A 72089-nucleotide genomic window follows, 5' to 3' on the forward strand; every position below is an offset into this window, starting at 1 on the left:
AATATGTAATATCTTTTTTAACAGTTGTAAATGTATGTAGCTATTGAAAATCCCTGAAACTATCGCATTTATTTTCAAAACTTTTTTAATAACTTTCCAATAATTGAAAAGATAGTATTTTGGGTAAAAATCCCTCTGTTGCTAAAGGCCCCATTAAGCATATTGTTTTTATTCAGTGGGGTGAATAGATTTGTTATGATTTTTTTTTTAAAGTGGGCTCACATTGACTGATCCAATTACATTTGAGATTAATTTGCTTCTAGAATACTTGAGATGTTATGAAATGCCAAGTGTGATTGAAATGAACAGAAAATGGTTAACTCTTTTCAAAAGTGGTTATTTTGATATATCATAATACATTATATCATATATTATCATTTGTTACCCAAAAAAAGAATCTTGCTGTCTCCAAAGAATTTGCCTAAGTTGATCAGTTTTGCCCTGTAACTTCTGTCCCTATATTTACATGATATCACTTTAACCCCGCTGGGGGCCTTTCAACCCAAGTAACAAGTCACCTTTGAAAAAAATATAATAATAAAAATAGAATTTGAATTCCGTTATTGTTTCTTTTCACACAAATTTTGATTCATCAATTTTCTAAAAAAAAAAAAAAAAAAAAAATAAAAAAAAAAAAATTACAAAACAAATACAAATAAAAAAAGAAATGTATTCTCCATACACTTAAAGCTGTGCCTTTAGTCCAGTTATACCCTATATATTTGCATGTCACATGGTGACAGCTAGCCAATCATGTTCCAGGTTTTCCGACCTATGTAATTATTCCGGAAAATAAAGATAAAAGCTTAACTGTCAACGGAGATGGTTCTCTGCGAACCCCGTTTTCTTGGTTTTGGACCCATATCAGAGTTAAATTACACTTCATATGTTCGGTTTTCGAGGTACCAGTAAATATGGAAACAGAATGATTAGATTGGGAGTTTAGAGGTTCGGGGCGCACTCAAGCCAGTCTGCATCAGGTACCTCTGTGTACTCTGCAGCGGAGCGACCGACCACGATAAGCTCCGAGTCTCCCGCGACTTGCATTTCACTTCGAGCCAACACCAGCGCCAGTGCCTCAATAACTTTTGGGTGTAATTTCGACAACAGTTGTTATGGTTGCAAAGTCTCTCAGAACGCAGTCTTTCGGCGAAGTGTAACGAAAGAAAATGCGAATGGACAGTCAGCCAATAAACATGTGCATATGGCAGTTCACACCAGCTCAAGGCGCTACGGCGATGCCTCTATCAGGGTTAAGGAGTTTGCTTTTTACCAGGGCTAAACAGGTTTCTATCCAAGAATCCTTGGTTACGTTGATTTACCTGTAGTTCACAGAGCAATGAGCGGAGATCTCAGGCATGAGACTTGTTTGCCAGTGGAAAGCCATCAGTTATGGGATTGGTCAAACAATTGGAGCAGTCAACTGTATTGCTCTAAAGACCAGACGTGCCTGGAAGCCATCATTAGCAGGCAAGATTGAGTCTGCTCTGTGAATCACTCTGCGCCTCTCTTTATTAGGCAAGCATAAATGGCATTTTCTTGGGCACCTTAAAGAGGGAGAACTCATTAGTTGCACATCATCGAAGGTCGAAGGAAATTGAATTTCCATTCAAAATGAATGGTTTGTCATGCTTTGTCAATGTATCTTTTCATAGACAGGGAATGGCCTACTATTAAAATAAAGAATTTTATGTTAACACAAATGTTATTTTACATTTGGGGGAGACAAGCTATGTCATTCAAGTTGTGGAGGCTCGTTTTCGGCTGCGTCCTTTTGGATGCCATAATCATGTCAATATTAAGTTAGGCTGAGAAATGAACACTCATTTGAACCAAAAACATAGATTTAGTACTCTAATAGTTAATCGCGAAAGAAAGTTAAGATATAATCTTTAAGTTCAGGTTTGTTTGGATAGGTCTGTACATGTAGCATTTGTATTATTATTATTGTTATTATTATTATTTTCAATTTTGGGGTTTTAAGTAATGTTACGTCAACAAGTTTTCTTTAAATGGCGACTTGAACTTAAATTGTTATAAATGTTACACCACTGTTAATCTTTGGGAATAATGGAAAGACCCTGTAACATCAGATTTGATTTAAATTATTTTATATTTCCTCAGAGGGAGCAGCAGCGAGTTCATTCTTTCAGCGCGGGAAAAAAAACGGGTTCCTTTCACAAAGCTGCAGCTGAAAGAGCTCGAGCTCGAATACACCAACACTAAGTTCATTAGACGGTGGATCACCTCTTCTACTAACCTGTCTGAAAAGTCACTATATGGTTTCAAAACCGTCGAGTCAAGGATAAAAATAATATTAACCAAAGTGTCTAGCGATTTTGGTTCTTATTAAAGAGTAATCCACAAATATGCTTATTTATAACTTTATAAAGAAGAGTTTATAAACATTTGTTATCTATACAGGTAGGCCTTTAAATAGTTTTATTAATATATTATCTATATTTTTGTTTTCAGGATTCAAGGTAAAAAAAACTAAACTATTTTTATAAATAGTGTTCCAAATGATCTAAGTATTGTTATAGAATTGCTTGTACGTTCTGTAGCAGTAGAAGTTTTCAATTCCGTTTTATAGACCATTGTTCTTTTATTTCTTTCATGACTTAATCTGACCTGATTCGTTTTACTCTGAGATTTAAAGGAACATAAATAAACAAGAAGGAATAAAAAACTGATTTAACGAGTAATGTTTCCTTATCTGAGCCAAAGATTTTACATTTATGGCTAGAATAAATTGGCTGTAGTAAAAGTGCAGTCCTGCGATATCATACGAATTAGCCAAATTTAGAAAAGTCATATGAATCCTTACGATTTCTCCGTGAGAGTGTGTACACTGTATAAAATTGCTGTAAATTTACGGCCAAATTCCTACAGCAATTTACTGTGATTCTTAAATAAAATAGTTTGCTGTTAAAAATGTTGCATTCTGGGAGATCAAGAGCAGGCTCACTGTGAAGTGACTAGTTTTACGGTAAATAGCTGCTCTGTGCAAGGCATTAGGGGAATATGAACATTTAAAATCATGATATCATCTTGGTGAAAGCTATAGTGACATTTTAAAATGTATATTTTAACCACCCCCATGAAAATTTTGTAATCATGATGTTTCTGAGCAACACCTCTGTTCTTTATCATCTCACATCAGCCTTCATTTGTCTGTCTAATGAGAAGTCAAATAAAAAAAAATAAATAAATAAAAAAAAAATCAACCTTAGAAGCAATGTACATATTAAATGTACAATTTTGCCAGGATTGAACAGTGAATTTTTTATGAAAAAAACAAAAAACAAAAAAAACAACAACAACCTGTACACAGTAAAATAACAGTATAGCACTGCATTGTGGGTTATAATGGTGAAATACCCATAAGCCTTTGCACTTGAATAAGTATGTATGCTTTGGCAAATGCATTGGAGCTACAAAAATTGTAAAAAAAAAAAAAAAAAAAAAAAAAAAAAAAAAACACGTACAAAATTATTTATTCAGACTTAATAGAAGTCTTAGTTTTTATTAGTGGTGTTGTTTTGTTATCAATAGTTGTGTTTTGATTGAAGTCACCATTATGGTGATTAGTGATCTCTGGAGCTGGCACCTTGGACCTTCTTTATTATTATATTATGTTCTTCCAGCAAGTCAATTTATGTTTAGTAAAAGACAAGTTGTTGCACTGTGCTACTTGGAAGACAAAATCTAAGGTCAGCCTGAATGTCTGATCCTACCTTATAAATGGCACTATATGTGGTAATAGTGATGCATCACGCACAAAAGCAAAAACATTAAAAGATATTAGAGCAAAATTATATCAGCAAATTGAGTGTTTTATGTTTTTGATGAACTTACAGCATAACTCGTGTTATCATCAAGACACACAGATATCAACTCTCTGCATACAAAACGCAACAGTGGTGACAATTAACAAACATACTTTTACGTAAATAAGTAAAAGCTGAACATTAAAATACAAGTAACTTAGACTACAACAAAAACAACGTTAAAATAAACCAGTAAATAGTAAAAAATCGAAGTAATTTCTTCATGCCGCAGTGCATGCTGGGAACATAGCTGTTAATTTCAACAACAGTAGATAGTATGTAATTTGACGGCTATATGCTGCTAAATTACAGTTGTATACTATAGCTGTAAAAACAGTATTTAGCTGTTAATTTCAGCAACAGCAAGACACTGCTAATTTGACAGTAACATGCTGGCAACCCTGCTGCCAGTTCTTTACTGTTTTTTGACGGGAAAATCTTTAAGATTGTAGGTCTCGTCTTCATCCTTCACGCTACTATGTTAACAGGTAAGACGTTGTTCTATAGGCTGCTGCAGACAGAATTATTGGAGTAGAAAATATGTTGAATATGTTGAAACTGAACCTTGCTTATATAGAGATAAAATGAAACAATATTTATATGAAATCAACATCACGTACATTTGCAATAGTGTACTCACGACTCAAGGCAAATGTACATTTATAGTTAAACATAGAATCATGCACGCAGTTAAGATAAAGTCGACAAATTAGTCATTGCCTTTTATTTTTATTTTTATTTTTTTAAATATTCTGAAAACATTAAGACATGAATACCTTATTACGTTAGCAGGAAATCTAAAAATACATTTTAAAAGGAGTTGATTTGAAACATTTTACCCTTACTTTTTTATACTTTTGAAACTGGGTCTTCTCACTGACCTTGAGACACATTGTCAGACTCAACCTTGACTGAAATGAGCCTCCAATTCATGAAGCTGTCTCGCCATCTACCGGTCAGTGTGTGCCTGCATGGCATTAACCTCAAATCGACGCTTGTTCAATAATATCACAAATGTAAACCATTGTAAAAGTTAATGCAATTGTTATGGCAATTTCACAGAGAAAATGGTGCAATGCGTTTAATTAATGAATAGGTTTCATGAAAGTAATCTGTTACAAATGGGAAAACGTGCAATGGGGTAGCGTTATTAAGTTATACACACCATTTCGCCTGGTCAGAAAGCACCGGAGGGCTGAGAACTCGTAAAACACGCGGAAGAGCTTAACAACAGCAGTACTTAAGCTTTTAAAGAAAATGTTTATTGTCGTCTCTCATGCTGTTTTGCGCTTTTAATGTTATATTAGACTGTCTACCTAATTATTTAGAACAATATTTAAATATACCTCAGACGAAATCAAATTATTATACTTTGCCCTTCTAATTAAATGCACTTGGACTTGGTTTTGTTAAATCTGCGTCTGGACTTTGACCTTGAACTATACTGATATTTCATCAGTCTTTTTCATGTAAACGGTTATTTAAGACTCAGTTAGTGAGTCTTCTGCAACACGTTTCAGAGTATGAAACAGACTAAAGAAATCCCATTTTAAACGTTTTCATGAATTTATTGGACTCGTAAAAACAGGGAGGTTGCACTGTCTTCACTCTTTCCGGAGATGGCCTTTTTTTTTTTTTTTTTTTTTTTTTTTTTTACAGTAGTCACTTTGCCTGCACGTGCAAACGTGTTCTTTATTATAAATTGGTTTTGGATCATCTGGACGAACAATTACAGGTAAGAAAAAAATACGATTCTGCATACCCTACACTTAAACATTCCTACGCCTAAAAGTATATAAGCTGTATAAAAGGATATTCAGCTATTGTCTGGGTTTTAAAGATAAAAACAATCAGCAAAAGCATGCACATCAATGGAGAAAGTGCTCAGCTCGACCAAGAAAAGGGGAAAAGAACTTGAACGCACATTGGTGACGTTTCGAGCCACCTGGCTCTTCATCAGAAACATTGAAGAGCCAGGTGGATTTTAAAGATAGCCTGATATTAGTTTTTGCAGCGACAACGAAAACTCCCCATAATATTCCCCTTAAAAAAAACTGTCCAATTGTTTAAAGATATAGACCATTTGCTCAACAACGTTTTTAAACAGACGGCAATAAGCAAGCATTTAAAAATTATTGTCTGAATGATTTCAATTTAAAAATACGATTCATAAAAAATACAAGCTTTTAAAATAAAGAATTGCAATCAATAATGTGTAAACATGCGTTTTTTATGTTTATTTTTGAACGCGTGTATGCTTTTCAAGTTATCGTCTAAAAAAATGCTTTTTTTCTAAAAAAATAAGATATGTAAGCACTATTTGGTTTCATCTCTGTGTATTGAAAATTAAATCTAAATGCAGCTCTTGAAAAAACAACAACAACAACAACAACAACAAAAAACATTGTGCTTCTTAGTTTGATTTGTTTTTTTGTTTTTGTTTTTTTTCTTTTGCAAATATAAATTTATTCTTTGGATACATTTTAGATATAACACTAAAATATAAACAATTGTAAAATATAATGAATCGGAAATATAATTAAACGAAATATTAAAACTTACATTTTAATAGTCTGTGTTGGGTAAATTAGATGTTTATACTGAACAATATACAATTTATTCTGTATTTTTTGGTTTCATTATTATATATGGCTTTGAGTAATATATAGGAACTATTTCTGTCGCCATTCCCTTGGCCATCATGGTTATTATAACTATATCCCAAATATAGTTTTATTATTATTATTATTATTATTATTATTATTATTATTATTAATTTTATTTTAATTGATCACAACCAAAATTATAGTACTGGCCGGTTAACAAATTAACATTAGCCTTTTTTTGTAATGACAGCTATATTTTTTTTTTTTTTTTTTTTAAGAGTTATATTGAAGACATACTACAATACTGTCAGTGCTGTCTTTTCTTTCCTTTTTAAATACATATTTCTATAAAGGGTGAAGTGTGCGTTGCCGATGCATTATTTTATGGTATAAGTGCTTTTAGTTTAAAGTGGTTACATTATTATTTAAATATACAAATAAGGTATTAGTATATTTTTGCAACCTTGCTGAGTTACAATTGCCAAAGGGCAATCTAAAAAGGTGCTTGGCTGTTTGGGATTTTTTATTTATTTATTTATTTTCTCAAATGCAGTATGCATTTCTGACTTTGCCGCACTATTGTCACCACATGGGCGGGGCTAAAATGTTTACTTTGTATATCACGTGATGGTGCATTAACAAATCAACAGTTACCCTGCCCGTATTCTTTAGGGTTAACTAAAACCCGTTGTAAGAAGCGTTTGGGCGAGCTCATCAGAAATGTGTGAGCACAATCTTCTTAGCTCTGGCTATGTTGCTCCCCTCTTGAATTTTCACTCCCCAGACTCCCTGTATCTCCAAAATGTGCGAGGCAACGGAGCACATCTATCTGGGCTTCCGCAGATATCATACGGTAGAAGAGAGGTGTGCTCGCTCCCGTGGAGTTCTCCAAATTCGTGCACTACCCCGGCCCAGAGCCGCGCCTGCAGTGGCTACTCTCAGCCGTTTTTCAGCAGTTCATCCGCTGTGGGCGTTAGCTTCAACAATCACAACAAGATCTTGCTGGAGGAATCCGGGAGGTACTACTTTCAAGATGTCAGCCACAAGTCAGAGGAGCCAGTTCGACCTAACCCAACGTTCGCAAGTGATCTGGGAATAACTGGCTCTGCCAACAAGTATGAAGTTTCAAACTTGGAAATGCAACAGCAAAACATGGTTGCACAGAATGAGTTGAAATCTATTGACCAGCCAGTGGCCGATGGCACAAAGCAGTCTGTCAACTCCAGCGCTCTTGACAAACCATCAGTGAGCACCCAGAGTATCAAAGCAACCTTCTCCGATGGTACGCAGCGTCTTCTTGACCCTTCCGTCATATACAACCAACACTGTGCCGAGCTGTCTCTCTGTGACTTTGATTTCATTGCATTTTACTCTTTAGACCAAGTGAATTTATATGTGTGCTTCTTTTATGAGATGTCAAACAGTTTGTTGTGTTCACTTATGTGCAATCTTTTCCACTTTAAATCAGCACTTGACATGGCAAACTTTGATTGGTTTTTTAGCAGTAGTTTGTTTTTAGACACGATATAAATAATGGTGTGTAATTACCCACGTCCCACACACCCAAATTTTAAGGGGGCGGTGTGTAGTTTGTGTTGTATTGGTGTTTAGGGTGTTAACCTCTTTAGATTAAGATAAATTGTAATAAAATGTGACAGAAAGTGCACCTTTTAATTTATATCGTTATGTTTCCCCTTACCCAGGACTGCCGTGGTGTCCATCACAGGTGAGATCCAGAAAAAAGAGAAAACCTTACACGAAGACACAACTAGCCGAACTGGAGAACGAATTTATGATAAATGAATTTATAAACCGACAGAAACGAAAGGAACTTTCAGACAGATTGGAACTGAGCGACCAGCAAGTGAAAATTTGGTTTCAGAACCGCAGAATGAAGAAAAAAAGACTTATGATGCGCGAGCATTCCTTCACTTTGTACTAAGAACATGTGAACAATTGCTGTGTTTATTTGTCTGTTGGTGATATCATTGACAGAAGATACATCTCTCACGGGCTTCTAGCTGGAAAAGACTTTGGGGGCTTGACAATATGTAAAATGTACTTGTACTTTACAATAATATTCAAACAGAATATATTGAGATTAATATTTATTGTCATAGATTTGCTGCATTTTTTTATTTATTTATTTTTTGTCTGGTGATATTTTATGGTGACAATGACAAAACTGGATGGATTGCAAAGTTGTAATGTCAGTTTGTTTTACATCGCCAAAATATATATACAGCATATATATATATATATATATATATATATATATATATATATATATATATATATATATATATATATATATATATATAAGAATGCTTTGTAGTTTAGCACGAAAACAAATTCACAGTAATAAAATATGTATATTTGTTTCAAAACATTATGTCAGCATTTGAAATTGTAAAGATGCACTGGCCAGCTAACATGGCTTCTTTAAGTCCTATAAACGTTCCAAGCTCTCGAATAATGTTAATAGAACCTAATTTGTACCTTGTGATCTGAAAATATAGATTTGCTTTTTGTACAAAAGTGCTATGTATAATATTTATGAAGTGTGCTGTGAAAGCTACATTATATTAAACTTCTTGGCGTTCTCGTACAATATTTGTGGGTTTTGTGGCTTGTAATTCAGTGGGTGATTCTGAAATGGTCTAATAAGAAAAAGCAGAAGTGCCTCGAGACTGAGAGTCCAAGCTCAAGTTCGTTTTTGTCAATGGACAAATTTAAGTGTGCGAATATCTCTGTCTTTTATGAATTATAATCGAATTAATTCGCAAGTGAATTATGACCGAGGAAACTATGTGTCATAACTACAGTACTAATTTAAGGTAAAATTCACTTTAAAGTACCCACTAGTATATATATATATATACAATATTGCCTATAAATTTTCACATATATTGTAATAAGCAATGTCTCATATCAAAATATTAAATCAATAGGCTTTATATATATATATATATATATATATATAAAATCTCGTTTTATGTTTCGCTTTTAAAATTAAGTTTAATTTGCGTATACATATTTTTGTATTTTCATAAATCAACTTGTTGATTATAGACCTATTGATTTAATATTTTGATATGTGGCATTGCTTATTACAATATATGTGAACATTTATAGGCAATATTGTTTCCAGTGTGCGGGAGTTGGTAATTATCTGGTTTATTGTTGTGTTGCACGCTAGGTCGAGTAAACAAGCTCAATGGCATTTGAAATAGTTTCATGGTTGTGAACAAAAACCTCACCTACAGTCCATGACAAGACTTGTGACACATGGAAGTTAACGCTGAGATATCCCAAACTGTACACACATTATTAGCATTGTTTCCCCACATTTAATATTTTTAATGTACAAATTACTATCCTGAATGTTTACCATCCAACATTTATTTGAAAGGTGATATTGGTAAATAATGAGTCACAATTATAGTATAAACAGACAGAAAGCATTCGCATACAATATTTAAGATGTAAGAATAATTTGTCAAAAACGTAATAGTAATAGGTAAATATGGTAAAATACGTTTAATTTTCACGGAGCAAACTGTTTACTATTTAACTGCTGAAACATCAGCATTTCGCTGAAATCTAAACGCAGCTACACAAGCGTTTAAAGTCTTCGTAACATTTCTCATTTTAAATCTCCTCATTATTATTATTTAAATAAATAAAAATATGTTTTATGTTAAACTACGCGTTCAGTCAAAGATATACTGGAGAATTAAAGCAAATTAATACTTTTTATAAACAAATACAATTATATAATGCATTTATATAAAATAGATATAATGGATAGATAAGTTTGATCGAAGTTAGAAGCCTTGACAATTGCTTTAAAAATGACTAGTCAAAAAACCTGAACAATCGCACATGCGGAACAAGACACAAGCGAAGTGAGATTGCTTTCCTGAGAACTGCCAGACATAAGACAGCTCTAGAAACTGGGGCGCCAACACAAAGTTAAGGTCAAGTTAGTGACTTTCTTGCACCGACATAGACTCATTTTGTAATCTTCATACAAAAATGTACGCTTTTAATTTATTCACAAAAAAAGAAGAAGAAGAAAAAAGAAAACTTACTGAAACGACAGTTCTTTTTGCAAAATCGAGTTTTGCGAGAGGCAGCGTGGTTCCTCTCACGTGAACAAGGCAAAACGCGTGATATGGTTTGAAATCCAACTTTTCCGTTCAGATAACAGGGATATCTACCTTTATGTGATGCGCTACCATACAGTACAAATAACAAAGGTTTCTTAATGTTGCTGCAAGAACTGTTTTGTTTGCTTTCAAGAAATCTTTGGACATCGGCTGATAAACAGCTCCATCATTTGTTGGCCTGTAACCCTTTGTGCTCTTCTTAACACTTAACCACAGGGAAAAGTCGTAAGTGCTAATCTTGCACAATTAAGCTTTGGTCGTTATTAATGGAATTAATTTAATTTTAAATTCACTCAAATAAAGTGACGTAAACATTTTTCATGTGAAATTGTATTGCAAAAATGACATTTTCCCCACTTTTATCAAGAAGCAATGTTATGGTGGTCTCTATCAACCACCTTAGTGTGGGTTATGGTTGCATTACAGAATTAAAATACACCAGTTATTACAAAGATAATGTAATTTGTAAACGGTCTGGTACGTAAATGTTTAACAGCACCAAGTTAAATGTATCCTATGTATAAATATCTAAAGAAGAAAAAATAACAGAAAATTTGTAGTTTTCCCAGTCCTCTCAGTAGGAATGTGGCAGTCCACCCAACATACTCACACTACAGCACATCCTTTTGTCTGTGCAATAAAATGATTTGGCTGACGGTTATTGGTGATTGCCGGGTGCGTAATGTCTCAGACTACAGACGTTCAAAGCCAGAACAGTTGTTTTGTACTTGGCAGTGTGAATCTGCGTGTCTCTCCTCTCTCTTCCGTTCCAAAATTGGGTCAAGGAATTCTGTGGAAATCATCAGGAATTTGGACATTGGAATACAAAATCGGGCTAAAATGAAGGTTTAACTTCACGCCAAATGTAAAGGTACAGTTTACGATGCCTTTTCCATGCCTTTTGAACCCTGAAAGTCATTGTAGTTTTGTTTAATTTCCATGTTGTTTCTGGAAAAGTGTGCTATTACTCCGTTTACGTTGTGTCAAAATGTTATTTAGGTTGCTGTAGACTGTGCATAGAAACACAATTTTATTTTCCATAACATTACTCTACACAGATTACTCTAGTTGAACTACATTACTTACGTTGGTGTCTTTGTCGCCTCCCAGTCTTCTTTTTTTCCGACTCTGTGTAATGTCGGTGTAATATGATATGGATACTGAATTTCATGAAAGCGTACTCAGAAAAGATTCTAATATTAACAAGCATCCATACCTCTTATTAGTCAATAATGTTCATTGCATTACAAATCTAAATCTCAGTATACGGAAAGAGACGGAGGAAAAAACATTACACATTTGTGCACAAATACAAACCAAAACATATACTTTTTTCTTCAGTAGTCAAATGTTTTTTGTTGTTGTTGTTGTTTTTTTGTTTGATTTCTTCCCCCGCCCGTGTGGCGTAAGTGGTTGGGAAACTGGGACAACCTAAAATAAACGAGCAGATAAAAATATACACCTTAATACAAGGCATGGGAAATAAATAGCTTAATGTTGTGTTGAAAGTCTTTAATTCCAGTAAGCAATGCATGTTTTGAACAAAATCTTTGATGTGGTATTTCTGTGATTGTTTACTAATGCCTTGTAATACACACGGGCAAATCAACACGGGAGTTTAAAAAAAAAAAAAAAAAAAAAATGCAGGCAACCAATGACATGTCTCATGCGTTTACCTAAGAGGTCCAGGACAGACTTAATGACTGATATTGATATATAGTATTTTTTTTTTTTTTTTTTTTTTACTGGATCACATGACACAATTACCTCAAGAATCGATCAAGATGAATTGCACGTCAGCTTACTTTTCCGATTTTTTTTTTCTCGCTCACGAGCCCTATCCACACGCATATGGTGCAATAGATGGGCAAAGTTTAACACAGTCAAGCAGCCGATTTCTGCTCTTCAAGGCTAAAGCGAGCAATGACGGACTACGATGATCGAAGCAACTGTGCACCTAATATGTATTTACCATACTATGTTTCTGCGCCTGATTTCTCATCGGTCTCGTCGTTTTTACCACAGACTCCATCGTGTCAAGTTAATTTTCCCTATTCTTCGAACATAGCTCAAGTCCAACCTGTTCGTGAGGTGTCTTTCAGGGACTATGGACTTGATCATCCGAGTAAATGGCATTACAGGGGCAATTACGCTTCATACTATTCAACGGACGAGATAATGCACCGAGATCTCCTGCAGTCTTCCAAAAGAGCGGAAATGATTTTTAAAAACGATTCCATGTATAGCCATCACGGCAGCAGTAACTCCTCAAGCAGTTTATTCACCAACGTCGGCCGAAACGGGGTACTTCCACAAGGATTTGATCAGTTTTTTGAGACTGTTAACCCTGAGAAGCCCAACCCTGAGCAGTCGAAACAAAAGCCAGAGAACAGTGTCCCCGGAGATGCTGCATGTTATAAAGTGTCTACAGATAGCGCGGAGCAGACCAAACGAGACCCTGCTGAAACCACAGAGGAGGAATCCTCAATATCAACATGCGATGAAGAAAAGAACAACGGCTCAAGTAGGTCCAAGCGCTAAACGCCGGTTCAGTGCATTCTATTACTTTGTCGGTTGGTTTTTACGTGCCGCTTTATACGCATGCAAAAGTTTTTTATATAGCTAGTAAGATTCACTTTGCTGTTGTAAAAAATATTTACGATGGGAAAGCGATTTTACTGGATCACACCAAAGCTAGCGCGGTGTCATATATATATATATATATATATATAGACGACAATAATTTGAACTAATGATACTAAAATGTTAACTAAAGATATCCTATAAGATATGCAGATAACCTGGAGGATGTTGCTTGTTTGAGTAGTGTCCAAAAATATCGTAACATATTTTGACTTAACCGAAACACTTTAATCGAGTTGAAAACACGTCCAGGAATTACTCATGTGCGCGTGCGTGCCTGCAAGTTTGTGAGTGCGCTTGAGGGCCGCTAGCTTACATGTGTTTGTGCCTGTGTCAGTGCTTGTGTGTGTGTGTGTGTGTGTGTGTGTGTGTGTGTAGGTTTATTTCTTAAAGAGGTTGTTCACTGTTAGTAAGTGTATTGTTGATACAGAAATGTTTTCGTTATTGTACAAATCAGGCAGAAGTATTCGTGGAGTTGTGTGTGTGTGTGTGTGTGTGTTTTCGTTGCTTTAAGGTACAACTTATAATGCCATCTGCTGAAACATCCGCAGTTGTATAGCAGCTAGAAAGAATTGAAAATCACTGTACTGTAATCAAGTTACATTTCTTTTTGTAGGTACAACAAAGTCCAGAAAAAAGAGATGTCCATATTCGAAATACCAGATCCGAGAACTTGAACGAGAATTCTTTTTCAATGTGTACATAAACAAAGAGAAGCGCCTGCAGTTGTCAAGAATGCTCAATCTTACAGACCGACAAGTGAAGATTTGGTTCCAGAACCGAAGGATGAAAGAGAAAAAGTTGAACCGAGATCGTCTCCAGTATTTCACTGGAAATCCATTGTTCTGAAAGTCATTATTTTGTTCGATTGGCTTCGGCAGAAGATCATGACTTTTTTTTGTTTTTTTGTTATTATTTTAATTTTAATTGTATTTTTACATAGTGCATTTGACAAAACAGACAGACCACACAGATTATTTTTTACGTCAACACTCTACTTTATAACTCTGCAAAATATTTGCTATCATAAGCCAATGCTTCTTCTAAAAACAACTGTGAAAGTAAAGGTACTTAGACAATCTCTTTATACTTTGGTCTTATACTGTTTATGTGTTAATGCCATTGAAATGCAAACATTTTGTATTTGTATTTATTTATTGTATTATACATTGTGCATTTAAATAGATTCAAATTAATTAACGGTTCTCATTGCGCAAGCAACAAATAAGTTTGGTTACAGTAATCAATATGTAATTACAATGAGGTAGAGCTGTGTATGCATTTATTCGTTAGTAGCATGTAATGTATTTAAGTAATTATAATTAAACCAAAATACAACAAGGTATTTGCAGATGTATCTATTGCTATGAAGACGTGAGTTTTGGTGCAGCCATAGAACTGCAACATTTTTTATTTTTTTTAATTTCATATCAAACTGGTTTTGCTAGCATATGCGATTTTATTGTAGTTTTCAAACGAATACTGCGTTTTTAAATATCACAGGGAGAGAGGAACAGTGAAAGAAATCTATTTCAAATGGCAAAGCGTGAACACTTTATAGGTCTATTACTAATTCCTTTCCTTGTTTGTTGTTTTACATTAAGGCTGTTTACTAAACCTTGAACAGTCTAGACAGAACAATAAACTTTGGGCAGTAAATTAAATTGGGGCTATTGGACCCTCTATCCACTTCAACTGCAACTTTGCCTTGAAAGACAAAGGGTGCAGATGTTTTTTTTTTTTTTTTTTTTTTTTTTATCTGGTCAGAGTTAAATGTAAATGAAACAGAGAATGTTAACGGAAAATATTGAAAATATAATGTCATGTTATAAAAGTCTAGTCTTTGACTTACGTTTCTACACGTTACACACCCCCTATTGTTATGAGATTCTAGCTTTCTTGGGCATGTACCTCAAAACACATAGGCGTTATAGTCACATTGACTAAAGTGGTCTACAACGTTAGACATCGTCAACAATATTAAAACGTCACATTAAATATGAATATTGTATTTGAACTTCTGTTTGTCAAGGTCGTCACCTTTAACCCTTTTGAATAAGTAAAGGCGCCTTTTTGCGGTTCTCCTTGAGAAACTACGCTCTCTCAGAGACGCCGCAGTGCAGCACGACCCAATATGGCCGCTAAATTCCACACTAGAAATACACTGATCCGCCTTTAACGGCCTGCATTTCCACAGTGCTCATCCATGCTGGACTAACAACTACAATGGGTCAACAAACACTCAACATGGACACCCTTTACTCAGTGAAATACTGTGATATTTCTCTCCCGGAGAATGAAACACCGGTAATATTCAATAAAACAAAGGATCATTTTACATTTTCGGTGTCTCAACGTTTTATTTAAGAACCAATAAAGCTTCATAAGGTCTGTTTGTATGAAGCAACTTTGCAGTATGTTTAACAATTTGTTTCTTGTTTTAGGGGATGATGGGTAGCCTAGTTAAAATGAATATTCCGGGTTCAATTCAAGTTATGATCAATCAACAGCATTTGTGGCATAATGTTGATAACCACAAAAATTACATTTAGATGTGTCCCTTCTTTTCTTTAAAAAAGCAAAAATCAGTTACTTATACAGGTATTTATAATGGAAGTGAATAGAGCAAATCGCTTGCCAACCTGTTCTATGTTGTTATTTTTGATTTTCAAACGTCGTTGCCATGACGACGTGTAAACCCTAAAACGACGATTTAAACAACTTTATAGCTCAAATAATACACAAGTTTTAACAGAAGAATTAATGTAAGCTCTTTTAAAAATATATAAGATTCAAATTTCTGCTTTAAACCCCCGCATTGTGTCGAATGAGCTCAACATGTAGTTAATTCGGAATATTCCTTTAAACAAACGGCTACCTCTAATGTGCTATCTAAAAATAAGTGCTGCAAATCAAAATGCGTACTACGGTGCAAGGTAAACGAATAATCCTACAAGGTAATTTTATTTCACGCAAGTGAATATGTATATGTAAATACTGTATATGTATACCACACGTTACACATACGTTCAACCCTAGTTATCTTTCGTATTTTATTCTTAATTTTGCAATTAAGTGCAATTAAAATCCACTCCAATATTGTTGTGTGTTTTCAAATATATTTATAACATGATAATAAGCAATATCTATATATGCATCTGGAAATGCGTTTTGTTTTGTTACATTCTGTTGGTATTGCTTGAAGCCACAAGAGGGCGAACTTACAGCAATGATTGGGCCTGGGTGCAGTGTAATTCAAGTGTAGTGTCCATAAGAACAATGACTATGATCTTGAGCGGGGTATGTGATCTAATGTTTTTACACCCTTGTATTGGGAATGTACAGTATCTTACCAGATATCATGCTTATTCACTCTCATTTTTAATTTCTGTTCCATTAGCCTACATCACATTAACTTGAAAACCGAAGAATATATTTCAGTCGCGTTTGGGATATATCTTCCTTTCTTCAGAGTTGAGAAGACAATTTCAGTAGACATATTCTGACCAGTCTACATTTGTGTGGCATTGATTCACCAAATTTCCTGTTTTTAGGAATGTCTCCTTCGCTAAACACATAATAATACATCAACATCACCATTATTATTACTATTATTAAAGTTTTTATTATTGTAATTTATTTTGCAAGCATATTATAATCATTCTAGCAGATGTATTTTAAGGCTTTAACCAGTTTATAGTTTTATTTTATCTTTCAGTTCGAGAGTGTATACTATTACTAAAATTCCTAAAATCATTGAGTCACGATTCATAACAAACTTTGAATTTATTTAAAATAAATAGTGTGAATGATTAATTCAAAACGTTTTTGTTGTTGTTGTATATTCCAACCCGATCTCATGAAATGCATATTCTCAAATAGAAATGAGGGTTCGCATCTCTACTAAAATGGTAGGCCTATTTTTTGTAAATGATAACAATTATACATAAGGATGAACCCAAGAAAAATCTGATTTTTCAAAGATATATTAAGCCATGTGCTAGAGTTGGGTGTTAGATGGACAATTCGTGCTTTTTCTTTAAATTCAAAACCGAGTCAAATGATACATTTTGCCTGGTAGATATTTGTCCCCACATATACTTTTATATCTGAAAACTGTGAATCTGCCTTGTGTTTATATCTGTTTCCAGACGTCAGTCCTCTGGAAACAGAATCTGTAATTTTCTTTTTTTTCTTCTGCTAAATATGTTATCAGTATTAATGTCAAGCTAATACTTGCAGGAAAGTTACATCGTAATGACAGTATTTGTTTACTGATAGATACACACATAAAATATGTTAGAAAACCCACTGATTGCCGTTTTCATGTAGGCTACACGACGACGACATAGCGTGTGCGTTGATGTTTTTATTTTTTATTTATTTCTTTTTTGTCTTTGAGCTTTATCTAATTCAGTAAATGTTGATCGTTGCGTTTACAAATGTTAACTTATAATTGTTTCGTTATCATTTCTATATCAACACATTCATGCCGCCATAGAATAGGCCATTTTATATTTTAGTGTTTTAGAAAGAAAACGATAATAATTTTAATTTATAAAAAGGTATACACCTTTAAAATGCACATGACCAAGTCCAAGGAACGTGAAGATCTGCATTATAACCAGTTGCAAAGCAGAGATAGTTGGATAACATCTGTAAATAGGCAAATTCTAAAAACGCATTTGCAATTTTAGTTATATATATGGACTATAGAGATTTTCTTTTCTAATAATGTTATCATGACTGACTGACCAAATGCACCAATATTATAGCTGAATAAATTCTTATGTAAATTATTTCGGGGTAAATGCGTTGACATTTTTTAATGCCATATGGTCATACGCAACTCCCCACTCTATACATATAAAATATTCGCATTAATTCTAAAAAACAGAAAAGTCATGCACACTCTTCAATCTTTGTAGGTGCTATAAGCGTCACAAGGCTTATATGTTGCTAATATACAAATTAATAATTTTCATCCTGATCATAAAATACATTAACTGGCTAATATAAAATTTAACAAGTGATGGGGCTCTTTATTGATCTTTATCTTTTCCTGTAAGGAATGATCAGATTAAAAAATATATATATTTACATGATAAAATATGAATTAACAAATTACAACCACATTTAAATTCACTTTGCGTCAGACAATATGTCCTAACTGGAGAACAGGCATTTGTGTCAAAAATTAATGATACATACACAGTCATATGAGTTCTATTATTATTCTTTCAGATGTGAATTCAAATTTTAAGTATGTGGTCGGCGACATTTAGTCCCACATCCGCTGGCTCTTTTTGTTCTACATAATCTTCAATATAGGCGTGAAAATTCATAAAGTATCTGAAGGCATTTCTTCTTGACCTTGAATCGGCATTTAAAGAAGTGCAAATTAGGCTACGCTAGCTGCTGCCATTTACTTTCATTGTTCTTGCTTCTTATTCAACAGTCTATAAGTCCACGTCTTTTATCTTTATTTTAAATGTTGTATGCTGAAAAATACTTCAACAATTTTGACCGTCCTGGAACCAATTTCAAGTCCTCATTCTAGGTGTCGCTGTTGACCACGTCTGAAACTTCAAATCATGTGTCAATGCGTCCACGTGATGGGGAAGAGCCTGAGACTCAAGGCCATTTTCAAATTTCATTGGTGAGAGTGTCATGTGGTTGCAGAGAGACTCTCTGGGTTACACAGGGATTGTTTTGCTAGATATGTCTGCTTACAGAGGACACTTCTCTTCTTCTTCTTCTTCTTCTTCTTAAAAAAAAAAAAAAAAAAAAAAACTCTCCAAAAATGTCCTTTCCAAACAGCTCTCCTGCTGCTAACACGTTTCTAGTAGATTCTTTGATTGGGGCGTGTAGAACAGATTTTTACTCCAGCAGTAACATGTACATGCCATCCACTGCAGAAATGGGAACCTATGGAATGCAAACCTGTGGACTCCTGCCGTCTCTTGGCAAACGGGGGGAAATAAACCACCAAAACATGAGCATGAACGTCCACTCGTACATACCTCAAACTGATAACTGGGCAGATCCGAGCAGGTCCTGCCGATTAACGCAACCGCTTAACCAGATGTCCACCTGCACATTTTCACAAAGTATAAAAGAAGAGACTAATTGTTGTATGTACTCCGACAAACGAGCAAAAGTCAGTTCGTCCGACATACCCGCGTACTCCAACCTGATTCCAGAATCGTGTTCCGTTGACAGTCCAGAGATTCCGGTACCTGGCTATTTTAGGCTAAGCCAAACTTATGCGACGGCGAAAAACCAGGACTATGACAACGAGATGATGAGCCCAAACACGACGTTAATGCAGCTGAACATGTTGACTCCAAAAGCGCAGTCAACGCCCTTTGTCGAGGTGGAAAAGAAGATCCCGCACGAACGGGACACCAGGAGCTCTTCCCCGGCGCAGAGTCCAGAGCCCAAAGCCAGCACACAGGAGGAGAAGAACAGCTCTACTGAGGCGTCTGTCTCCAGCCCTGAATTGCCACACAGGGAAAGGAAAGGTGGGTACAATAAAAGGATTAATCGCGTCTTGGTGTAATGCGAACTCTTCAGCATCATAAAACCCAATATAAAACACAAACAACCCGAAAGTCGTAATGTTTGATGGGAATCTTACTCAAGTTGCAGTAAAAGCCTTAACAGGAAACGGCGCTGAAAGAGCGCGTTAACATCAAATACATTTTGTTGCAAGTGACTTAGAGGCATTCAACTTTGATCAATATAAGCAGTCTTGGTGAAATTTATTTGCGACTTTGCCTGCACAGAATGAGAACCAAAAAATAAATAAATAAATAAATAAATAAAAAAAAATAAAAAACCATACTGTGGGGACCTCTTTCTCTTTCATTTGATATTTAATAATACACTCTGTGGTTGAATAGCATAGTTAGGTAATATCATATTTATGGTGTATTTAGTTTTAGTTTGCTGTTCTTGGTGAGTTGGATATTAAAAAAAATAGCATATTTCAAAACTACTTTGCTTTTAACCGTTTATAACATGGGGTCATTAAACTGAAACTAAGTTAAACTAAAGACAGACAGGTACGCGTGTTAACGTAACTTTAAAAAATTAACGTCAACGTTTTTGTCATATATATATATATATATATATATATATATATATATATATATATATATATATATATAAGGTTTAAAGATATACACTTGAATACTGGTAAACTTTGGTGGGAGTCATTGTGTGTTAAAAGACCAAACGTGGCCACAGAGACAATTACTGCTGTTACCACATTTCTAATGATCTATAGACAAACCGTTAACATGTCTTATATTTATATTTAATTTATCCAAGGAAAAACTCAGCCCGTCTTAATTTTTCGATTGTAACCCAATGCGAGTCAGTTGGCGGCTTGTGCAGTTGAATCACTGTCTTTTTGTTTTGCAGAGTCCAAAAGCGACACACCGACGAGCAACTGGTTAACTGCGAAGAGTGGAAGGAAAAAAAGATGTCCATATACAAAGCACCAGACCTTGGAATTAGAAAAAGAATTTTTATTCAACATGTACCTGACTCGGGAGCGCCGTCTAGAGATCAGCAAAAGCGTCAACCTCACTGACAGACAAGTGAAAATCTGGTTTCAAAACCGCAGAATGAAACTTAAGAAGATGAGCAGGGAAAATCGTATCCGTGAACTTACCTCCAATCTCACTTTTTCGTGAGCATGCAAACAAGTGCAGTTCCTAAAATTACCCCCCTCTTTTCGGCCCATATAGTCTCCTGTATAATGATGACATGAGGGCAGTGGACACTGTTTGGGTTACTTTCACGTTCCAGTATTGCTATTGTGGCTACATCATTGTCATTTGTTGCTACATCCTTGGTTACATTTAAAATGTGAATCGCTGTGTAACTTTAATATGTTCCACAGGGTATAAAAGTGTTGTCAGGACTTAACCTTGTTGGGTGTGTCATTTCCAGCGGGAACAGAGCAAAACTGTCGCAGAAACTGTTGAGACAAAAAAAAAAAAACAAAACAAAACAAAAAAAAAAAACACTTTGAACATGAAAGCACATTGACAGTGAAGAGTGTCCATTCTTTCTCCAGTAAAGCGGACATTTATCTGGCATCATTACATATAAAAGTTTCTGTATAGTGAATGTTTAAATATGTCTTATCAGTGCATGTTTGTGGCATGTGGTCAGTGGAATAATAAACTGATAATGTCTTATAGCGTTTTGAGCGTAGTGTTTTCAGAACGACAGTTTAATCAAAACCATTACACAAGGGATCATGGTTAGATTTGTTCCTTCCACTTATTACAACTTAGTTAGTTCTGTTAACAAAAAACATGCGGTGGCAAAATTCAGTGGCAGTTAATGATGCACATGTCAACATGTACAATAAACGCTGGCCAGCACAAGGCCAAATCACAAAGCCGTAATACGGCAAAAGAATGAATTTTTTTTTTTTTTTTTTTTTTTTTTAAATACGGTGTTTAGTATTCTGTAAGTGACGTTAATTTACTTCACACCAATCAACCGATATATGTTATTAAAAAGCATTCGTGCCATTAAGAATAATTTATAATTCAACTCAAAATTTAAGATTTTTGAAATCTTAAAGCTAAATTAACATGATGGCAATAGGCGTTTATTCAAATAAAATATATCGCTACTGACCTATTGTCGATCAAATTACTTATTATACTGACTTATTATTATTATTATTTTTATGTCTATGTCCATAACCTATATATCTACTGAATAGCTGTATATATATATATATATATATATATATATATATATATATATATATATATATATATGTCACTTATACTCTTAGACTGATCCGAAAAATTTAACAAGTTCTGTGAATTAGTGTTTTTGTCTATTGTTATATAAAGACCAAAACTATTTTAAAACGGCGGGGTCGACGGGAGAAAAAGACATGGTATGCTAACTTGTCTTGCACTGGTTTAATTTAACAAGGAATTGATCTAAGGACGTCCTTGTAAAAACCTATTAATATCACAGAAGTATCCTTAATTTCTGCCTTCAACTGCTCAAAAGGAATTCAGAAGTTGGCTGCTGGTCTTAATCAACCTTTGAGTAGCCTACAGCCCAAAGTTGTGCAACATAAAGTGCACCAGAAGCCTAAAATATACCTTACAGGTGCTGTAGAACGCTAGTAGGTACAAGTTATTTGGCTACACGCCCATAAACGTCAGTGGTTTTGACCAAACTGGTCAGATGTACAACTTCACGCTGGTCTGTCCATAAGTCTTAAATCATTTTAGTAACGGTTTCTTCCGCATTTTTCTCTTTGGCCTCGAACACTCTGTCTCTAATGTACATGCGTACATACCAACACTCAATGCCACACACTCCTCTTCAAACAAAAGGCTCAGATGTGTATGTGTCCACAGATGCGAACACAGATAGATAAATAATGGCCGAAATGTAGTTGAACTCGTCGACAAATAATATTTTACCATGTTGTTGTGTTTTGTTTCACTCAAATTGTTTTTTCTCAAATTAAGAAAATGTGTATTATATTATATTACATTATATTATATTATATTATTTCTGTTTTCTTCGTCACTTTTTATTATTTATTCACAATAGTCTTGAATCCTAAATTAATTTCAGGATGTGAGGCAGCATTCTCTTTTTTTATCTTTCTCTCTTTCTTTATTTTTCTCTCTTTCTTTAAGATTAGTCATTTCACGTGGAAATGGCCAATGTGTATTCTTCTTCTTCTTCTTCTTTTCTTCTTCTTCTTCTTCTTCTTCTTCTTGTTATTATTATTATTATTATTATTATTATTATTATTATTATTATTATTATTATTATTATTATAGTGGATTGCATTGTTGTGAATCGTGACTCATTAATGATTGCATGAATTTTAGTAATAGTACACACTTGAGCTGAAAGTTACAATAAAACTATAAACTGGATAAAACCTTAAAATACATCTGCTAGAATGATGGTAATATGCCTGCTAAATAAATGACAATAAGATAAACTATTAATAACAATAAATAATAATAATAATAGTAATATATTAAAGGAGATCATATACAGAAATATTCAAAAATAAATATTTTCATTTTATCCAATAACAGACAATAGGCCAAAGACGCTCTGTAACGTCAAGAGTCTGTTTTATTAAGGGCATCATTAATACATAATCAAATGGACCTCGTAAATTTTTATTGATAGACATAAAAAAATAATAATAATAATTACTATGACTCTCTTTTCAGTAAATATCAAAATATACAAATATTACTTCCTGTGTCAAACTCATAACCACATTCTCAAATTAAAGATCTTGACACTGAAACAGCGCGGGCAGTTTATAAAATATGAGAATCTGTGAAGCTGCAGTGGTTCGTTGTTTTACAGCATGTTATTACGTTTATTTTACGAGGACTTGCAACTCAGTAGGCTACTCTATAAAAAAACTTTACAAGACCAGATTATATGACATACCTTATGACTAAAATATTAGTGTTCATTGCTGGTTTTGAAATAAATGGTTGTGTTAATCTGCCAGTGCCACTGTTAAAAAAATAAAGCTGTACCACCTCAATCCGAATGGCGTTTGGAAAACACAAGAAATCCTAAGGATTGAATGCAGAATATCCTTACATCAAAGTTCTGATGAAAGTCATTTATTTTGCGTTGTTAAGAGTACAGAATCAAACATACCGTTACCAGCGGACTGATTTATTCTCTGTATCAGTAAATATGATCACGTGATTCATGTAACCAATCACTGAAGAATAAGGCAGCAAAAATACTATGATTGTGCAGAGGCAAGGTTTCCGTTAGAGAGTAACGTTTATATGAGTTCGAAGAGATCTAAAAAATGTCGACTAGTTCAGCTCTGGGCAGCTATTATGTGGACTCTATAATAGGGTTCGAGGCGGAGGATGTGTACGGAGCGCGTTATGTCCAGGGTTCACACACCGCGCCCGCGAGGCCGTCAGGTGTGGGGGAAAATGCGGATTTCTCCTCGTGCAACTTCGCTCCCAAATCAGCCGTGTTCGCTGCGTCCCGGTCTTCGGTTCATCAACCCTCTACTGCTGTGTCCGGAATTTACCATCCTTACGTTCACCATACCCGTCTGACAGACAACAGATACGTCCGCTCCTGGATAGATCCTGTATCAAACCATATCTCTTTTTCCGGTTTCCACACCAACAGTCGGCAGAGCGGGACAAAAACTGAAAGTTTACCCTTGAAAAGGGCTGAAAGCGGAGCGTTTGAAGCGGAGACACCAGCAGTTCCTGAGTTCAGCTGCAGCGCTGTATTTGAGTGCGCAGACAAAGCTACTGAAGAAACAGTTGGCAATGATATTTCTAGTCATTGTGAAGCAAAAGACGAGAAACAACAACAACTTGACCCAAGTAAGTAAAATGAATTGCCCCGTGATTTACAACCGTTGAACTGTACGAGCAGGTTGTCTTAAACTGGAGGTTTTACTAACCTATAAAAGTGCCCGGGCTCTTACCACGGGCCGAAGAAATTTATATTTCAAACAAACCTGTAGAAATAATTGGATACACATCATCACTAATTTAGAACACCAAATTACACAATATCTTATAAATATTAATTTTTTCCTTATCTGAAATAGGCCTACTCATGGCCTTTATTTGAGCAGTCTATCTGATCCATTGTGGACGGTAAGCTTATTAACAGGGTGTTCATTGCTTATTTATTTTTATTTTACAGGCAACCCTGCAGCAAACTGGATCCATGCACGTTCAACAAGAAAGAAACGATGTCCGTACACCAAATATCAGACTCTGGAACTGGAAAAGGAGTTTCTTTATAACATGTATTTAACGAGGGATCGCCGTTTTGAAGTTGCACGAATCCTGAATTTAACGGAGAGGCAGGTTAAAATCTGGTTTCAGAACAGAAGAATGAAAATGAAAAAGATGAACAGGGAGAGAAGCAATAAAGACCCTCAATGAAAAGGGCAATATTGCAGCTGAACAGCTCATTTGCGTTTACTTGTTTTAGGATCGCCATTTTTTTTTTTTTTTTTTTTTTTAATGTTTTTTTAATTTTTTTTTTTATTATTATTCACGACTGAATTACCCAGGATTGGACCGGCCTATTTCATTAGGCATATTTGTATTCTTATACAAAATAGTTACTTGTTTTTAATAGTTAGTTTGTGTGACTTTGAAATTTGCATTTCATGTTTTTTTGTTTTTTGTTTTTTTATGCACAAGGTTTGCTGAAATTCTAGGTTTTAATTATAAAATACAGATGTTTGGCTTTGAACGCCTTCAACCTGGTGGGGAAGTTTATTCATGTTCTCAGAATCTAAAGAATTCTGTTACGTGTCTTGCATCCTAAAAGGCAGTATAAAATAGATAGTTACTTATCCTAACTCGTAAAACTCAAATCACTTACGTTAGGATAGAGTTCGTGGTCTGATAGTTCGGCTAGTATTCTGCTGGTCTCTTTGTTCATATAACGCATGCAAACCCAACACTCCACCCTCGTCAATCCACATATAACATTTCCTGTTTGTCTTTAAGAGATTATTATTATTTTTTTTTAAAAGGAAATTAAGTCAGAGAATCTCATGTTGTATATAGTCACTTGCTTGTGGTAGATACATCAAGAAGGCCTAAGTTATTTTAGTTGAACGTTTTCTTTTTAGTGTATTTTTATTCTGCCATTGTGATGCCTCGTTCTCGTCTCCAATGCTGTATAGTGGATTTGCGGGATGACAAGCTAAATACTCAGAATGTTTGCTGTCGACTACTCAACTCGTGCACTTACTGGGTCAAGGTGTGACAGAATGTTTTGTTTCTAAACCATTTTTTATTTTTTATTTTTTCAAATAAATTGCAAGTGGAATTTCAACTGCACACTGTGCTTGTTTACAGATATTAAGCAGCACTGATTCTTTTATATATGCTGCTGTATATGTTTCGTGACCACGACAAAATAGGGGATAATTGTTTGGGAATATTGCAAATAACTTGATATTTGGAAAATGTGTTGCAAGGAAACCCCGATTTATCGTCAGACCTGTACCATGAATTGCTTTAGAGCAGGAAGAAACTGGGTCCAATAAAGCTATTGAAAGACCCAGACGTCTGGTCTAAATGACTTTATGGTATAGGACTGTAATTGTTCTCCTCTTTGAAACTATCCTCACTGGTTCTTTGTATCTGTTTCCTGCAAACACAAATGTAGACACTTTTCTACGGGGCGTCTGATCGATATATAGGATAGTGAGATTGAAGCACCCCCAGCAAGTCATGTTTATTCACCAAATGCATTTCATTTCTTGACTACAAATCTTAACACAGACGGTCGCTTAGGTGGCTACTATAAACAAAAAAAAAATAAAAAAATAAAAAAAATAAAAAAAAAAATGCATTTAACAGAGATTGCCATAAATGGTTCCATCTTATTGAAAAGGTCGGCAAAACAGCTATTCAAAATCACATACTCTTGATAAGACATGTGGAGTGAAAAATTAAATCAGCGTTTCATTTTAACAGATAAATATGAAAACATATTTAAAACCCTTAAAACTGTGACTACCAAAAAAAAATAAAAATAAATAAAATTTAAAAAAATAAATAAAAAAACGAATATATATAGGATTTACAAAAAAAAAAAAAATTAAAAAAAAAAAATAAAAAAAATATATATATATATATATATAAAAACAAAAACAAAAAAAAAATAATGCAATTCAAATAGATGTGTGCATTATTGCCGCTAGATGGCATCGTTGTTCTGTGAAAATGATGCCCGTGGCAGCGCTGCTGTGTACGCCTCCTTAAAGGCTCTTACACAGATAGCCTATTACGACTAAATAACATTTGATAAAATGGGCTAAATTCATATTTGACTCCAGAAAAACGATATTTCGGGCGTAATATTTGCGCTCAGTTCTTTCAGCGTATGTATGATTAAGGTAGACTCGTAACACTTTATAGGATCTGATTTGAATAAATAGACCTGCTGTTTAACTATGGGCTGAGAAAAAAACAAGAACAAAAGAATCGAGAATGTCCAGTGCGTCAGTATAGCTCACAATGCACTGTATGGGCTAGACAAATATGGATGTATAGATGGATACATTTAATAAATGACTATTTCGCGGTTCAGATCTTGCTGTATAATGTGTCTCTGTTAGGAACAGGTTTGGAGTTATCATAAAAGAGGAAAATATTTAACAGTTCATTCTGCAGCCGTGCTCGAAATCTTGACCTGTGTGCTGCTGATAATGACCGAGAACAATGGGCTAAACGATTTTTAGAGATAAAAACGAAAACATTATTTTACTTTACTTCCTCTTTGATACAATTTTAATTTTTGTTTATTTTTTTCAAATGAAATTAAAATAAAAAATGGGAGTCATCAGAAGCCAAATCAGAAAAACCCAGAACATTTTATTCTAGCAGTACGCCCAGCTAAACATTTTCCAAACGTTACATTGTGGTTGTGGGAACATGAAAATGTCCAGTTTTCTTAACGTTAGTAGAACGTTATTTAAAGTTAAGAACGTTATAAGGATGTTCCATTAACGTTTTGTTTACAATATTTTTTCCAAACCTTAAAATAATGTTAGCCAGAGTTGTTGGAACGTTAGGTGGGGTACAACAACATCACCGCACCAATCATTATCTTGAATAGCATGTAACAAAAACCGCTATTTTTGCGTATTAAGCACTCACACACACTGACAAAAATAAACACTTAAAAAATATGACTTAGGCCCATAGTCACATTTATGATAGAAAAATTTCGTTAATGCGTTAAAAAAGACTCAAACCAAAATGTACTTCATCTGATGTTTTTATAAGTGAATAACATTACTTAAATTAGTTAATAGACGCCAAACATGTATAGTCATTCGCAACCCCACAAAACATTAATAAATAATAATAATAATAATAATAATAATAATAAAAGCAAAATAATATTCTAATTTTACTTCCTCCCCCTAGCCCTCTCTCCTTGTCATGTGATGTCAAATTAAAAGCAAATGTGTTTTGAGGTATGCTGGAGTACTCCCTGACCGCATTATTTGGCCATGGGCCTGTTCACCAAATATGCCTTTCAAAAACAGCAATTCTCAATCATATCTAATTCCACTGGCATTGTTTAGTTGCTACCTGACGCCATCAATGAGTTCTCACTTTGTCAACCCTTCGCAGCACACACCGGGCGAAGCATTTTCTTCAGTGGATCAACATTTCCACAAGATGCTGAACGGAAGGCATATGTTGGAGTTTGGAGATGGCTAGTACTGATCCAATCATTTTATCCGCTTGTGAAACCTGACATGGAGCGCCAGTCATCAGCCCAACACTGGTGGAATTACGTGTCACAGGGACCGCTCTAAATTTTACGCACATGATAACTTACCAAGACAGCTCGGGTCTTTACGACACCGCGAGAAGCCGTGTCGCTACAGTACCGAGCCTGTAAATCGTCCGGTAGTAATACTGGCGCTGAACCAGCGCGACTAAATCAGCACTCGCCTACGTCTCAGAAGTTCCCTTGGATGAGACCTCAAGGTTGTCTTTCACGAAGTCTGTTTTCATATGACTGTGGCTTCTCTTTGATTTTGAAAAGACAAGGCGTTACCTTTCAAGTGGTTTTTTAGGCCTTAATTTCTTCCTCAAAACAGCGTTGTCATTTTACGAGCGATTATGAGATTGTTCTATACTTGGAGGAAAATTATAAATTGTTGAGAATAATGGACATTTGAAGCATACCCAAATGAAGCTGTTAATGAAGCTGAGTTTTTGTTCAATTTCTGAATTTTTTGCTCCGTTTTTATTTAATTTTAGAACGTATTTACACAAACACACTATTGTGCATTAAAATGTCAGCATTAACATAAAGTACACCATAACAAATGCCAAAGAAACTGCAGCTTTTCAACTGTTGCATCAAGAATAAACATGAGAAGCTTGATCAAATTAGCTGGAAACATTAAGCGGTAATGAATGTACTGCAAAATGAGGATTTTTTTTTAATTATTATTTATTTTATTTTATTGTATTTTATTTTTTGTATATTCGATTTTGCTTTGTAAATAAAAAATAGCATGAAAAAAGTGATTTAAAAATATGTTTCCTCATATAGGCTATTATTTGTGGTAATACATGTTTACAATTTCTTGACAAATAAAACGACAGTTTTTCATATATAAAAATCACACTGTTTATCTGGTATCTATTGGCCATCTTACACTTCCACAGAACTGCACATTAGTACCAGTTATTTTGACCCACACGCAAAATAACTGGTACTAATATTAAATATATTAATATTAATATAAAATATATTTAAAGTAGAATGTGCGGTCAAATGTGTTAAAATATAAATGACTGTTAATAATTATTTGCCATGTTTCTGCCAGTGCTAAATAGCTATAAATATTCGAGTTGGCATTAAAGAAATATAAGTTAAGTTGATATTAATAGCAGATGCTGCACAAATTATTAGTTCATAATTATTTATTCCTCAAAGCATATCGAAGAACCATATTCTAAACGTCGCATTGCTATTTTTGTCTGAAAAACAACAACAACAAAGTATATATATTAATACATAAGAATTAATATATAGGGTAATGATAATTTATTATCACATTTACACAATAAAATATTTTAAAGTTTTTTAAATATAAATATTTAAATATTTATTTCTCTATATGTATATCTAGTTTCTTCACGGTTTAGGCGTGTATTCACAGCGTAGATAATGTGCACATGTATTGTGCCTTTGACTGATATTATTATTATTTTTTTTTTTAATTTTTGAAAACATGAAGACAATCAACGCTCAAATATTCGACACAATTTTATTCTAATTATAGATATGTGAATTTTAGACTCATTTGGTTATCCTTCATATTTTATCTTTACGTAGAATAGCAGATTATGAAAATAAAGGTGTGTCTACAAATTCTCTCTCTCTCTCTCTCTCTCTCTCTCTCTCTCTCTCTCTCTATCTATCTCTCGCTATCTTTCTTAGCAATTACTTGTCTGTGGCAATATTTTCTTTTCTTTATATTTAAGTGCAGCTGGCTCCGTCATTATGTGCAAAAAACTGGGTTGCTTTGCGGCAACACTGATTCCTTTTTGTTAAAAGACAATTTACAGCTTTGTAATAGATCTTTTTATGAGCCGTTTTCGCCTGTCATTGGATGCCACTGGTCATGTGTAGGACGCAAACGTCTTCATGACCCCCTTCCTGATTTACCAAGCGTTTTTTTTTTTTTTTTGTACCGCATTCTGTGGCAAAAGGCTCCAAATCCAAATCCACAGTGTGCTCATATATTTGCGTTTACTGCTTTCTGTGTGAGAGATCGAGACAGACAAACTCAGAGCTCTGGTAATGTTCATTACCACTCACGTATTCTTTTCAGATGCTAGATGGGTTATACAGTTTCATTTCTAAGCAGAGCTAGCCATACAGTACTGGACGTCTGACATCAAACATGCTTCAAAATATTCACCAGCAGCGCAGGAGGGAAGACATGGATTATTTGGCTTTGTTTGGTAAGTTTATATCTCATGAAATTACACATACTCAACACATATGCCATGTGTGAAGTTATACAAGACCGGCAGGGTTGGTTTGCAGTAATAATTTAATAATTCAGTGACACAGACAGGCTGATAAAAAAACAACAAATTTACATGGTATGAGAAGTTTTTTGCAATCGAAAAAAAAAATAAATAATAATAAAATAATAAAATGGTTAATCGTGAAAAGAGACAACGTTTCCTGTTTAAAATGTACTACACATAGAAGAGTGCCATCTCGATTCTGGTAATATTAGAGGATGGTCTAACTTTTATCTGACGATCGTCATATATGAATTCCACTCATTTTATTAGATGGCCTTAATTTAAGCACACTTAACCATACCAACCATAATTACTGTAAAACATAAATATGATCCGCTCCTGTATAAAATCGCCGTGTCATTTTAAATGTAAACGTTTTTGATTATTATTTTTTTCTAATACATGTTTAAATCTATTGAATATACATATTCACATATATGCATATAGAGAGAGAGAGAGAGAGAGAGAGAGAGAGAGAGAGAGAGGAGAGAGAGAGAGAGAGAGAGAGCAAATGTTGTAACATAAAAAATATTTTTTTTTCTTCTTTTTTTTTTTTTTTTTTTTTTTTGGAGGTGCAGTTGTTATGCGTTTTAAAGTATGCCTCCCTTAATGGTGAGAATGGTGCAGTTCTTTGGGCAAGGAGAAAGGGTCTGCGAAACAAAGACAGTAATTCACAGTCAGCTGACAGGCCGCTGGAGAGGTATTTACAACCTCACTGCAATGCGGCAAAAGAAGAGAAGAGTGTAGGCCTACACACGAGCAAACAGAAACCAGCGCGTTAGCTACTCATCTACTCATGAGCTAAATTCAGTTGCATAGAACACACATTATCGCAATGAAATGTGTTGCAATCTCAAATTTAAATGCGTGCTAATAGAGAATTATAATAATAAACTCTCTTCATATACACACATTTGTTATTATTCCATTAATATCCACCAACCCACAACTGTCCTTTTAGCACACACACACACACACCAGTAGATATCGGTGTGTGCAAGCTTAAAAGGACACCCCTTGGGTTTATAACCATTCTACTCCAGTATCTTCCCATTAACTTTGTGATTCAATTATTCTAAAATAACCACTACATTTTGAAATATAATCATTAAGACTTGTGTCAAAGTAATGATTTTTAAAATTTTTGTGCACAATGGTGTCAGCGAGATCAAGATACCTTAAAACTTGTCGTATAATATGGTAATAATGTACAGTTGTCTTGTATGTTATTGAGATTGCTTTCTATTATTTTTTTGTGTTAATCAATATTTTCGTTTTTTTAGAAACTGTAAAAAAATAGCAATTTTAAAACCGTTTAGGTAATTATTAAGTGAAACCTCGCCCCTGAAATAAAATAAGATCTCACTGTAGTTGTTTAGAGCCTTATTGCTGTCTGTGCAGCCCATAGGACGATATTACGTTCAAGAACAACAACAACAATAACAATAATAATAATAATAATAATAATAATAATAAAAAAAAATCTTCCAAGATGTGGAACGTTTGCCAAGTACCGAACACCTTTAGGCAATTTCTGTTTTGGCCGGCAGGCGGTGCTGTTGTCTAACACTCTGGAATTTTGCTTGTTCCCTATCTGCATCTTTCTCCTCGAGGTCATTTCCTGTGATCCTGTGACTGTGATTGGTTGTTCCAGCCACGTGACATCTTGAAGTTGTCTTATTGCATGAGGAAATGCTGATTTTTAGAGGCATGGAAAAATAGTTTCATGGTTCGCAAGAATATTCGGAGTTATTAAAGTGACATGCGTAAGCATTTTTTTTCTCTCTCTCCAATTAACAGTAATAAGTTTACATTTAACAGTATATGTGTGTTTGTGTGTGTGTGTGTGTGTGTTTGTGTGTGTGTGTGTGTGTGTGTGTGTGTGTGTGTTTGTGGGCAGGTTTGAGTGGTTTACGAGGACTTTTTTTATAGGTTACAAACTGGTAATTACAAGGGTATTATGCTATAAATGTGGTTTATGAGGACATTTCTAGTGTCCCCATAATTCAAATCGCTTAAAAAACATAATAAACAATGTTTTATTGAAAATGTAAAAATGCAGAAATGTTTTTGTGAGGGTTAGGTTTAGGGGTAGGGTTAGGGGATATAATCTATTTATACAGTATAAAAATCATTATGTCTATGAAGAGTCCTCATAATGACAGCTGTGTGTGTGTGTGTGTGTGTGTGTGTGTGTGTGTGTGTGTGTGTGTGTGTGTGTGTTATTTCCAAAAAAGTTTTACTGTTACATTAATATCTCAGAAAAACCTTCCCAATTGGCATTTGTGAGTTGACAGAAGTCGAGAACTCGCCATATGGCGCTAGTGTAGTTTTTTCACGCTGGTTTATGTATGGCTCTCCCCAGGGATGTATTTTATAGTTTTATTACCTTAAATTTACAGTCGGAAAAACACTCACATTAGTTCACACGTCAGAGATTTCACAAACACCTCATTTGTCGCGGAGAGAGAGAGAGCTGTTGCAAAACAACGAGCAAAGTGGAGCAAAGGCATGGGTAAAAATGCTAGTTCTAAAAGGCTTTGCCGAAATATTACCCTATACTTGGATTCATGAAATAATCTCTCGTTTTTGACAGTGTAGTGTTTTTCCCTCTGTGCAGTGAATGCGAATTGAACCCCGTGTCTTTATTTCCTCTTGAGATCAGAGTAATCGCCATTATTGAATAAGTGCAACTTCAGGATTATTTATGGCACCCGCGCGCTGTCATGAATGGCTGTGGGGAAGCACGTGATGCCATTAAACTTTGTTTTATGGCCAGGGAGTTGACAAGCCAAAATATAATTCACATTGTATATTAGAAAGGTCGTTCAGACCGTTTAGAAAAGATCCGAGTATCACTGCAGAGACGAAAGAGACGACACGTTTGTTGAGATCATGGATACACAATATCGGTGCGCTTTTCGTGAGAAGCCAGCTTCTGAAGGTAAGTTTGTCTTCAGTACTTGTCACTGAACTTGTGCAGGGTTGAATTGTGCCATGAGTTACTGTGGTTTCTTATAGTCAGCCTGCAAACCAGTGTGAATTTGTTTCTGTGAACACCTATTGCGTGGTTGTGCACGATTTTGGATGGTTGGATAACTATGGAGAGAGAGAGAGAGAAAAATCAGGTTTGTAATGAAGATGACGTAAATGTTATGCAGTAGTCCGGTTTTGGTGCAGTTGTGGCGCCATATTATATAAAAAAAAAATGCTATCGTCGCTCAGTAGAACTTTCCCTGTACACATGAATTAAAGTTTGTAAAAATAGGTGAGAATGAACATTTTAGAAAAAAATGAGAACATCATTGAAGCAAGCGGCACTTTATTTTTGCTTTACGTTCTCATTATGTATTTATGCATAATATATAGGCTATTTTCATTTCTATGGTTTCCAAGTATTAAATTCGCCTATTTTAGGAGTTTTTATTAATTTCCTTAAGCATCTGCACATTTCTAAAAACAATGAAATTTCACGTCATCATTTTTTCATGGCATTTGAACTGCAATTAATTGTTACTTATTTACATATGTTGTGTTACGTATGATTGGACGGTGCAGTGTTATTCGAAAACATCGAAGTTAATGTAAACAAGCGCTTTTATGGCTTTTAAGTGAAGATTTTAATAAGCTTAATTTCTAAGATTTTGTTGTTTAGCTCTCTAGCGCCCCCACACAAAAGAAACATCTAATTTGGACCTAAACCCTTATATATAATTATGAATGCATGTGTTTTAATATTACATATAATCTCTATTTTCGACACAATGGTTTTCATATTAGTTAAAAAATAAAATACATACATATATATATATATATATATATATATATATATATATATATATTTCGAAAGACCGGTTCAATAAAGCCTGCATTAAATGGTCTAAAAAGGCCAAATGGTGTGCCTACTGTAAAATATCACTAATTAAGCCAAACAGAAAATTACAAATAAATAAGATAAAACAGTTAAGAGTTTTGTCTGATAATTATTGTCAATTAAATTTCAGTTTAAAATTAATTCCTTTTACAATAAATGTGTACATTCTAAAATGATTTATCATATTTCGTGGCTTTGGAAACTGATAGTGTATTTCATTCGTTGACATAAAAACGAATTCGCTGTGAGTTAAAGTGGTTTTAAGTAGAATATTAATTAAAATGTGGGTAAAAATGAATGGCCGTCTGAATCCACGACCTGCGTACAGAGACAAATCTCCAACTATGTTAAGGTAAGAAGAAAAAAAAAAGGTTCATATCGATAAAATCCAATGTGCATGCATGTGTTTTATATATATATATATATATATATAGATAGATAGATAGATATATATAGCAGTAGTTGGGATTCATTTTAAAACAAGAGGTCACGACACATGGTGACATTCTCGTTCTATTGTTCTTCAGCAACTCGGCTTTGACCCGCCTGAGCAAGTCGCGAAGCAAGGTGAAACACAGGTCAAGCTGTCTATAACAAAATAAAAATACTGATGACTTGAAACGCACATAATCCAGATACTGCAAATATAAATGTATGCATAAATTAATGAATAAAATTAATTTTAAAAAATCTAATAAAAAGGATGGACGCCCTGCAAAATTTCAAAAGTATCGAAATATCTTTTAAATCAGTTGCTTTTCGTCCTAAAAGCTCATAGCACTTAAAAGTTCTAAAAGAATTGCGCAGAATAATTTAGCACCATTAAAATATATGCTTAACAAATTAAACAAACTACTTATTTTAATTCAAATTCATAATATTTTGTGTCTATTTATTGTTTAATTTTTTTTTGTGTGTGGGGGGGGGGGGGGGGCAATGTTTTGAGGTACCTTGACTCCAGTGACCGCGAATACTAAGGGCCACAGGAGCTGGTTTTCACTGGAGGTCATGTATTATCGATGAACGTTAGTGCTTTTCCGCTACCGCTGTCGACCTGCAAAAAAATAATGAAACTTTGTGATGTGTGTTGTAAATGATTCAATTTGACCTCTCGACCTTTACCCTTCCTTTATATGCTTCTTCTTGGTATCCAAACAGGACAGTTTTAAGGCAGGCCACCTGATCAATTTGACTGCCATGACAACATCTCACAGTGAGAACCAGAGAAGCCCTCAACCTATACCTATTTCGATATACTTTCTGTTGTGTTGTATTACTCTTCTGTTTCTATTGTGTTGCATTATTTCATGTGAAAGAATTAGTCAGGTTAGTCAACAAATAAAAATGAACGCAGTGCAAGCAGTCCTCCGGCTGAAGATTTCTTCTTGGTGGAAAATCCTTATTAGTGGAAAAAAACACTGATTTACAAAGAATATTTACAGAAACACTGGAAGTGAACTACACTTTTTTTTCTTTTCTTTTTCTTTTTTTTTTTTTTTTTTTAAGTGACAGACAGTAGCGGCGTCATTGTATTTCAAATATTTCATCTTTTTTTCCAAGACATTATTGACAGAGTTAGACACACACACATGCCGTCGTCTATATATACCCTGTAGAACCGAATTTGTGTGGAAAGATTACAGTCACAGATTCGATTCTAGGGGAGTATATGGTCGATGCAAGAACCTCGAATAAAACTTTGTCTTGTTTGTTTGACCACTGAATGTTTTTGCTTTCTATGCGGATAATAAACTATAGGTAAAATTATTAATATGTGCGTTGGACAGTGGAAGCTGATCACGAACAACCCCTTTCGTGCGATGTGGAATATTATATGATGATTTTGTATTATTCTATGATACTCATCGTATGATTTGGCATAAAATGCATTGATCAGTCGAGTTAGCGTTGCCTCTAGTACATGGTAATGTAGATGTTGTCTTTACCTGTTCTAAATGAAAATCTCAACCACCTTCTGACAAACAAAGAACAACAATCCTATTCATTGTGTGGCTATAAAATTGTTCTCCCAAAAATTTACATGAACATTATTTTGCATGAATATTACCAAACTTTGCAAATCCATGTGCGCTATTATATTTTGCTCCCTGACGTTACCTTAAGAGCTTCCAAGCGGTTATTCTCTTTTATGTGGTGTTTGATTATTGATTGGCACGACGCATTGATGGCGAACCAGGGCGCCCTATACAGCGAACTGAAAGGATGAGAAGCGGTGGAACGATGAGACTCCAGTCACTTCTGAGTGACCTTTACATCACAAAGACGGTCTTCATCAATTGTACACTGGCTTTATGCTCCTCTTTTTGTGCCTTGGACCGTTTTTGTCTTGTTTTGTTTTTACCAGTCAAAATCCCTGGGCTGAGTTTGATTTACCTTAGTTGAATATTAATTTACTCTCTAGACCACATGCACATACATGCGACGCACAGACGCATGTTTTTAAATAATATCATTACATCTGTATAGTGCCCAGGGATCATTCACCTTAACAATGCTCACTGCACTGGGTCTAAATACACAAGCAGAGCAGGATGTTTTAAAATTACGCACGGAGGATCAATATATGCATGCAACATGATTTCATCAATGAAATTTAATATTGTAATCCTAATTGAGAGATAATGTGAAGTTTGTGAAATTAGCTATTAGGTGTACACAGCTTCTGCTCTAATGATGGAGTCCCCCACCTCGATTGGCCAAGCTGGTCACATGGGCGCCTAACTTTATTCAGTTGACAGCAAGTAGGAGGGCTTTATGGAGGGAGGAAAAAAAGACAACTCGAGAAAAATTAGTATTTTCTACCTTCAGAAATTAATGGCCATGAGTTCGTACATGGTGAACTCCAAGTATGTGGATCCAAAATTTCCTCCTTGTGAGGAATATTCTCAGAACAGTTATATACCTGAACAGAGCCCAGGGTACTTCAGTCCATCGCAGGACACAGATTTCCAGCATCCCGGGATCTATTCACGGTCAAACTACTCTGAACAGCCTTTCAGCTGTAACACTGTCCAGGGCTCATCGGTGCAGCCGCGGGGTCATGTGCAGGATCAAGCCAGCCACCCCAGCCCTTTCCCCGCACAGACAGAGCAGTGTCCTGCGGTCCAAATAGCGGGACCGAGGACTTGTGGACAACAACAAAACACAAAGAACCAGAACGGGATACCAACCAAGCAGCCTGCTGTAGTTTACCCATGGATGAAGAAAGTCCACGTTACTACGGGTAAGATTAACTCTCGTTACCGTCTGCTTGTAGGCCAGCCCCATTCTGCCTTTCAGCCACACTTAAAACCATTCAATGAAATATTTATGGGTTCCTCTGAAGGGGCCGCCAATTACACCAGCCATAAATTTTTATTGCTAAGGAAATAGGCCGCTAGCTGTGTTGGCCGGTTTTGCAATATTGAGAGTCCACTTGGCCCAAACCTGTGTATTGAATAATTTAGCCACGATAAACTTTGATATGCATTGACTGAAACGACAAGAATAGTTGTATGTTAAAATGTAACCGATTTCAAACAAGTGAACATTTTTGTGAGAGCTCTCTCATTTGGAAATGAAATTTGTTTTAACGGGTTTCACTTTTTAACAGAAGTGTGTTTTCCCCCTCTCTCTCTCAGTGAACCCGGATTACACAGGAGCGGAACCCAAACGCTCTCGAACAGCCTACACAAGACAACAGGTTCTGGAACTAGAAAAAGAATTTCATTTTAACAGGTATCTAACAAGACGACGTCGCATCGAGATCGCGCATACCCTCTGTCTCTCCGAGCGACAGATTAAAATCTGGTTTCAGAACAGAAGAATGAAATGGAAAAAAGACCACAAACTACCTAACACGAAAGGAAGATCGACATCAGCTGGAAATCAGCATGCACAACACGCTCAAAAGGACAACCAAACAGAGATCACAACTTTATAAGTGGATATCTTTCCCTCCCTCCAGTTGTACGAACTGTATCTAAAAGACAATGCTTCTTTTGACTTTGCATGGTAGCAAAACGTGACATGTTGGTCACTAGTGCCAAAAACTGAGAACAAGAAGCATACACTTTGACTAAATGCAGTTTAAAAGACTCATATGCGTCAGCCCCCCCCCCCCCCCCCATCCCCCCCACCCCAACATTTCAATACTTCCAACACTGTAACTCTTTGCAACTGAAGCAAAGAGGATATGGGGCATCGAATGATGGTTAACATGCCATCTCGAGGTACAGTAAAAATGTTAGTCAACTCACGATTTTTTTTTTTATTTTTATTTTTTATTTTTTTTATTTTTACACAAACTTGCCAAATTTATTTGAGAGCATGGTTCGTTTTAGTAAAACTATTCACATTTAATACATTCCCTCTGTATTTTAATCATCCTTCTATTCTTTTTAAACAATTTATGTCAAGTTTGCGCCTATGGCACATCAATTTACCTTAACTGAATTATTACAAAGAAATTAAGCAAGGCAATGTCCAACATATATTAAATTTTTTTTATTTTATTTTATTTTTTTTATTTTTTATTAAGTCGACTGGGTGCAAGTAATAAAATAAATAAAATTAGTTAATGTTAAGAAAAAAATATTCGTTGCCTGGGAAATTATTTATTTGTAGAAACTGAAGAAATTTCCGTTAACTTCGCCTATTGTGCGCGCCACATTAAAGGTTTACTTTTTTCAAAGACGTTTTCAATAAAGCATCATTCTTCAAAAAGTATGCGTTTCTAAGTTTATTTTGATATATAAAAAAAAAATAAAAAAATAAAAAATCCATAGAAATGTGTCTCTTTTTGACTAGAATACATAATAGCATATAGAATATGCCTTAACTCGGCCATTTATCCCGCTTGACACCTTTATAAACAATAGAACTACAAAAAAGGAAGCAGTATATCTGTTTTTGAGGTGTCATCTAAAATTCTTTTATAGCAGTTTTTTTATCTTGCATTTTAGTCCTCAAGATGTTTGAACCTTCTATTTATTAAATATAACGTTAAACCTTTCATGTTCTGCATTCCATAATTATCAAATTCATTTTTTAAGTGCGTTCTTATACATACATACATATTATTATTATTATTATTATTATTATTATTATTATTATTATTATTATTATTATTATGTGTATTGTGCAAATTTACTACAAGCATATTTTGCAATAATTAAATAAAGATCATGCATAGGTATCACTCAAACTGCTTCGGTTTCTGTGTTGAAATTAGAAATTGCATTGTTTGGAAAAAGTCGTAGTAATCACGTTTTATTAAGCACTTTCATGCACGTTTTATTTAAAAAAATTTTTTAAAGGGATTGAAGAAATATCTGAAATGTGAGAGGTTTTCCAGCAGTGATTAAACTTAAACGCTCTGTCATTGTGGTGTCTTTGTCTCCTTAAACAAAAACACGAGGCGCACATCCTTTGCGAAAAAGTCTTCAAACTGAAGCCTTCACGTTGAGAGCATGAAAAGGTAATTTTTTTTTTTTTTTTTTTTTTTTTACAGAAGTTCGACAAAAGCCTTGCGGGCAGGTTCACCCAGAGGACACAGTTTCTGTTGCATTAGACGCGTTTGAGCCGCGAGCACTGACCTCTAAACTGGTGACCTGCCGGGCCTTCAGCCTGCTCTTTCAGACGCTTGCACCAAATTTTTTCCTTTCAAGAAATATATTTCTCACTGCAAATCTTTGCTTTTATGGCCGTTTGTAATATCGGGTAATATGCCTGTTAGAGACTTGCGTGAGAAACTAATTTATCGAGTTACAAACAACACAGTCTCATGAAAATTCGTACATATTTTACGAGTTGGCTATTTCGAGTTATCAATTGTTGTCCAATTTTATTAATTCCACAACTTAATCACAGAGTCATAACCAGATTTTACGCAAAACAGTCCATCTCATTACAGAACAAGAGTCTTGCACAGAGTTGGGGCCAATTTGAGCCCTAAAGTGCAATCTTAGTTATACTTTGCTTAACAACATGGTATGTTACATTGCAAGAAGGCTAAAACTAAAGACCATGTGTTTTATTACTACTCCAAATACTCTGCCAGATATATCCTGCCAAAGCCTTCACCATAAACTCGACATCCATTCATGTGCCACAAAAACAGGTATCAGTTCCCCGGAGAAAATTCTTAGCTACAACTAGCATTTTTTTTTTATTATTATTATTATTTTTTACTATTGTTGATCCTAAATAGCAGTAACCGTTTTTAATTTTTTCACAATTTTCCCCCCTTAGTATTAAACCAATTTTCTCTTAGTTTGGGTATTTTTCTCATTTGTGTTTTTTGTGCCTAAAATCTTTGTCCATCAGTACTGAAAATCTGTGAGCATGCCTTTGTGTGTGTTGGTGCTTGTGTGCTTATATGTGCGTGTGTGTGTGTGTGCGCGCGCGCGCGATTGTGGAGGTTTAGCTTGTATGTATGTAGTATGTGTGTGAGAAAAAGATTGAGAGAAAGGGAGGGAGAGAGAGAGAGAGATAATAAGAATAACAGTACACCCTTGAAGGGGAAAAAAATAAGTTTACTGCAGTCTTAATAGGCAAATCATCAACTTCATTATATATATATATATATATATATATATATATATATATATATATATATATATATATATATATACACACACACACACACACACACACACACACACGATAAATTGCGGACCTAATCATACTAAATCATACTGTAGGCAGTCTGTCAATGAATGCATTCATTAGGCTATATTATTATTAATCAATAGCTTTAGTTAAACACCAATCAGTATGCATTGTATTGTTGCATAAATATCTAATTTTCTTTACGAAGTTGTGCAAAAACAGGCAGGGAAAATATCTCCATTGTCTTAGCTTTTAGTAAGGCTAGGCATTGACCTGGATGTCTGAACAGAATAAAAGGGAGCCATACGCAGTTTCATTCGCAATGACACTGCACCGACTACTACCGCCTCTCTCACAATGCTTCTCAAACGGCCATATTTGATTTCCAGCTGTTTGCTGAAAATGTATTCGCCCATCGAGACAACCCGTTAAGATATATCAAACTGCGCTGTCGGCATCCCAAGATAGAGTTCGCTATATAGTTCCGTTCTATATCTTTTTTGTTTGACCACGTGACTGTCTAAATAATTAATGCAGCACGTCCACTAGAAACACGGCGTCGTCATTAATCGCGAGGACTCTATCAGACTTGAAAACTGAAGAGATCCAAGAAAATAATATCCAAACGGTCCGGTATCTCACGCCACCGTAGACTGCACATTCGTACAGCCGTTCAGCCAATGGAAGCTCGGTAGGTAAACATTTAAGATTAATATTTGCAGTGAGACCGCGAATAAACATATCTGTCAGAATTTTGATAAATGGGAAGCTGTGCTTTGATTCAGTCTTCCTCGCGGTCACCACTCATGATGTTTATATATATATATATATATATATATATATATATATATATATATATATATATATATATATATACCTTCAGGATGCTGTGTTCCCATTTTAAACCTTGATAAATAAATGAAGAGTGTTCAGAACAACACGTTTAATCTTATACCATAAAATACAGATTTCTACAGAAAATGTTCGGTTAATGTCATAGCCTATTGATGCATTTGTGTATGAGACATGAGAAGACCATTGCAATTGTGTTGGTTTATTTCTCAGCCGCCAGGGCTTCAGCAAAGGCCTCTTTGTGATTTATAATCCGTCAGAGATGCTGTTCTTTCCCGGTTTACTAGCGACCATTTGTGGGGACGTATGTGTTTAGATAGATAAGGGTCGTAGGGTAAAATTCAGTCTTTACCTGAAATAGCATCACGTAGTTATTGACGTGTAATAAGTCGATTTTGGTTACCAATAATTATAATAATAATAATAATAATAATAATAATAATAAAAATAAAAAAATTTAACCATCCAAAACAATAAAGGAGAAAAATGCAATTAAGGTATACAAAATAAAATAAAAACTTCACAATACTCACACTTGTTTTTATTTTTAATGGTGTATTATGATAGTAGATCTATCCTTAAAGTGTTTTAAACTGTTGGAGAGAGATGACGATGATCTGCATCGTTGTAAATCATGCTCAGTAATTCCTGAAAGGGTGAGAGGCTGTTGGGGGCCGGGCGTGGACTGTAAATCTTTCACTTTTATTAGCCCGTGAACATATGCTGCAAGGGGAGACGACTCGCATCCTCTCCTCAGGACAACCCTGCGCTCGGCCGCGTTCCCAACCGTTTCATCTCCAGACTTCCATCCAGCAGAACACCCATACAGCAAGCATATTAACTGGCTGAGATTACATATAATATATATGCATTTTTAGTGTCTCAAAATTCTGTCTTCTGGTTTACAAAAGTGTAGGGATACAGGACATTGATTTATTTACAAGTGAATAAAAACATGAAATAAAATCCCATTATTTTAATTCAAAATCAACAACATGCAAACATTTAAAGTACATACGTTTACACTTTATTTTAACCGATATAGATCAATCCACGCTTCTTTGGTTTTATGAGTAAAACAATGTAGAATTTGGAATGATTTTGATGAATCTCTCTGGCTGAGTAGGTCATACATTGCTGTCATTGCCTAAACCATAATCGTCAAACAATACCTAATGGGGTCTCACAGCCTATAATAAATGCATTTTGGTGCAATCAGTAAGTATATAGCAGTTTTAAAAAAACGAAAATTCTTACATATGTAATAATCCTCATTTTAAACTCACTGAACAATTCACAGTGTTGTTGATGTTGCGAAGATCAGTCTGATCCATAGGCCCGATACACTGCATTACATGTAAAAAGAGAAATTAATAAAAAGGTGAAATACAGAAGAAAGATCTGATATTTACTGGAATATCCAATTGTTTGTATTCCAAAATAAACAAATGCATTCTCATTTAATTTATCAATTGTATTTCAATTGTTTTCAGATATAAGTTTCAATCCCATAATGAATAACAATATAGCTTTTATCATACCGAAGCAATCTGATACAGTGACTGAAAATGGAGAGGAAATATGTGGGGATTTAACAATGCTGCGCGGAAGGTCTGAACGTTAGTGATCTTGATTTTAAAATATATTTGTGAGGTGAAGCTGGCTGGGGTAACAGCCTCAATCAGGACAATCTGCGATCCAGATCACGTGAACAAATATGCTTGTATTTTAAGGCAGCGCCTTTATTTGTCATGATACAGGTTTCCGAAATATCCTAATGCCGACTCATTCGGTGAGCATGCCTCTGTAAACGCTGATATTTATTTATTTTTTCTCTCCAAATGGGAAGTTGATTGCCAGTAATATTGGAATAAGAACACCTTCTTGGCTTTTTATTGGTAGCTGAGTGAGTGGCTCCCATTCTTTCGGGAATACTGTCTGCATTGGTATATGGAAATGCTTGGAAAAGCGCGAGATCAGTTTTAAGACAGTACTGTCTATAGACAAAGGGTGAAGGATATATCCGAGCAGCTGCACCGAGAGATATTGAGACTAATAAGCACAACTATATAATAAATTGATTCACAGGTAAGCAATTGCATGGCAAAACCTAACCTTTAAGAGTGGGTCTATATTAGGCCGGCATAAAAATATGATTTATTCCATTCAAAGCAGCAGATCTTTCTTAATGTCGTCGCCTACCAGTAACTCAGCAAGTACGATTTGAAGACATTGAGGAAAATCTGTGGGACTGGTTTGCTTTGAGCAACCATAAGTACATAAGAAGGTTAACTTGGATGGTACTTTACTTCATATCATTTTATAGTTGCTGTTTTATTATACATATGCACATATTTTACCATCTGATTTTGCCATGAAAATGAGTGGAACATCTGTGTCACACGTTGTGAGATCGTTAATCACTTTAATTTGTGTTATAGTCAATGTGATGTTAGACATGATATATGTGGGTTATGGTATTGGTATTTTGTTGTTTCTAAATATTCAATTCGTTTAGTCCATCATTTATCCCAAATGATTGGTATCCCAACATGCAAAAATGCATTGCATGAATGAAATACAAAAATTCAATTCGGCGTGGACACATATTTAGCATCAATTAAACAAAGAATTAATGAGATCTAATGATGATTATGTTGGCACTCAGCATACTTTGCAATAATTGATAATCTACACGTTTGAAAACTTTTCACATTAAGATCTTACATGATGCCTAAACTATTATTATTTTCTTTTCATTTGTCTTTGATTTTTTAAGTTCCTCTGCAACTGAGCTGAGCTGATTACAATGTTATAATGGCTAGACAGAAAAGTGGTAATTTGTTTAAACATCATCCAGGAACCCGAGCTCAGTTGCATTATTTGCACTATTTTCTATATGAAACTTGCAAACGAAATAAACTACTTTCACTGAATATTTCACAAAACATTCAGCACTTTGAATTCTTTCTGCAAATCTGACAAATATTTCCATGCAAACGCTGAGGCTCAAACATGTTTCACATTCTTCAGACGAAATAATCGTGAGATGATATTTCTCGGCAACATGACATCCTTTTAAACTTTATTGTCAAGATATAATTTAAGTAAATATTTATAGCTATACATAAAAATATCTTCCAAAGCAGCAGACGAACTCATGCAAATCAGTAACAGATATTCATTTAAATTTGTACAGACCCCACAGTCCATTATTTTAACAACCCATTGTTCTATTATGAGTCCCAAACTTACCGTGGGAGTCCGTGGGCGAAAACACAGTTGCCTGATAAAGGCAAACCATGTTTAGCCGCAGTGTTCGCTACATTTATCCCATTAATAAAGACTTTGAACATGACACACAAGCTTAAAACACAGGCTACAGGCTTTCTCTTGTAATCGGTCATTTGCGGTTTGTTGCGGTCCATGTAAAAAATAACAATAACTTTAGTAGTAGTAGTGGTGGTGGTGGTAGAAGTAGAAGAAGCAGTAGTAGTAGTAATCCCAAAGCCTATTAACAAAGCCTATGTCCTCGCTTCATGTTTTCGAAAGGATTTTCAGAGTGGAACATCTGGCATGATGTGGATTAAAATGTCGACTTTGGGCTCTCGCTTGGTTTTAAAATCGCCGGTGAAAAAGTTGTGTGGTGTGGATTGCATTGTGACTTACTTGAACCCCTTCCGTCCGTTGTTCATTAATCAGTGAGTTATTGGAGAGGGAGCCAAAGGTCACCCAAAAGGCTTATGAGTGCTAAATATTTTGGCCAGCTTCTCTTTGTGTAAAATCGCTTATGTCAGTTTTTCTTTTTTTTTTCTCTCTCTCTCTCTCGCTTTCGACTACAGCCCCGATTGCTATTAAAATCAGTACAATTATTCCTTACATCTTAATGGGGCAAAATTCAATATTTCATGTTATATTTCATTAAAAAATATAATAATAATAATAATAATAATAATAATAATAATAATAATAATAATAATAATTGTTTAGGACACACAGCACAGCATTTAAAATGTATGATATGCGTGGTTTTAATAACTGTTAATGTTGATGGCTGTGAGAGAAAGTTAATTCGTCAGAGGAGCCCACGACGTCTACAAATATAATTATGCAATTGAAAAATCTGTATCAAGTGATACTCATAGGTGAACCCATAGATAACACTTAGAATCTATTAGCACCTTCCGTATTGAATCCTAAAGAAAAAAGGAGGTGAAAAATCCAATCAACAGTTGAGCTCAATAAATTGTTTTTATTCATCAGGTCGCGGTCCAAATTATGAAGATCGCTTGAGGGAAACGAGAGAGAACTCAGTAGACTGTGGTAAGAGATTTCTCCCTTTAACATGTGTTAATATTTTCGACTTTTGAACTGATGTAATAGTTGTTGCATTTTTTTTTTTTTACGTATAACCTCCACTGCATATGGGCCAGTAAAGGGAACACGTGCTTGTAAAATGAACACATCAAAATCAAACATGACATGTATTATATTTCAACACGACTGATGTAAGAATAACTTTCGTTTCTTGATCATTTCAGACACGTTTTGCAGCTCTTAGCGAAATGTTCTATTTTTACGTATTTGTAACAAACGCAACATTTACACTTAAAACAAGGTATAAGATGCACAAGCAATGATATCACCTTAAAAAAAAAAAAAAAAAAAGCGCAACGTGTTTTCCCGTCTTTTCTTGATTTAGAGTATGTCCTTTATCAAAATCCACAGCTCTCCGCGTAATTGTGAAAAATCGTGCTCCATTACAAGTGGTTAAGAACATTTCAGGACAACAGTGTGTGAACTAGACATGAGTAGCTGGATTTATACTGGCAAGCTGTCCGCTCTGGCTTTAGCGGGACATTCTTACCCCCAGCCATCCTCCTACGCTTAGAGTTTACAGGCACAAAGTCTTGAGGAGTGCTTTTCTTCTCACCCCTCTGTTAGACATTTACGGCCGAAGCATGGCCAGTCATAAATTTTGTCAGGCTCCACAATGACAGGTGCATTGATATGTATCGCGCGGAGCTTTAGGCCGTCTAATAACTACTGTATTGGACGCGAGCTACAGTCGCTTGGCTGAAAGCCTATCTTTAGAAGGAGACTAGGAGAAAGAAGACGAAGGTAAAAAGAAAAGAAAGAAAGAACTATGTTTCGGGTTATGGTAGGAGGAGAGATTGCCAGATTGCACCAGAACATTTGCCACGAACAACATTTGTGATCTTATTAGCATACATTGGTGATTCATCTACTCTCACAACTCAAACCGAAGGGAATCGGTGGGAATAGAATCTTACGCGGTACCTGCAACAATAATAGAACCTGCAACAATAATAGGCTACAATTTAAATTAAAATGTTTAATTAGAAAATCGGGTATCAAAAAGCGTTATAGTGAGTCTATTATTATGGAAAGCTGCAAACACACACACACACACACACACACACACACACACACACACACACACACACACACACGCTGGTGCAGCTATCATTATGAGGACTCTCCACAGATTTTATACTGTACCAACTACAGATTCTATCCCCTAACCCTAACCCTACCCCTAAACCTAACCCTCACAAAAAACTTTCTGCATTTTTACCTTTTCAATAAAACTTCGTTTAGTATGTTTAAGTGATTTAAATTATGGTGACACCAGAAATGTCCTCATAAACCACATTTATAGCATAAGACCCTTGTAATTACCAGTTTGTAACCTAAAAAAAAGTCCACACACACGTTGGTGCAGCTATCCTTATGAGGACTCTCCATAGATATAATGATTTTATACTCGTGAAAATTCGTACATAATTTAGGAGTTGGCTATTTCGTATGGTCTGGCACGATGTTGTTTGCATAAACTCCAAGGACTTCATCACGTGCAAATTCCTGTTTGTCTAATGCAGAAGTAAGCGCGAGTTCCGCCCACAAAGCGTTAAGGACATACTTATTAATATTATGCCCTTATCCAAACCACTTATCTAAACCTAACCAATCAGTAGAGTGTGTAAACATGACAGGAAGCTGCTGTGTGTGACAGAAGCAAGTAATTGTTGGATATTAGATGGAAACGATGTCCAGCAACGTCATTGGCTGTAGTGAAAGACATAGGAATTCAAACTAGTGCAGTTGCACAATATCATAGGAATTAGCCAAATTTATAAAAGTCGTACGAATTCTGACGATTTCGCCGTGAGAGTGAGTGTGTTGGTACAAGCTATAGATTCTATCCCCTAACCCTAACCCTACCCCTAAACATAACCTCACAAAAAAACTTTCTGCATTTTTACATTTTCAAAAAAACATTGTTTAGTATGTTGATTTGAGTTATTTGAATTATGGGAAAACTACAAATGTTCTCATTAACCATATTTATAGGTTAATATCCTTGTAATTACCAGTTTGTATCCTAACCCCCCCCCCCCCCACACACACACACACACACACACACACGAGACAAATATACTGGGGGTGTTCACAAACAACCTGTCAATAGCAACTAAAGACAGCACACACACTGCTCATGGAGCCCTGCCAGCAGTTTTATTAAACTTATAATACAACACTCAATAAACAGGGGAATGAGCTATTTACCCCGATACTCTAAATAAATAGACTCAGAGTTAACCATGTATGCTTCCAGCCTTGCGGCAAATACGGCTCATCTTTTTTCATTACATTATGAGATATTTCTTTGAGATATACATAGCTGATGACGAATTTGTTGGTTTGTTATATAGCTTGAACGAGATTTGACAGCCTTAAAAAAAGCAAAGATGTCTTGTATTGAGCAATGGCTTGGAAAAGAATGGGATATTGTTCAAAGAGAAATGCTGATTCTCCTTCTGCTGCCGTTTCATTTCTCTCAATGGGGAACATTTAGCTCTAGTTAAACTTTAACCCTCTTTTTGCATTCTTGCCTAAAGTCCTGAAAGTGAAAAGCAGAAGGGGCTGGAGAGAGCTGGCACATGAGAGGCACTGTCAAGATATAGAAGTTTATGAAGAAAATGCAGATAAAACGATGGCAGATTAAACCATAAGATATATTACTGATATGGTGAACCAGGGCAGGTTTAATTGTTTAAAAAATGCAAAAACTATTTTTAAGGAGAAAATTCAAAGTGACAAAGGACAACTATGTCCAATTGCCTCCCCTGTAAGCCTGTTTAACAGCTTTGTTGCTAGTTAATTGAAATAAGACACGATGTTTACTCAGAAGCCAACAAGAATAATACTGTGTTCACCCTTTGTTGAAAACTGATTTCCAAAGAGACAGGAGACCATATACGCTCAAAAAGATACACACTATATATATATATATATATATATATATATATATATATATATATATATATATATATATATATATATATATATATGGGACTTTATTGTCTCTTGTAATCAAAGTTATTTATTGGCAAACAAAATGCATGTCAGGGTAAGAACATTTCTTGCTTGCATGGTGTACAGTACACAAAAAAACATATGGTAGCTTGATAATATCTTTTTAAATGAATAGGCTTGATTAAATATTCTTTTTATTACTAGTAAAATGTTCACTCAAATTAATAAACTATTACATAAATAAACTAATACATAATAAACCTTTAAGCATTGTAGCTAATATGCGTGTAGCGATGTACTCTTATATTGCTATATAAATAAGAACTAGTGGTAATTTGTTTTATTTTTTGGCTACTTTAATGTACTTATCTGTGCTTTGTATAGTGAAATTGTTGTCCTACTCAGTCAGAAATATAAATTGAAATGATTTGATCTCACGAGAAAAAAGGCTCCAGTGACATAGCCTAAGTAAAAGGCAAAAAAAAAAAAAAAAAAAAAAAAAAAAAAAATATATATATATATATATATATATATATATATATATACTTGACAACTCAGCATCTGCGAAGATCCTCAAAAAGTAGTCAGTACTTTCACAAAGTTTAATAGTATAAGTTGCAGTTAGATCATGTTCAGGTTTAGCAGCTAAGTAAATTTTCTAGCTCTGCTGGCGCATCAGCATTTCACTGTCAACGCTAGAAATGTCCCGCCCCTTACAGAAACGGAAAGTATGATTGGTTTGCAAATATCAAATCTCAGCTGAAGCTAATGTTCTGATTGGTTGCTCAGCTGAGTCCGCTGCTCCCTGCATTTAGAAAGAATCTCTGTGCACTTTTTTTTTTTTTTTTTTTTTTTTTTTAATAGATTAAAACCGTGCTGCGGCATCGCATCAGTAGATTTAAAAGTTAAGGATCAAAAGCCTGCTCTTATTCTGGCATCCATACGTATTTTAACTCATTATAGATGAGCAAACGCAAAATCCTTAGAACGATGGCTGGGCATACAGCGTTTGCGCTAGACTAGGCCTACACTACTGCTGTAAATGTATTTACAATAAATAAAAAAAACATTCTTACAGAATTTCCACCTAACTTTTCACTTCCATCTATAGCATGAAATCATAGGATTAAAAAAATTCACATCTACATTCAGTAGATCCACGATATAAGGAGGGGGAATTAAATTTAATTTGACATCTCACACTAGAAAATGCTGAGATGAAAGATATTTAAATTCTTGGCACAGATACTGCGTGTGGACGGTTTTCATTTGCAGTTGGAACTGGTTTGATACATGTGGGTTAAGCCAGAACGAGAAGGAATATGTCTATGAACATAAATATGGAGGCTACTAATAAGTGGCATTGCATATCACTGTTATGCATCTTCCAGAATACCTCACACATCTATCTGTTATCCTAGTATTGTTTTTCACTGATTCTTTAAATCTTTGCTCAAATTGACTGATGGTCTTTCTTAGCAGGTCAAAGGAGAGAAAATCTGTGGGAAACTCCAATCACGTGACTGACGAGCCCATGCAATTGGACAGGCACTCTTAGTTTGAACCTTGCAGACCACAATGCAGAAAGCCACTTACTATGACAATTCTGGACTTTTTGGAGGATACTCCTACCCTAAATCTGACTCCTTTACATATGGTCCTGCTCACCAGGGCTACTCCTCGTCCAGTATAGAGAATGACTATCAAAATGCAGTCTGTTCTATTCAAACCTCGTCAGTCCGACCGCCATCACATAAAAATGGAGACATCAGTGGCAGTTGTATGCGACAAAGTGCCATTCAGGTCAACAGTCAGCCAGAGAACATCAGTGAGCAGCAACAGCAGGCTGCCCCGTTAGCAGCCAGCTCACCCAGCCCTAACACCAACTCCACCCAAAAAAAGAAATCACCCAGCAACACTGGCTCCAGCACTGCCACCCCAGTCATCACCAAGCAAATCTTCCCATGGATGAAAGAGACCCGTCAAAACTCAAAGCAGAAAAGCACCAACTGCACAACTGCAGGTATGGCCTGTGTGTGTAAAATATAATACATTTGGAAACAGCGAACTACCAATATGTTCTTTTGTTTACAGTAGGCTATGTCTCTATTTGGCCTTTTAGTGATGTATTAGGTGGTGTAACAATTAATGCATTGCACATTTCTACTGCCTATGTTCAGGAGAAACCTGCGATGACAAGAGTCCACCTGGCCCTGCCTCGAAACGGGTGCGCACTGCTTACACCAGCGCCCAACTCGTTGAGCTGGAGAAAGAGTTTCATTTTAATCGCTACTTGTGTCGCCCCAGAAGAGTGGAGATGGCTAATCTACTCAATCTCACCGAGCGCCAAATAAAGATCTGGTTTCAAAACAGGAGGATGAAGTACAAAAAAGATCAGAAATCGAAGGGTATAATGCACTCTCCCTTAGGGCACTCTCCGGACAGAAGCCCGTCGCTAAGTGGTTCGAATCACATTGGATATTCTGGTCAGCTTCCAAATGTAAACAGCCTGAGCTACGACGCGCCATCTCCTCCGTCATTTGCCAAACCGCAACAGAATATGTATGGCTTGGCAGCCTACACGGCGCCATTAGGCGGCTGCATACCGCAACAGAAAAGGTACCCGGCCACAGAATACGACCACCACAGCATGCAAGGGAACGGCAGCTTTGCCAGTGCTAATTTACAAGGCAGTCCCGTGTATGTTGGGGGGAATTTCGTTGATTCAATGCCAGCCTCGGGCCCTATGTTCAACCTCGGTCATCTTCCCCATCCCTCATCCGCTAGTGTGGACTACAGCTGTGCCGCTCAGATTCCAGGCAACCACCATCACGGACCGTGTGACCCCCACCCCACATACACAGACCTCAGCTCTCACCACGCGTCTCAGGGAAGGCTGCAGGATGCGCCCAAACTCACGCATCTGTAAGGATCCCATCTGTGTGCTCAAGCGCAATGTCGCTTTTTTTTATTACCTCACTAGTTAAACGAATTTATAAAATTACACTCCGAGAGAAACATAACGTATTATCCCGTATTGTTATTATTGATATTACTATTACTGCTATGATTGTAATTATTTTTAATAATAGCTGTGGTCCATTTCTCTTGACTGTTGAAGATGCACAGGGGTGTTTGTAGTCTGTTGTTTGGTTCTCGGAGGAGCTATGTGGGCAAAACGAGGACAATTTCTATACATTATTACTTGAAGGTAAGTTCTGTAGATTTGACCGTATAGACATCCATCTTTATAGAGATGGGATTTGTAGAGAAAAAATAAAAAATAAAAAAATAATAAAAAAAAAATCATTGCCTCTTCGTTAAGTCGTCTGTTAGTCATTGGCACTACCGAATCTTATCATTAAAAAGTACCTTTATTTATTATTTTCTTCCAAGACTGTATGACAAACACTTATCTTGACTGAGTATTATATTTATTATTTATCGATTTTGTAACACATTATTTATCTTTTCGTGTAGATTATTTATACGCAGAAATATTTTGAGCAGAACCCACTGACATTGTTTTTTTTTTTCTTTTTTTTTTTTTCTTTTTCTTTTTTTTCGAACTGGTGCAAACAGTGTGATTTTGTGAGGCTGGTGTATTTCTGTTTTCATTCAAAAAATAAATATTCTGCAAAAAAGAGATAACAAGGCGGGTATCTCGATTTTTATTTTTATTTTTTTTATTTTTTTATTTTTTTCAATAATCATTGGGAATTGAACACTTTTTGGCCAATGTTATAGATAATATGTTACTTAAATACACCAGCACGTAGCCTAATGATCATACCCTAACGTCATTTATAAATGTTATTTTATAAGTTGCACAGTCCATGCATAAAATGATGAAATGGTAACGATATGGAAATGTTATATTTTATTGTGTTAAACATTTTGTAAATAAAGTGCTGAACAAAAGCTGAACAAATGCAATTGCACATCGTTCATTAATATGTTCATAAATGCATTTTTCATTTTCGCATTTAGGATTATTTAATTTAAACCTTCATATTTAGAGCGTGTTGATATGAAGGTTTCCAACTTGGATGTCGCCCAGTTCACACGGCAGAGGCGCCATTTTGAAAACATAAGGGGTAAACAAAGGAGGCACCTTCGCACTCACCATCATCCATTCAATAGAACAGGGCCACATGTAACCATACACCTCGACTTTTTATTTTTTTTTATTTTATTTTTTTCACTTTCTTTTCAAATTTAGATTCCTCTGATTCCAAATTTCCTGTTTGGTTAATCATGAAATAAATCTAAAATCTAAATCTTCCTTTGCAAACGTGGTCTAATATGAACCCCAAATCCAACCGATTTTGGAAAAGCTTTGTGCCTTTTTCGTTGCAATGACGCACCACGACATCCACCATCTTAAGAAATAAATGAACTGTGATAGTCTAGAAGTGGCTCTCTATAGAAAGTCTGATTGCCCTATCTCATAAGTCACATAGCAAGAGTCTCATAAACTGTTAAGGTAACACTGCACCGCTGCGCAAGCATTAGTACATACGTACATCTATGTATTAAATGTATTTTAAAAATGCACCTTATAATGTGCTAATGAATAACCTAAAGCGGCACTGCCTTTGTAAGCACTGGCAAGCCGTCTCTAACAGAATAGGCTGTTTGCCGGCTTCCCCCTAGCGAGGCATTTCAAAGCTCATTAATCAAAAACTCGTCGCTTTCAGTCTCGCTACTGATTCCACCTCCTTATGAACAAAGCTTTTTGCTTTTCAACTCTGGAAACACATTTCAAACTGCAAGAGGCCAAATCGAGAGATCGAGAGAGAGAGAGAGAGAGAGAGAGAGAGAGAGAGAGAGAGAGAGAGAGAGAGAGGCTGTGACAACACACTCGGGCTGCAAACATGGCATGAGGATGAGAGAGAACTCAAAGCTGGAAAGACATGCCGCCAAACAGACGCAAAGGGCTCAATCACTGAGAGGGTTAGGACATTTTATCACAACCCATCTCGGCTCTGAATAAAATAACCACGAGAGCTGTCAGACTAGACTTACTGACTAAAGCATATTGGGAAACAAAATATTCATCACAAACAGCCCAAAATGTAAAAGCTTGTTTCAAATTGAAAATAAAGGCCTCTCACTCTCAAATTCAGCATTTCTAAGACATTATCCGTTTCCTGTAGCTTGATGCCATTTTGTCATAATGCCAGCCATAATATTCTATCATTATGCTAAATAGTTGTTTGTGCTCTAAGTTATTTTACTCAGCCAAAACGGGCTCAGGAAATTACCTTCTGACATCAGCAGGAAGGGCAAGCAGGTCGATGATAAGAGCCTTTCACTTTATTTTAGTCTTTCTTTTAACAGTGCTACATTATCCTTTTTATTTATTATTATTATTATTATTATTATTATTATTATTTTTTATTTTTATTTTTTTTAATGTTTGCATTATCCGAGAGGAGAGCAGGTAGGCTATAAAGAATCTATGAATTGTGGTAGGGTTTTTATTGCACTGCCTCTTGCAGGGAATAAGTAAATGTTCCGTCACAAAATAAGTTAAAATAAAGAACACGAGTACTCACCTTCCAAACATATTTTGGTAACTTTTAAATTGGTTAAAAACATTTGCAAAGGGACGGGGGGATATCAAATTTGCTTATAAACTTGTAATATAGACTTGTTGTAATAATATAAAGTTGTAATATAGACTCTTTGAAAAGGAGCTTGTTTGAATTCTAATAACGCTAAGAAACAATAATAAATAATAACTGATAAAACCTTTAAAAAAAAGAAAGAAAATAAATAATTAGTTTAACAATTGAAATTAAAATATGAAGATTATTTTCCAAGCGGCCTCATCAATATGGAGGTCGTATTGATCGAATGATACTCTAAATGATAATCATTTAAAATATATCTAAATATTACATGTATAATAAAATTATATATTAATATAATATAAATGTATCTGTGAATTCCACACTTTCGGTGAGCAAAATCAGCTTACGTTACGTTTACTTTCTAATATCTAAGCCTAAGATGAACATCTCAAACATCAAATGTGTGATCATGTAACAATTAATGATATAACATTCTTAAGTTGCAAATAAAAAAAAAAAAAATAATAAAAAAAACACCCACAAATAGGCCTAATAGGTCTATTGTCTGTTGCTGAGGTCTGTACCAACTATCATATGCGGAAATGCGAATTTCATAGTGTGTTTAGCTTCTTTATTTAGAAAACCATGCTTTACCTTTCTTCTTGGTATATCTTATAGGCTGAGCACTGGGGTGGAAACTCGCAGGAATTATTAGGCTAGTTCAACGTGAGATCGGGTTGGGTGCCACATATTATTTGGGCCAGTAGATTTAAACGGTTTTAGATTAAGTAACTAATTCATAGACTACGACCTCCATTTTTCTAAACAAATGTGAGTCATTGCGCTGATTTTCATTCGGTATATCGGATCAGAATCACACGTTGCAGAAAAATAGTGCGCTCAATGACTCGTTAGTTTGAGTGCTGCAGTTGTCAGGGGTATTTGGTGGCTTGAGGTCATCAATCACTGCTTGTGCACAATTTTCCTCGACAGCAGTTCCGAGTCTTCCGAGGGGAGAAGCCAGATGCGCTGCGTCCATCTTCTGCTCAAAAGAGACAAAACCGCAAAGCCAAGCACTCAATTCATCACAAGCTATAATGAAGAAAGAAGCTTTTAGAATCTTTATTTTATTATTTTGAGCTCATTCTCTAACAAAGCTCTAACAAATTACATTAAATAAATAAATGAAACAATTATAGAAATTTCGATTTTGTTATATATAGGCTATCGCAAAAGTAGACATCGCCACAGATGGACTACAGGGCCCCCCCCCCGGGGGGGTATTTAAATATATAATACATTTTAAATGCATTTGTTTCTCGCTACACAGTGAAGCACACTCTGTTTTAAATATCTGAGATATAGGCTACCTATTCAGTGCTCGAGCCCCCAGGCCAGCCAACACACGAGTCGCTCTGGATTGGACAAAGTAAGGGGAGGCCCCGCCCCGTAGACAATATTTACATGTTTTGCCAGAAAATACAGTAAGTAATGAAGACAAGCTACGCGAGCCATCATTCACCGTTTAAAATGAGGCTTTAAGAGATGTAATGACCTCGTTCTTAGACCGTTACCCAGGTGGGGACTTGATGTCTCCCACGAGTCACAACCAAGTACTGTCAGGATCAGTGGAAGGCTGTGCCCTCGTCGTACCCCGGAGGCACCCGAGAGAGACTGACGAGAACCATTCTGGATCATCCTGTCAACACCCGATTAACCTCAGACATGCTTCAAGGTTCTTATGAAGTGCATTATGATAAAAACGAGGATTAAATGTAGTTTATGCATGCTTCGCGGAAGCCGTGGACACCCACTCACCAAGCAAGCACTGCAACAACTACTCTGGCAAAATATGTAAGGAAAAGCGACAAAACGCGTGCATATCAGTCCGGCAGATCGCAAAGTTTCTGTCAGTCTCGGGTAGGTTGCAATATTATATTTCTCACCGACTGATCAAACAGGAGACTCGACTAACACTAAGGAATTACACCAAAATTAGTTATGTTTTAAAAATGTGGAATACCTATATAAAAAATAAATAAATAAATTTAAAAAAAGCATAGTGTTCGGATGTTTTTCTAACACGTTTGTCTACACTTTTTCCAGGCAGCAGACATGCATACGAATCGACAAACACTGCCCGCGCAAATTTAACCAACAAACAACTCCATGAATTAGAGGAGTTTCACTTCAACAAGTACCTCCGCAGGACTAGAAGAACTGAAATAGCGGGCTATGCTGAGCGAGACAAATGTGAAACTCTGGTTCCAGAAAAGACGGATGAAGCAAAAAAAAAAAAAAAAAAACACATAGAAGGAGGGCCTGGCACTCCCCACCTGCTCTCCCATTACACTGTTCCCCATTTCGAGATAAAAGAGCCTGGAGCATTTCATTTATTCACACCTTACTGATGGTGCAGATTTTTTACATTTGCACCAATGTTTTATAAATGTTAAATACCGTGACCATGCCTTTCATCGTTGGTTCAGTTGTGAATGAGATCCCTACAGCTTTAAGATTTGATAGAGTTTTAATTTGAAATTAATTAGAGTTTAAACTTAAGCGTTTATAACTTGTATTTTAAGTCATCATGCCTTAACTGATCCACTGATCTAACTCCTTGTTAGGATGAACAAATTATTTTATTAATGGATATATGAGGGAGGGATTGGATTCCCCTCAGTGATCTGTATCACACCTGTGATCAGATCAGTTTGACTTCAGGAGACTATCCCATCTTGCTGGCACTCAACCTTTTAGAAAGGTAACCACTATGTCTTTAATTTTTATGTTGAAGTCATCAATTGGCTTCTAAAATCAAGAAACAATAAACACAATCTATTACATTTTATTTGTGTTGAACTTTGACTGAAATAAACTGGTACTGGATCCAAACTGTTACTGGAAAGAATCACATAACCAGGTTAATTACAACACACCTAACAATCCAAAAACTAAGTTTGAAACAGTAGATGTTAGTAGTTAGTAGTTAGCCATAATTCTAAACATGCTGGATTAAAACATGCTGGATGTAATTAGGAATGCCAATTTATTATTTATTTATTTATTTATTATTATTTATTTATTTATTTGTGTGTGTGTGTGTGTGCAATTAAAGACCTCAGATTGAAAGATGAAAATGAAAACAGGATTAAAGGGGCATGTTAACAATTACGTGCTTGATTTTCTTTTTTATGACTCTAAAGAAATGTTAAAAAAGGTCTATTTAATTGTAGGTTGGTGTGACAAATCATAAATTCCTCAAAGTTAAACAGAATCAAGAGAAGATACATAGGATGACTTAATGGTTAACTGTCTGGTAAAAATGTTGAAGGATTGATTCTGAGTACAAATAACTAAAACATTTTTTTATTACCGAGCACAATATCCTCTTTTATCCAAATTTTGCCCTGGGTTTAAAAATCAGAACCCCTTTAGCCAAAAACACAATATAACTGTAGCTCAGAAAATTATTAGGAACATTGTAGTCAGTATCAATGATTAAATAACAAAGCTAGACTTCTGTAGCGGAGTCTTTTATGGCACTTTTCCACTGCACGTTACGGTTCGACTCGACTCGACTCTGCTCACTTTACTTTTCTGAGCTTGCTTTTCCACTGCAGTTTAGTGCCGCCTCAGCGTGGGTGGGATTATAGGCTGATCATCATAGTTGCACCGCCTCTACTGCCGTGACATCATCTTGTGACACAAACATTACTGACCATAAACAATAACACAACCGCTAGCTGTTAGCTACTAGCTCATTGTGCTGCATAAAGCAGTTGTTGCATGGTGATTTTACACAAATGTAACAGTTAAATTGGCCTGGTTGTTTTAGAAGCAAGATTTCCAGTAGCTGGTCAACTAAATAAAGTGAAGCTTTCAAGCAGAATATAGAGTTAACGTAACAAAATGTACCATCCTCCATCGTGGACTCCAACAATGCCATGGCTGAGTCCAGGGCACTCTCCTCCCATTGCTGCCAGTCTATTGTCATAGATAGTGTCCATTTGGTTGAACCACTTCCACTTTCTTCTGTTTGAATCACTCTGGCTGTTGTGGTCCTTGATGGTTCTGTAGTCACTTTTAAGTTTTTTAACTTTTCCCTACATTGTTGGTAGGTCCGGTGGTAGCCGTGTGCGGCCAACAGCTGAGACACTTCCTGAAAGACTTTTTCGTTTCACGTTGTTTCATTCGTTGCTAACGAGAGGAACGTCTGCACCTAGTTTATTTACCACGGCGTGGTTTGGCACACAGCCATTTATTTTTACAATTCTATAGTCGCGTGAACAAATGATAATGCTATCGCTGTTGCTAACTTTAAAACTAGTGGGTTGATGTCCCATGTCGTAAATCCAGTGACGATGGTAGTAACGATTCTCTCTGACCAATCAGTGATCTGCAGGGTTTTGACGTCACATTTAGTATAGGCTCGGCTCGCTTGGAACCTCGACCGAGGTGGGACCAAATAAAATTACCAGGTACCAGGTACTATCCACAGTGGAAAACCCCCAAAAAGCGAGCAGAGTTGAGTCGAGCTGTACCGTGCAGTGGAAAAGCCCCATTATAGTATAGTATATCTGGCCTGATCTTCCTAAAAGTCAGCACTGAATGTCAGAAGTGTCTGCTGGGTTTGCTATAGTTAACATGGCTGAAACAGCAAATATGTGATGTTTAGTTGTAAACTAAACTATTTCTCTTTTTAGTGTGAGAAAAAGACCATGTGAAAAAGAGTGGCGTGGTTAATGTTAGCAGGTCTTCAAACATCATCACATTACATTATGGCATCCATTTTGGGTGCAGCATCATGCTACAGTTGCACAAGCCTGAAAATAATGAACACACACACACACACACACACACACACACACACACACACACACACACACACACACGTTGGTGCGGCTATCCTTATGAGGATACTCCACAGATTAAATTATATAAAATTTCTATACTGTACAACCTATAGATTCTATCCCCTAACCCTACCCCTAAACCTAACCCTCACAAAAATCTGTCTGCATTTTTTAAGCGATTTGAATTATGGGGACACTTGAAATTACCTCATAAACCACATTTATAGCATAATACCCTTGTAATTACGAGTTTGTAACATAAAAAAATGTCCTCGTAAACCACCCAAACCCACCCGCCCACCCACACACCCACACACCCACACACACACACACACACACACACACACATACACTCTGTAAATTCTCTCTATACAAATACCTATACAAATAGAGAAAACATACACTGAAACAGCGGCATAGCTAGACCCTGGCTGATAGGGCTGAAGCTCTGGATCTTTTGTTAATAGCCCCGAAGGTTTTTTTTTTTTTTGTGATGCAAAAGAAAAAGAGAAAAAAGTAAGGCTTAATGTTCATAACATCAGGGTACAAAAGCAACAAGGCAGGCTTCAATTCTGGCTTCAAATATAAATTAATTTTGATCAGTGAGCCCCACCTGCATTAACTGAAAGTTCACAATTTGACTTTTATCTGCTGATCGTGCTCAAGTTCATCAGACATGTTATGAACACCTCGTGTGGGAGCTTTCTATTTTCTCACACAGGAGTGCAGCTTTTCTGTATCAGAGGCACTCATCAGAAGCATTTTATTATGCAAGATTTGTTTCTAATATATAATCTATAAGCCTCATTTCTGATCTTCATTTGTTCACAATCCACACACCAAGTAGATTTTAGTGCATGCGCCAGTCAACTTGTTCAGAGCATCCCTTCTCGCTCCCTAAGATGGCTAGATGAAATCAGCTAGCACATTTAAGGCTTACCATCCATAAGCAAGTTCACAGAACAGCGAACCAACCAGACTTTTTTTTTTTTTTTTTTTTTTTTTTGCATTAATCGATCAGAATGAAGAAGGTATGTCAGTAAAAATACCTTCAATACAACAAAACTTTAACAAGGATGATTTGTATGATGTACGATTCTTATGCCAGTAGCCAGGTAGCCACATTAAGGAGCTAACATTTAAGTTAACATTTAACTAACTGGTTAAGTTACACATGAGCTGACCAAATATCTGGATTTATCATTATCTGTTGATGATTTGTAGTATGTATGTGCTCGTTACCTTTTTTACCATTCAGTTAACCACAAGGTTTCACAAACGGTTATTCAGGTTTTTGTTGGGAGTCGGTATGTGGGAATAAAGATTGTTTATTGAAATAGAATTTCCTCAAATGCAACTCAGAATATCAGAACAGTGAGCTATGAGCCTAAATAGCACAATACATAGGTCTTAAAATGATAAATCTCATATTAAAGTCAAACAGAAATGATCCAAAAACTGGTTCACATTTCCATGTCATGTGCGTGGAGTTAAACTGCTGCATTTAAATAGCCTCTTTGGAGTGCCTTGATTTTTAAATAGTTTAAAATCAGATGACATTGAACTTGTCATGACACTGTACTTAAATCTGCACACCAGAGCATAAGGGGGAAAAAAAACACTGTTTATCAAGCGTTGAAAATTTGCTTTGCTAAAAACAACCTGGAATCATGTTTAATAACAGTCATGGTGTTTTGAGTTTATAAAATTAAAGTTATTTTTAACTTTACTCTGTGATCCCACGATGGCGTTTTATTGCCACATTAAATAAAATAAAAAATTAAGATTTCGATAATAAAGTCGTAATATTTTGCAAATAAAGTAACAATTTTGAGAATAAAGTTGTAGCATTATGAGATTAAATTCATATGAGAATAAAATCAAAATTATTAAAATAATGTCATAGTATTTTGAGATTACAGTCATAATATTTTGAGAATAAAGTAAACATTTCGAGAATAAAGTTGTAGCATTATGATATTAAAATTCGTATGAGAATACAGTAAAAATTACAAGAATAAAGTCGTAGCATTGTGAGAATAAATTAGTATATTGTGTGAATAAATTAGAAATATTAGAGAAAAAAATCTCAATATTAGGCTAAACAGAGCGTCATTATCACAATAGTACGGACGCCGATCCAGCAGCTTCGTTAATGCAAGAGATGGATGTGGAAGACCTAGTGAAATCATACTTTAGGATCGGATTGTGCAATAAAGAAATCTTTGATCTTTTGGCTCATCAGCACAGAGTTATTATCAGTTTCTGGACACTGCAGCGGTTATGTAGGAAATTTTATTTATTCAGGAGAAAGAACCAGACAGACATTCGCGCAGTCCCGCTCAACGTGGTGATGCTTGGTCTGCTTTTTTTGTTGGGTTTTCCTCTCTAAACAATACTGTAACTGAGGGGATGTTACCACATACAATGTCTTGAAATGGACCTAAATAAGTCACAGCAGTTCCAATTATTTTTTTGCTTCACTTGAAAGTGAGCCTCTATCTCGCACCTCCCTTAACAGGCGCCCACATGTTGAAAACTCCTGTACTAATGCACACCTCATTCATGAACAGAGAGCTAGCAAAAACTTCAAAAACAAATTCAGCTCGGTTGCATGGCCAAGTTATCTCCCTGGTTAGTGGTGTTGTATGTAATGACCCACATGCTCCACTTTGCTGTTGTCCACCACATCACTTTGATGTTACTTTCCTTTTGATTTATTCTCAAAATATTATGACTTTAATCTCATAATGCTTCGACTTATTTCTTATCATTTTTAATTTATTCTCAAAATATTATGATAAATTACAATTGCAAATTTAAATTATTAAATTACTTTGATTTTATTGTTAGCGTTACTTTCTGCACAATAAACAGTAAGCCGTCAAGTTCTCGCTTTGATCCGCAATTTAAATTAAAAACGTGTTTGATCCGTTTATTGTGCGCCTGACGTTTGCTCATACAAATGTTCTGAACAGGTGTCAGTGTTGCGCTTAATATAATTATTATTTGACAGGTAGGGTGGTCATTGTTTAAGTCATGGAAGGAAGGATTCTTCTTATTTTTATATTATAATATTGCCTGTGGGCTAAGTCCCGGATGACACAGAAGTCTAGTGATGCCCCTGCATTGAAAACAGGATTGCTCAAGGCCAATGAATCCTGGGGAGATGGCTTGTAATTTTCCATAAATGATCATGCACATTTATAGATTTATTGATTAATCTGTTAGTTTCATAATTCAGTGTTATGCCAATGGTTGTTAAATTGCAACACAAAAATGTCAGTGCAAGTCTTCTGGAGAAATCTCAGTATCACATTAGTATTTGGATCAACTAGAATGATCAAAAGATTCTGTTACATTATTGAGTATTTTATGTGACTGAGATGTTCACCACTACCATCCTGACATGAAGAGAAAATATGGATGATTACATTAATGTAGCACAATTTTTTATTTAATTTTTTTTTTTTATTTAAAGAGAATGATTTTCCTGTGTGTTGTGTGTGGCATTACTATAATTTTATCATTATATTTCCAGATGTACTACATTTTCAGCGTATATTCGACTTACCAGCAGTTGATTTTGATTTATTCTTATCATTAGGTGATTTAACCCAGCCGACATGATGCAGTCTTTCTCTCGCTCGCTCTCTCTGTCTCTCTCTCTTTCTGAGGCTGGTCCTCCCTTTTCCCTCCACAAACCTGACAGACAAACTGATCACACAGGAAAGATGCCATAAATTACAGAAGCACTATACCATCCACATAAAAACACCACACCCCACCCCCACCTTCAATCCATATGGATGTCATCCTTTATGGCATTCTCAGTGGAAATTATGACGGAATAAAGCACATCTTCATTTATCTTTTATTTGGCTCTGCGATGAGAGATTCAGACACTATGAATTCCACAGCACATCATCATATTAGCCCGCAGACGCACAAAGAAATGGATTGCTCTGGAAAATGAACTTGGCGTCGCTATAAATTACACCTCTGGATTCTGAGCTATGTGTTATTTTGTTTAAAACAGTGGCTGATGTGATTAGTTTTCTAATTTATGCAAAGTTACAAGTGCACCTATTACAGTAACAGGGTTTGGAATTTAATCTGTCTGCATGATAACGAATGAATCTCCCTACTTTTCATTTGTAATCCCAGACACGTTATTTCTGTAAAATGGCCTCCAACTATTAAATATGAAAAATGGCTGGCGGACAGCTTTGTTCATGGGTTTGCGTTTTAAATGCGGCAGTTCCTCCATGAAAGGAAGTTTAAAAATGGGTAATTAAACAACTTAGCAAGAGTAGGAGACACCTATGTGAGAGCCGTCTTGAATAAACGCTTACTTGAGCGCAGAAAATATCTTTATCATACTCACTTCCACAGGTAGAGTTACAGTATGTACATCCTGCTCTATTCAAGCACAACTTCACACCTAATTTGTGCTTAGAATCAGCCACTTCTGACACTATGGATGGTTTTTATAATAAATTTCAGAGCATGCCACTACAGTGCATGTCTGTGTACTAATATAAGTTTTAATAACCCTGAATTAGCCCTAGAGACATGCTTTAAGTAAACGAAAACTGTATTTTTGTTATAGTTAAATGTGTTAATGCAGGTTCAACTTTGTGTGTTATGGAAATGGATTGATATATTTTATAATATATGACTTCATAGGAGTATTCTGGGTTTTATACAAGTTAAACTCAACTCAATCGACAGCATTTGTAGAATAATGTTGATTACAACAAAAATTAATTATCGATTTGTCCCTCCTTTTCTGTAAAAAAGCAAAAATCTGGGTTCCAATGAGGCACTTACAATGGAAGTGAATGGGGCCAATCCATCAACATTAAAATACTCACTGTTTCAAATGTATAGCCACAAGATGTAAACAATATATGTTAACAATGATTTTAGTGTGATAAAATTGCTAACTAATCTTTAATGTGTAGTTGTCAGTTTTACAACTTGTCTAAACCCTAAAACGACTATAACAATTACATTTTAAACAAATTAACAACTCATAATCCACAAGTTATAAAATAATTACTGTAAGCCCTTTTATAAAATTAAGCTTCACATTTCATTTCTGCCTTTAAACCATGCAAAAATTGGCTCCATTCACTTCCACCGTAAGTGCCTCACTGTAACCTTGATTTTTGCCTTTTTTTAAATTTTTTTATTGGAAATCAACATTATACCACGAATGCTGTTGATTACACTTACAGTAGCTTATATTGAACCCAGAATATTCCTAGTCATGAAACTGTACATGGCACAAGCTCATGGGTCCTTTGAACTTGCAATCTGTTAGCCAATCTCACGGCCCAATCTTATAAATTCTTTGACATGAAATCTGTTAAGCCAGTCTGCTAACTTTTCATATCCATTATACTTTTAAACTATTCAGAGAGTTGTCATGACTGACATGAAAAGGGCATGTATCCAATATCTGAGACAGAACAGATAGTAACTGGGGTAATGCTGATGTTCTTGCTTTCAGTGTAAACAAATTGTAAATGAATAGTGTAGTGTATGACAACAGTACTGATTTCTGTACTCTATTTTATGTTAGTATGACAGCTAGTCGAATCCAGCAGATCACAGAAATGACAGATATTATGTAAAGTGTGTTTATAGGCCATATATTCTTCTAATCTAGATTAAGATCCCCATATCTCTCCTGGGTCTATTCCAGTGGGCTCTTACCCAGCCACGAGACCTTTGGGCTGAGCAAGGGGAGCTCAATTTAGGGGGTGGGCCAGATGGGTAATTAGTGGTGGGCAGACCTTATCCATTATAGTCCATGTTTTGATCCCAAAAAATGGCTGATGAAAGACCACATCGTTTGCAGGGGATCTCAGAGTGTTCGGAGATTGCCTTCATTAGGAAAGTCAATTCTCAGTGGATTCACACACATAATCTCACTGAATACACTGAAACACACATACACACAGAGAGAACTTAATGATAATGGAGCTTATGGGAGATATGTCATAATATTGGAAAAAGAGAGTGTTTATCTTCATGGAAGAGAGAGTGATCATTGTGTTTGTGCAAACTGTAGCACAGATGACCATACGTCATAAATGTATGCTGATGCATAATGTATGTACGAGGAGGGGCCACTGAACAGGTTATTATCTGTTAGTGGCAAGAGCATAGTAATGCACTTAATCAATATCACATTCTCTCAGAGGTACAACCTCACTTACGCACAACAAGAAATGACATGGAGATATATTGAACCGCAAGTCTGAAATCACTGCCCATTTCTTACACAATCTAGGGCAAAAACTCTAAGTGACATTGTAGTGATAAATTCACACAGCTTTGGTACGTTGTATTTTAATCATAGTGCAACCACACACACTTTGTGAGGTTAAATTATTCTACACTATAGCAGTATCCATTTGATTTCATTTGTAGCATGTCTTGTGGGCAGCAGGGGTGAGAGACCCTTGGCAGTAATGGGAGTACAGCAGCGCACATATCTAGTGTGTGGAGACACAGAATTGACAATGCATTTATCTTTGAATAATGTAAATGTCTGGAGAATGCAGTGGCTGAGGGGGACAGAGCAAGAGTGGGACATAGGGGCTGGGCTGTCAGGCTGCTATCCCCCCAACACCCCCTACCCCATCCTTCCTTCCTGTTTTCCTCCACCGTTCTCTAGTTCATTCCGAGGCCTGAGGCAGCTCCTCACAGCTCATTTGCGACAGAAACCAACAGGGAGGTTGCACTACAAAAACGCAGCCAAGCCCACTGTTCATGTTTCTTTCCATTTCTTCTACCACCTTCCCCATCTACACACTCTCTCACTTGCTCACTTTTCTTTTTAAATCCATATTTTCACACCTTAAGGACAAAAATTTTAGTGTGGAAAACAAAATTATTCATCTTCAAAGGAAAACGAAAGACATGACCTTTAGCTGGAATTGCTATTTAACAGCATCAGCAGTTCTTTGTATATTTTTTTGAATCGTATGTTGGGGGTTTATCTGTGCTGTGTACACACATATTTGTGTTTCTGTTATGTGATGTTCATTTCAGAGTGTATTGAGTGTAGAGTTTGTTGTTGTATGTTGCCAAATGCTGTGTGTATTGTGTATTGTGACGTATGGTGCGAACAGTGAAATGGATGGGAGCTGGCAGGCAGACAGTGTTGTTCAGTGAGGCAAAGTGCCAGTAAATTGTTTGTCTTCTGCAGTGCAATCCTATAATTCTTCTGGGAGCGGATGACATTGTGCTTGCCAAATAGAATAATGATAAATGAGCTAAAATCAAACAGGGAGATTTTGGGATGCATCCTGAGTAGCGGTATAATCTGAATACATTTGCTGTCCCCTGGCTGATCCACGTCCCACCTGCTCAGAACCCGGATGCCTTTAAAGTGTCTGACCTGCATTTCCACACAACAGTAAAGGACACATACAATAGTGCAAACATTTACATTTTATATCTGTGCCATTAATCAACATCTAGAACAATCCGTATTGTTTTCAGATGGGGGAAGGCGTGGTACGGTTACACAACTGTCACACTCTGTATGCTGTTCTTACCCATAGAATGACAATATGTCTGTTGGTGTGAGGGCTCTAAAGTGTGTGATGACAGTAAAGTGTTTGTTTGTGTGTGTGTCACAATCTGTTTGGTTCCCTGAGCGACATAGTTTCACCTTGCTAGCACTGGCCACTAGCATGATGGGTGCTGGTCTTAGCAAAGGATGAATGAGCAAAGCGAACAGTTAAGGCCCCTGCATACTTAATATGAAATCGAAGAACAAACATGTGTGACATCATTTAGAACAAAATCTGGCTGTTTTGGGGTTCATTTCGGTGGTTCGTAACAGCTCACCAGGGTGAACTTTAAGGAAAATGTCATACCGGCTGCTAAACACATTCTTACAGCCATGGAGCTCCACCTACTTTGAGGCCGACAGCTAATTCTGTTTATGATGTTAAGTCAGTTAAGATCAGTCAACATGAACACACCAGTGTGCAGAGTTATTATCGAGCTGCTGGAAATGTACCTATATCTGTACGATCATTTGTGTAGAGACATTTTTCAAGAACATGTCACACAGTTCTTTTTAATTAGTCTACAAAAGGAATCAAATCTACTCGAATACTCTTGTTTTATATGCTTCTTCATTCGTGTGCCTGCAGCATTAGCCAATCATGCATCTGCCCATAGTAAGGTATGCTTATCATCATTTTTTGTTTATATTCTACCCATTAACCCTCTTTTATACACCTATTTTGCAGTAGTACCAGTGTCATAATAAATTACAAAAACAACTTTCAATCGGCTCATATTATGGCCGTGTATAGCGTGTTAGCGCATTAGCATTATGAATGCAAAAGCATTGCAAATTACATATTATCTTCTTCATATGTTGTATATTACTCTATATCATCATCAAGTAGTTAAAATGGCTTCTTTTACTGGTCTCATGTGAATTCTACTCATAAATTGAGGCATGAAGTCATTGATACCACATTTTAATGTCACATATGTTTAGATGTTTTACATGTAGTCTTGAGCGTCCTAATATTTCGATGTACCTCTAAAACGCCTACTCCTGCAGCTTGTCCTGTGTCTGAATGTTCACAAACATTATGCTCAGCTGTTTCAATTTTTTTTTTTTTACCTCTGAATGAAGAACAAAAAAGAACTTCTCCGTAAGTGTGGTGGGGCCTTTTTGCTGAATAAAAATAAAGATTAAATATAGTAAGCATCATCAACAGCTCCCTGATTAATTGTAGGGGTGCATGTGCTTTTGAACATTTCATAAGAAGAATATGATAAATTCAGTGGCAAATCATGTCAGTTAAGCAATGAGGTGCGTCCAGAAAGAGTTTGATAGAGCAATTATAGACGCCTCTAGCACTACACACACAATTACACAATTCAGCCCATTTAACACATCACCACAGCCATGCAAACAAACAACTTTACTTTGTTACAGTGATGTAAGGTAGCAGATGGGAATACCATTGTACTGTACTTGGTATATACCATGGATGATAATCATATTCAAGCAACATGGTGTTTATCTAGTATTTCAAGGTAGTTAAAATGTCCAAAAATCCATAGTAGTACTACGTTACTTTATAGTACCTTTTTGTTTTTTTGTTTTTTTGTTTTTTTTGAGTGCCTTAAACCCAGACATAATGAAAGAATATTTTGGCTGTTGATTAAACGTGTTAATTCAGTGTGATTAACTACATGAAAAATAACGTTCAAATGGCCCACACATCAACCCCCCACAATGTTCAGACTAAATCTGGTGCATGAGTACAGTATGCTGTTCAGTGATGTGGAAATAAAAAAACAATATTTTGAATTTTTAAAGATTTTTTGTATTCTCTAAATGCTTGTCTTTTGCCACATTATATGATGTATTGTATTTGAATTACCTGAATTATAATATTTGTTATTATTATTATTATTATTATTATTATTATTATTATTATTATTATATTTTTATTATTATGATATTATTTTGTTAAATTATAAAAACTTTCTTTATTAGATCTTTTCTTAGTAAATACTGATATGCGATTCATTCTATTAATTAATTGGTACATCATGTAATTAATTTGATTAAACATTTTAATTGATTGACAGCCCTAAAGAATACAGAATAGCATGTCAAGTTTATAGTAAAACTGTTTCTTAAAATGCATTTATAATCACCATGCTAAATGCCTTGTTTCACCTATAACAATAAAGCTATTTCAAACATACCAAAAACAGGACCATTTGGAGAGAAGGGTTACAGCTGCTCTGAGAAAGTGTGTGCATGTGGTGTGTATTTGTTTTAATGTGAGAGATGAATAGAGGTCAGCGACTGAGATTCAGTCTGCATGAAGAACAGGTGGAGCATGTGTGTGTTCATCCTATTTTTCCTTCATGTGGTTGCACAACCTCTGAAATAACAGCAGGTAAGTTTGGAGTATAGCATTACAGTGCTGAAAGCTTAAAGTGCTGTTTAAGGCTTGGATGGTTCCGGCTCTCATGTCTATTTATGTGGAGAATGTATGTGAATGTGATGCCCACCGAGAGCAATTCAAAGCCATGTGTGTGAGAGTATGTAAGTGTGTGTATACATAGATGTTAATATGTGAGCCCACACATCATTCATTATCCTAGAACACCATAACAGACACCGCAAAACCAATCCTCTTCATACAGTAGATACAGTAGCCCAAAATAACACAACCCCCCCCCCCCCCCCCAAAAAAAACAAACAAAAACAAAACCAGCACAAAACAGAACAACACAAAACAAAAGGTCTGATACCTAGGACAGTTTAAATGAGATATTGTTGTTCGCCAGCATTTTATTGTAGTAACACGATGACAAGTAACAAAAACACAAACTCTGATTGGTTGTTTACGTCTCAGTCGCTCCTTCACATGCAAGCAAGCTATTACCGGCTCCCTTGCGGCTTGAGAAATGAATCAGGTAAATGTAAAAATGTATTACCTGATGCTGATAATGAAAAAAATTCTGAAAAATATCAGCCTCTGCGATATAACAGTCGACCACTATACAGAACAGAACAGCACAAAACAGCACACCAAAGAACAGCACAGAATAGCACAGTATTACAGCATAAGACAACACAGCACAGAAAAGGACAATAACAGCACAGAATGGCTCAACAATGCAGCACACCACAACACAGAACAGCACAACACAGAACAAAACAGCACATAGGGCCTAAAATTTGGCATGGGATTATGTGTATTGTGCACAATTTTCATTAACTCCCGCAGGTTCCACATTCACAATGCAGGGAATTCCCACTCACTTCAACATGTAACTGAGAATTGGTAAACCAATCCATACAGATGAACAAATCAAGTAAATAATCTTGTCTTTGTATCAAATTGTAATTCCAGTATCTGTAATTGTAAATCAGCTCTACTCCCCCCCCCCACACACACACACAACAGAGCTTTACAGTATTAATGAAATCATTAAATGAAAAAAATCTGATTACCTGAGGCAACAGGATGCCATGGCTGAATCACAACATGCTGATATTCAGTACACTTGCTTCTGTGATATTGCTCACAGATAATATTATTAATAATATAACCATTTAATATTATATTATTATTATTATTATGAGTATTATTGCAACTACTTTGAATATTACACTTTTATACACTAGTAATATTTTTCTGTCGTAATGTCTTCAGTTTCACACATCCGGTTGAATAGAGCTCTTATTTCAGTGGGAAGTTCTTCCCGTTTGTGAAGACGTTCGTTATATCAAGCTTCCCGTGACTCGTGAGCTGAAATCTCCAAGCTGCAATGGTGAAAATGGTCGTTTGAGAGTTCACAGCCGATTATACACAAAACACACTGCTCTGCGGCTCTGCAGATGATACTATTGGACACACTGCATGAAAATCAAGCATTAGTAGTGTGTGTTGTGTTTGTGTGCATGCCTGCTTGTGTGTGTTTGAAGAAGATGACAGAGCAGGACAGTGCCTCTAATTCGTTTTGTGACATGCATGTGACTGTATATTATTTCATTAAATATCTCAATATTATTTTCAAATGGTCTTTGATTTCATCTCAAAACTCTCACATTACATTACATTTTGCTAATGGCAACAAACTTTAATATGGTACTGAAATTGAGTCACGTGATGCGTTCATTGTGGTGCAGCAGTGAAAAGATGCTCTCCACACCATTTTTTCAGGTCTTTGAAGGACAACTAAATGCTAAACTACATCAAACTGTTGAAAATTTCGACTCAGGCCACACTTGTTCATACTCGGGATGATGGAAACTCTCCAATTAAGAAGAAATGTAAAGAGTCATCCACCACTATCTCCCGAGCTGAGTTAGACAGTGCCATCTTGGCCAGAGTGAAGCAAGCCTTGAGCGAACAGCAAAGTGTTTTCATTTAATTGCACCGCATGCCCAAGAGGCTGTGGTACCCAAAAGTTCAGCAAAAGAGCAGTTTCCTTATTCCCTGGGTCACATGTCTGGTGTGCACGGCCGTCGTCACGACCACCGTCCACCGTCTCATCTTTGCAGGTATGGCGCTCCAGC

General features: G+C 35.7%; 6 protein-coding genes across 6 annotated transcripts; all 6 read left to right on the forward strand.

The window, feature by feature from the left end:
- The first annotated feature begins 7156 nt into the window (after window positions 1–7156).
- Window positions 7157–8674, forward strand: LOC127447431 (homeobox protein Hox-D12a-like). Its single transcript, XM_051709311.1, has 2 exons — window positions 7157–7718; window positions 8140–8674. Exons 1-2 carry the CDS (start codon window positions 7157–7159, stop codon window positions 8376–8378), a joined length of 801 nt encoding a protein of 266 aa, XP_051565271.1. The 3' UTR covers window positions 8379–8674.
- A 3771-nt stretch (window positions 8675–12445) lies between these two features.
- LOC127447429 (homeobox protein Hox-D11a) lies at window positions 12446–14534 on the forward strand. The gene is made up of 2 exons (XM_051709309.1): window positions 12446–13132; window positions 13868–14534. Exons 1-2 carry the CDS (start codon window positions 12532–12534, stop codon window positions 14098–14100), a joined length of 834 nt encoding a protein of 277 aa, XP_051565269.1. The 5' UTR covers window positions 12446–12531; the 3' UTR covers window positions 14101–14534.
- Window positions 14535–18295: 3761 nt separating this feature from the next.
- On the forward strand, window positions 18296–21435 carry LOC127447428 (homeobox protein Hox-D10a). Its single transcript, XM_051709308.1, has 2 exons — window positions 18296–19775; window positions 20680–21435. Exons 1-2 carry the CDS (start codon window positions 19055–19057, stop codon window positions 20952–20954), a joined length of 996 nt encoding a protein of 331 aa, XP_051565268.1. The 5' UTR covers window positions 18296–19054; the 3' UTR covers window positions 20955–21435.
- A 2624-nt stretch (window positions 21436–24059) lies between these two features.
- On the forward strand, window positions 24060–26927 carry LOC127447430 (homeobox protein Hox-D9a-like). The gene is made up of 2 exons (XM_051709310.1): window positions 24060–24653; window positions 24982–26927. The coding sequence occupies exons 1-2, from the start codon at window positions 24113–24115 to the stop codon at window positions 25224–25226; spliced, it is 786 nt and encodes a 261-aa protein (XP_051565270.1). The 5' UTR covers window positions 24060–24112; the 3' UTR covers window positions 25227–26927.
- Window positions 26928–35978: 9051 nt separating this feature from the next.
- On the forward strand, window positions 35979–39810 carry LOC127447432 (homeobox protein Hox-D4a). The gene is made up of 2 exons (XM_051709312.1): window positions 35979–37996; window positions 38394–39810. The coding sequence occupies exons 1-2, from the start codon at window positions 37528–37530 to the stop codon at window positions 38693–38695; spliced, it is 771 nt and encodes a 256-aa protein (XP_051565272.1). The 5' UTR covers window positions 35979–37527; the 3' UTR covers window positions 38696–39810.
- Window positions 39811–41949: 2139 nt separating this feature from the next.
- Window positions 41950–53477, forward strand: LOC127447424 (homeobox protein Hox-D3a-like). Its single transcript, XM_051709305.1, has 4 exons — window positions 41950–42055; window positions 46480–46539; window positions 51037–51580; window positions 51738–53477. Exons 3-4 carry the CDS (start codon window positions 51136–51138, stop codon window positions 52484–52486), a joined length of 1194 nt encoding a protein of 397 aa, XP_051565265.1. The 5' UTR covers window positions 41950–42055; window positions 46480–46539; window positions 51037–51135; the 3' UTR covers window positions 52487–53477.
- Window positions 53478–72089: the final 18612 nt, after the last annotated feature.

This window comes from Myxocyprinus asiaticus, chromosome 10, assembly GCF_019703515.2.
Source record: "Myxocyprinus asiaticus isolate MX2 ecotype Aquarium Trade chromosome 10, UBuf_Myxa_2, whole genome shotgun sequence".
Lineage (NCBI taxonomy): Eukaryota > Metazoa > Chordata > Actinopteri > Cypriniformes > Catostomidae > Myxocyprinus > Myxocyprinus asiaticus.

Coding starts and splice junctions, on each gene's coding strand:
- LOC127447431 (XM_051709311.1), top strand. CDS start 7,157: ATGTGTGAGCACAATCTTCTTAGCTCTGGCTATGTTGCTCCCCTCTTG. Junction 7,719..8,139: donor CAAAGCAACCTTCTCCGATG/GTACGCAGCGTC, acceptor CCCCTTACCCAG/GACTGCCGTGGTGTCCATCA.
- LOC127447429 (XM_051709309.1), top strand. CDS start 12,532: ATGACGGACTACGATGATCGAAGCAACTGTGCACCTAATATGTATTTA. Junction 13,133..13,867: donor AGAAAAGAACAACGGCTCAA/GTAGGTCCAAGC, acceptor TTCTTTTTGTAG/GTACAACAAAGTCCAGAAAA.
- LOC127447428 (XM_051709308.1), top strand. CDS start 19,055: ATGTCCTTTCCAAACAGCTCTCCTGCTGCTAACACGTTTCTAGTAGAT. Junction 19,776..20,679: donor GCCACACAGGGAAAGGAAAG/GTGGGTACAATA, acceptor TTTGTTTTGCAG/AGTCCAAAAGCGACACACCG.
- LOC127447430 (XM_051709310.1), top strand. CDS start 24,113: ATGTCGACTAGTTCAGCTCTGGGCAGCTATTATGTGGACTCTATAATA. Junction 24,654..24,981: donor ACAACAACAACTTGACCCAA/GTAAGTAAAATG, acceptor TTTATTTTACAG/GCAACCCTGCAGCAAACTGG.
- LOC127447432 (XM_051709312.1), top strand. CDS start 37,528: ATGGAGGGAGGAAAAAAAGACAACTCGAGAAAAATTAGTATTTTCTAC. Junction 37,997..38,393: donor GAAAGTCCACGTTACTACGG/GTAAGATTAACT, acceptor TCTCTCTCTCAG/TGAACCCGGATTACACAGGA.
- LOC127447424 (XM_051709305.1), top strand. CDS start 51,136: ATGCAGAAAGCCACTTACTATGACAATTCTGGACTTTTTGGAGGATAC. Junction 51,581..51,737: donor CACCAACTGCACAACTGCAG/GTATGGCCTGTG, acceptor GCCTATGTTCAG/GAGAAACCTGCGATGACAAG.